We start from the raw sequence: 72089 nt of genomic DNA on the forward strand, positions 1-72089 counted from the left end.
CTACATATGACCAATTTGGTCATCAGTTTGTTGCCTTTAAGCGGTGGCTTTTTTGGGAGGTTTTAGGCTACTGTGGATATGTCCACAAAGACTGTTATGAGACATTGGTCCTTTCCCAATTGACATAAGGTCAGCAGTTTATTCCACCATGAGGTCACCACCATGAGAAGCCACTTTATGATAGGCCAATCTGTGACAGAGGACAGCAGGGACAATCAACTATGCACAGAGACTTCCAAAACTGAGGCAAAATATAGTTTTGTAACTAAGGCAATATCGAGTATTCTGAGGCAGAAAGCTGATTAACACGGCAGGGACTGATAAAGCAAATTGCAGATAGTATAGTGTATCACATGGATAAAGGACGGCACCTCCTTTGGGAAGCCTGCTTACCTACCAGTCAGTCTCTTATCTGAGTCAATATCTCCTTGTGGTGGTTTGAATATGATTGGCCCATGAGAAGTGGCATTATTAGAAGGTGTGGCCTTTTCAAAATAGGTGTGGCCTTGTTAGAGGAAGTCTCCTAATGCTGAAGCTCTGCCCAGTGTGGAAGAAAGCCTTCTTTTGGCTGTCTTTGGATCAAGGTATAGAACCCTCAACACCATGTCTCCCTAGACACCACCCTGCTTCCCACCATGATGATAATGGACTGAACCTCTGACACTGTAAGCTAGCTCCAATTAAATGTTTGCTTTTATAAGAGTTGCCTTGGTCATTCTCTTCATGCAATGAAACCCTAAGGCACTCTTGTATTATTCTGGTCATCAGTTTTGCTAATCCAAGGGAGATCATGAAATCATGAAAGCATACTACTACTTTGTGGGACTGTGTAAGGGTATCTTGGTTCAGGGCTGGGCATGGGCCTCGAAAGGAGACTCCAAAGGAGAAACGGCAGGTGTTCGGCCAAGTCCCCAGAACCCAGGGTCCTGACTCGCAGTCTAGTCTCCATAGACCTACATTGTTCAGTCACATAGGCCATTACAGTCTCTCCCAAAGTGCACAGGTAGAGGGCGTGACTACAGGCCTCAGGCCCTAGGGATTTACATACTAATGAAGGTCAGAGAGTGGAGCCAATTAAGCATTCTTCCCAGAACCTCTCCTTTCCTCCCTCCCTATTTAACTCAGGTCTGCACTGAGTTTTGGGGAGTACATCCAGATCCATCTACCATCCTCCATGAAAATAAACCCTTTTGGAACCAAGGATTTTCTCGTGTCTTTGGGGCCTGCAGTCACCAAAGCCTCCAGCCTCTGGAACTTTAGACTTTCTCGGGACCACCACTGCCGCGTATTTACCCAAGCTCCTCATTACATCAGGATGGCCCAGCAGTTTCCTAAACTCAACACATGACTGTCACAGTGAAAATATTGAAGAAAGTGGAACTAGAGAGATAGTTCTGTGGTTAAGAGCATTTCCTGGCATTCCTGAGGACATGAGATTGCTCCAAACACTCATATCCAGAGATTCATAACTGTCTGTAACTTCCACTCCAGGGTACCCAACATCCTTTTCTGCCTCTACAGGTATTCATATTCATGTGCACATACTCACACAAAGACACACAAACAAGTAAAAAAAAATGAAAGAAATTAAAGAAGAATTTCTTTGCTTTGTTTGAACCATTATGGCAAATACTTACAGTACATTTAAATTCTTCTTGCCAAAACTCTTCTTACCACATCCTAAAGTTGCATTTTATATTTGTTTATTTCTCACTTACAAAGCCTTTGTCTTCCTGAGATGATGGAACATCCCAGATGTTAATTTCTATGAAAATCACCTCATGCTCATTTTTAGCCTGTGATCTTCATACATTAAAAGAAAACAGTGTCATATACCAACCCTATATTGAATGAGAGGGTGTAAGCTCAGAAACCAGGTTACAATTTTGCTGCAGAAAGTAAAAATTTGGTTACAGCTAGCCATTTTTTTCTACAGGGTTATCAGAATTGCAATTTATCTCCTACTTTGCAGAACAAAAAAAAAAAATCCTGCCTCATTATGTGGATTGTTTCTTAAAGCATCAAAGTCATAAATTGTTACCATGGAGAAGGGGCCAATATATGTGTAATTTGTAACCCATTCATGTTCATGTAATTTATCCCATGATATACCAAAATTGATGACAAGAAAGGATAGAAAATTCTGTGATAGTTTTATAGCCAACAGTAAGAAAATCATTAACTATTCCTTCCTTTAATATCTGACTAAAACAACACTTTGAACAGTATTTATCCGCTTAGCTCTCATATTCTATGCTGTGAATCACAAGAAAAACTTGTGTTTGATTTCCTCGTCTTTGGAAAAATAGCATGTCCCTGGCACCTTCCTTTAAACTTACCACTCAGACCCAAATAAGTCTATTTGTTTTATTTTTCATAGTGTTTATTGAATCCTAGGGAAACTGAGGAACACAATAATTCAGAGACAAACAGAAAGCACAAGAAGATAGTCAAACCAGCAGCTTTTATGACTCTGGAATTCTGATATGTAAAAGATCCAAAATATGTGCTTACAATAATTGCTAAAGGATGAAAATTTAATTAATTTCCATAAAAAGATGGCAAGAATTCAATGTCCCTCATTTTAAAAGTATAGCATGTTCACATTAAGCTTTGGACAATTGAAGATTTCAGCATTAATACTATTCTACTAGATGGTGAATATATTCCAGTCAATCACATCCCATCAATTAAAAAATAACAAGATAGGAGTGCTGTTAAATAAGTAGAAAGAATACATCCAGCCTAGAGAGGGGTCTCCTCCTTTTACTTCTGCAATTGATCCTCCTCCCTCTTTTCCCTGTTCTTAGCTAAGTGACATGGGCATTCTGAAGAATTAGCACTTTGTAACTTCATGAGTCAGGTAAACACTTCATATCTGAGGGTTGCAATAGGAAATATTCTGTAGATAGGACAGAAGAGAAATGTGGCTGTATTAACGAAAATGATAAATGCAGTTTGAATCCTCAATGGGATTTTACAAGATTATCTTTAGGGTATATTAGATAAGCATCTCCACATATTTCTTTTGAAGTATCTTGCTAACAAGATTACACATAATTTTTAAATGTGTTTGAAGGAAACAGAATCTATATAGAGAAGGAAGGAAGTGTCGATACTCAAAGCTATTTCCATGAAAATAAAATCAAGCATGATATGATTGACCACTGTGTTTCAGTGTGAACATAGGGGTGATGGGCAGGTATTTGATTGGGCATATGAAGGGTTTCACTTATAAATCATTTTATAATGTTTCATCTTTATTTAGGCTCTTCCACGGCTGACACACCCCTTCTGATGTTTCAGTGATTTTTTTTCCCCAAGCTTCTCTCCTGACATCCCATCCATTCACTCATCAAAACATATCTAATTAATACGCTTGCTATGGTGATACCTTCTCTAATGGTGCTTATGGCAAGTAAGATTTGGTTACTGATAATTAACATGTATTTACAAATTATGGGAAGAACCTAAGAGAAAAAGAGAGAGCTACATGAAAATGAAGGCAAAAATGCAATCTCAGTGTGATAAAAAGGAGATTTCACTTTTTTAATGTGGGGAGAAGAAAACCTAGCTTTGTGCTATAATCTGTGGGAAACCATGGCCATGAGGCACTTGTGTCTTATAAGTTTCCTGATGTAGTGGGGGGTGAGTGAAAAGTTAGATTTAGCACTTCATTTAAACTTTTTTATTACAACCATATATGGAGATTGTTCTTTTAGATACTACAATAAACAACACCACAAGTTGTCATCTAACCATATATATTTGATGCCGCTCTGATACTCACACTTTCCAATGTTCCACCTACCATTCCCTGGTCTCTGTGGTTTACATTTTCCATATTAGAGGTTGTTAAGACACAGGATCTTCAGAAAAGGTCCTAAAGCTTAAGATGTAAAAATACATAGGTTTCCTGAAGTCCCTAAAGCTGATAATATTCACTAATTCTCTCTCTACCCCCCCCAAAAAAAAAATACATATATATATATATATATATATATATATATATATATATATATATGCTGCAAAGACTAACAAGAGACACTAGTCTTAGACCATCTGAGTTGCCCAGGGGAGATCAGCCAAGCCAGCTGGAAAAATGCAAAGATCAGCTAAAGTGTCTGCAAAGTCTCAGACCATTTGAGCAGCCTGAAGGAGATAGTCTCCAACTTGTTGATCTGCCTTAAAGTGGTGCAATGTGCCCTGGGGTTTTCCTATGTCATCATACTAGGGTGGGATTTTTATGATACAGATGTCTATGAATCATTTCTCTTCTCATAATTAACCTCATCCATATTCCTATAAGCTGATCCATATCTGAGTGAAGCTCATTGGATCATCAGGTTGAACTTTGGTTGTATCCTGTTCTGTCACTGGGTCCCTGTCTTCTCTATCTGGAGTGAGTTGATATTTGCTCATGTCTCTCCAAAAATAGAGTCACACAATAACTCATGATGTCTGTAGAAATAGGAATGTATGTTATAACACACATGTCCAGATCAGAAGACAGCTCTACAGAGTTGTTTCTCTCCTTCCATCTTTAATCAGTTCCTGAGAAAAACACAGATTGCCAGTTTATACAGCAAATGTCTTTACCCACTGAGTCTCCTGGCAAGTTGCCACTTCATTTCTTTAATTAAAACAAAGAGTAGCAAATCACAAAATTATTATTTCATTCCATTGAAGATATCCATTTTATTATTTTTAAAAGCAATATGTAAACTGGTGTAGGAAGGCAAAAGGAGAAAGAGACAGACAGACAGACAGACAGACAGACAGACAGACACAGAGTAAAAAGTAAAATGAAAAGAAAACATCAGATGTACCATTATTGGTCTCCTGCTATTGTTACAGAACTTTCACCTCTTCTTGGTAAAACTCAGGGACATACCCCACTCGTCCATTCCTCTTTTATCCTTATGCATAAAATTTGACTTAGTGAAGTCAGAGAGTCCAGACTTGGGGATTTCTGTTGAATTACAAACATCTGCACAGCAAACACTGTGAAGATTGATGTTGTTTTATAGTTCTAATGCCACTTGAACATAGGTCTACCTATTCATGTTCTGATTTATACTTACTCTTATCTATGCACAAACTAATTTTTTATTAATTTACAATCCAGCCACTTCCCCTCCTAGTTCCCCCTCCCACAGTTCTTCATCCTATTCCTCCTCCCCCTGTCTCCGAGAATGTTTCCTCCACCAGATGTGCCCCCTCCTTGAGGCCTCATATCTCTCAAAGATTAGGCACAACTTTTCCCACTAAGGCCAGACCAAGCAGTCCTCTGCTATATATGTGTTGGGAGTCTCTTATCAGTTTGTGTATGCTGCTTGGTTGGTGACTCAATATCTGGGAGCTTCCTGGGTTCCAGGAGTCCCAGGGGTGCTGGTCTTCCTAAAGGGTTGCCTTCCTTTTCTGCTTCTTCCAGCCTTTCCCTAATTCAACCACTTAGGGTCCATAATTTCAGTCCAATGGTTTGAGGTAAATATTTGGATCTGTCTCAGTCATCTGCTGGTTGGGTCCCTCAGAGGGCAGCCATGCCAGGCTCCTGTCTGTAAGCACACCATAGCATCAGTAACAGTGTCCGGCCTTGGAGTCTCCTTTAAGATGGATCCCAAGTTGTGTGCCAGTCACTGGAACCTTTTTCCCCCAGTCTCTTCTCCATTTTTCTTCCTGCAGTTCTTTTAGACAGGAACAGTTTACTAATAAATTAAATTTACCAATAAAATAAATTTATCAATAAATTAAAACATGAATAAACTTTATTTTCAAAACTGGCTACCATACATATATCTACAAATTATAATTTTCACTCAATAAAAATTGAGTAAAACAGTGATAATCCTTATTGGCAAAATATAATGAAGGACAAAAATTAGTTCTCAAGAATGCTCTAATGTACATTAAACTGTATTAACACAGGATCACTTTTGGTTATTCAGATCAGCAAATTTCATATGCTCTGAAGAGATGTGTGTGTGTGTGTGTGTGTGTGTGTGTGTGTGTGTGTGTGTGTTGTTTCATTTTATTTTAATTTGTCAACAAAATACCTTAGAATAAAATGAGCAACTTACATTTAAGTGTAGAAAGAAATGCAATGTTTAGGAAATCTAGTTCTGTTCTTCCTGAGGAACATACATGATTATTTAGCTTACATGTAAGCATATTCAGTTTCAATTTGTATTACTTTATCTCTAAGTTCAAGGTCACTCATAAAAGAGATAAAAGTTATTATGAAAAGGAACGTATACCTTCAGACAAGAAATCAGTTGAAAACATAAATACTGGATGTCTTGGTAGAACGAAAGGGAAGGAGGGCATTCACCATGGGTGATTTTAGGTAACTAAGTCAAAATTAAGCCACTAAAGAGAGGATGTTTCTAAGCACACTAAAGAAGTTATACTTGAAGAATGGAATAAAACATATGTTTAGATACTAGTAAGCAGCACTTCATGGTGGCAAGGTGACAGAATACAAATGTAGAGGGAAGAGGTGATGGTGGAGATGTGGGTTACTGTGAAAAATCAAAAATTCCCCAACATCTCACCTAAGGACTTCATACCTACACTGAAAAACAATATGCAGTGACTGCGTTTGTACTGGAAGCACAATCTGCCCCCATACCACTCTCTCTGTCTCTGTCTCTGTCTCTGTCTCTCTCTCTCTGTCTCTGTCTCTCTCTGTGTCTCTCTCTGTGTGTGTCTCTCTCTCTGTCTCTCTGTCTCTCTATCTCTGTCCCTCTCCCTCTCTCTCTCTCTCTCTCCCTCTCCCCCTCCCCCTCCCCCTCCATCTCCATCTCCCCCCTCCCCATTTCCCTCTCTCTTCTCCAACTCTCTCCTTGCTTTCTCTCTCTCTTCCAGGCTTTGTTGGACTCTAACTCAGAACTTCTTAGTTCTAGTCCTAGGGTAAATTTGTCTTAGGAGTCCATTCTATGGAATATTGATAACAAAATAGGTCATAAGCTGTGAGAATTTTGGACATATTTTATGATGTCAAGATATGACTGCATCTATTTTAATTGTAATGACCACTTTGACCGCCAAATTACCCTGGCACGTATCCCAAATTTATTAAACAAAGAGTTATTCAAGTAGGCATTATAGTTACTGTCTCAACTATTTCTCACGTAACGTTAGGAAAGTTTTAAGAGAAGCAAAACACTTTAATTGTCTATGCTTGCCATTCTTTAGCTTAGTATACAAATAACTCCTTCTGCTTTACAGTGTTCAAATCCATGTGTCTTCATGCCATTCAAGATCTGTGTCTCCTTTTTAGTTCATTAAATTGCCTTTTCTGCACTCTTAAATCCATCCCTTGACCTCTTTTGGTTTGGGTGTCTGTGCACAAAGACCCGGTTGTTTAACATAGTGATGTATCTGGAACTCACTAGAAATCTTCACTAACAATTTGATTTGTGAACTTAATTTCAAAAGTTGGGTTACAACTAAAATGTTTAGAAACTGAAAATTACCACCTCATGGTTTGTAAGTAGAGGGTACCCAAAGCAAAACAATGGGATGTAGCTTGTCAATACTAGAAGATATATATAAAAGCACTGGAAGTTGCTCAGAATTGAACTGAATCAAATTGCTTTGCCTGGGAGCAGCTCTCTGGTGAATGGCCATGTCACTGGATCTTGATGGAGGATTCCGTCTCTTCACAGATAGATTCATATATCACTTTTTACTTTTTTTTATTTTACCTGAGTATGTGAAGAGAGAGAGAGAGAGAGAGAGAGAGAGAGAGAGAGAGAGAGAGAAAGGGGAGAGGGAAGGAGGGAGGGAGGGAGGGAGGGAGGGGGAGAGGGTGAGAGAGAGAGACAGAGAGGGGGGAGGGAGGGAGAGGGAGGGAGGGAGAGAGAGAGAGAGAGAGAGAGAGAGAGAGAGAGAGAGAGAGAGGTAGGAGAGTATGGAGGCATGTTTGTACAAGTTTATATGCACATATACACATGTAGATATAGAGACTCTCAGTTCAGACTGAGTGTCCTCCTTATCCCTCTCCACCATTTATATTCAAACAGTTGTCTTGCTTTTTTCAGTTTGCCTAGCTAGTAAGCTTGTTGTGGGGAATTCCTAACTCTACAGAAGTGGACCCCTATGCTTACCCAAGTTATCATGGATTATGAGGAGTCTAACTGCTGTTCTTATGCCTGCACAGCAAACACTTAAACCTAGACCTATCTCTCCGGCCCTCATCTAGTTTTTAAAAATAGAAAAAAATTTAAATTGTAAAGTAAACTGGCTGGAGAGATAGCTCAGTCCTTTAGAGCACTTGTTGCTCTTAGATAGGACCTGGGTATGATACCCAGTGTGCAAATGGGAGGTTATAAATGTCTGTAGCTTCAGTTCCAGAAGTTCCAATGTTGTCTTCTAAACTATATAAGTACCAGGCATGAATATAGTATACAGACAACTATGTAAGCAAAACACTTGTACACATAAAATAAATTCTTAGAAACAAAAAGTAATAAAGGTAGAAATAGTAAATCATTCAACATAAGTGTCATGCAAAAATAAATCTGTTGATAGAGGAGATAAGCATTCTAAGATTAATATGAAATAGAAAACAAGGAGCCCAAAATTATATATATATATATATATATATATATGTGTGTGTGTGTGTGTGTGTGTGTGTGTGTGGTGTGTATGTGTGTGTATTTATAACAGAAATGATCTGTAAATATTTGTATTTTGCAAAGATAATATCCTATGAGAATGTAAGAATTTGTTGTATCCCATAATTCCCATTCTGAGAGTGAACTGGAGAGATAGTTTCTGGTTTCTTACACTCTCCTGTTGTTTTCTTTTGGTCTCTTCAAAAAAGTACATGATAGTATCCAATAATGGAGTGATATAGAACTCAGAGTGCTGCTATAATTTAGTATACATGTTAATTATCAGAAAATTAATTAGTGATAAATTTAGGGATGGAGAAACTCAAATTAACGACATTTCAAGCTATTTGAATGAAAGTGAATTCATGTTCTTCAATTTCTTAATCACTTGTTATGTACCAAGCATTTACCTAAATATTTTTCTTAATTGTTTGGTATACAAATTTATTGTGATACTTTCTTTGCCAGCAATTTTGGTGCACCTTCTCTTCCAATATATATATGGAGAGAGAGAGAGAGAGAGAGAGAGAGAGAGAGAGAGAGAGAGAGAGAGCTACAATACATATTATTAAATGGATCAGAGACTAAAGAAAAACCAGAGACTGTCTCACCTAGAGATCCATCCCATCTACAGACACCAGACACAGACACTGTTGCTGATGCCAAGAAGCACTTGCTGACAGGAGCCTGGTATGGCTATTCCCTGAGAGGTTCTACCAGCACCTTACTAATACAGATGTAGATACTCACATCCAACCATCAGACTGAGCCTGGGGACCCCAATGGAATAGCTAGGGGAAGGACTGAAGGAGTTAAAGGGGATTGCAACCTGGTAGGAAGAATAATATCAACTAACCAGACCATGCAGAGCTCCCAGAGACTAAATCACCAACCAAAAAGTATACATGGAGGAATCCATGGCTCCAGGTACATATGTAGTAAAGGATAGTCTTATCTGACATCAGTGGGAGGGAAGATCCTTGGCCCTGTGGAGGCTTGATGCCCCAGCATAGGGGGATGCTAGAGCAGTGAGGTGGAACTGGGTGAGTAAGTTGAGGAACACTCTCATAGAGCTAAATGGGAGAGGGCAGAGGGGGAATAGGATGAGGGGAGGTTGTGGAGGGATAACTGCGAAGGAGAATATCACTTGAAATGTAAATGAATAAAATGATCAATAAAATAATAAAATACTTAAATTCAATAAAAATAAAATGTAAATCTGATTCCTGACAGTAAAGGAAACTAATATGTAGGTAGATCTAATACATGGTGAGTTTGAGATGAACTGGTCTCCTGAGGAGGCAGATTGGAGACTGAGATTGTGATGTATAAATCTTCTTGCAAGCAGTGCTTAGAGAAATGGGTAGATAATGATTCTATCACTTAAAATGAAGATTGTAAGAGACAAACTTAACATTGAAGGGGGAGAAAATATTCTCAAGTGTTCTCAAGAAGATGTCAGGTGGTTCTTTGAAACTGATCTCAGTCTTTCAGATTAGACTATGGGTTTGAAAGTCAGTAGCATAGAGGTTATCACTGGACCATGATGGTTAATGATGGTTCAGGAAGAATTCATGGTTTTTTGTGTGTTTGCTTGCTTGTTTCATTTTTTAGGAATTAAAAGAGGAGAACAGTAGATATCTCAATAGGTAAAGGCACTAGCCACTAAGCCAGACAATCTAAATTGAAATCCTGGAACTCAGATTGTAAAAGACTCAACCTCTCACAATCATACATGTATTGTCACTGATAAATGCCCGCATGCACACACATGCACACACACACACACAAATTTAAGGGTTATTTTTAAATCTTTAAAGGAAGTGAATAAAAGAATAAGCTTATACTATAAAGAAAGCACAAAGATTATAAATTAATCAGAAGTAACGGAAGCTAATAAATCAGTTTCTGATTGCATATCATAATATTTAAGAGTTCATAAATCCTCAGCCTTGATCAGAGGATGAACCTCTGAGAAAGCCTCCAGGGTAGAGGCATATTCTCTATATTATTTATAAATAATATACATATATTATTTATGTATTTATAATGTAAAATATTATGTATAATAAGCAATACATAATGTCATATATTACATATATACTTATAAATGACATACATTTATTGTATATATAAATGTCAGCTCGCTAGACACTAATGTCATTCCCACGGTGCTTTATCTGAGGAAACTAACTTTCTCATCTTTTAGAAAACCAGGGTATCACTTTCTGTCTTGCTCTCCCTCTCCCTCTTTCAGTCCCTATTATGTTTCAAAGATCAGTGGTTTAGCAATATAATTTTCTCCTTATTTCACTGCCCAGGCAAGTCATGAATCCTGACTAGGGTTCCTGAGCTCATTTAAGACCTCTATTTTGATGTCATTATAATGTATACACACATCTGACTGTGAGATGCATTAAATATAAGTTCTCATTTCCATAATCATTCAGCGTTTTACATTGTGCTAAATAAGACCCGGTGAGATTTTTTTAAGTACCTTCCATGCTTTGTCCACGGAAGAATGGTGTTTAAAGGGCAGCCTTAGATAATTCACAGAGCTGAAGGTCATGAAGCTGGGGAGGAAGAATGACAGGACTGCTCATAAAAGAATCCAGTGATATTAAGTTGAGACCATTTATGTTTAAAGAAATTAAACCATGAAGATGGAGAGAAAGCTTGATTGAGAAATATAAATATATGCATTAAATATTGATAGTTTATAGTCATTGAAATGTAAAGAACATTATAAAGAAAAGTAGTTATTAATATTTGTGGAGAATTATTGGGTAGTCGTGTACTAAAACTGTAATAAAATTATATGGCACATGTATTTTATTCATTGCATTTTACTTTCCAGACTTCTAGGCTAAGTGTTTATTACCTCAAGATTGGATGAGGAGATGATAAATAGCTACTTTATGTTTTCGTTCTTCCCCAAACCTGTCGCCAAAAGTTTAACTTTTATTGATGCACAATAAAAATTTAAATTTTCTTATAACAAAATACATAATATCTTGAAGCTGTATCGCTTCGCATAATTTTTACACACATAAAATTCTTTTGTTTGACAATAATACTATGCAAAAACATCGACAAAAATGGGTTAAGTTACCATATAAAACATAAGGAAATATTCTTTGTGGTCCTAGCACATAGTACCATCTGTAAGTATGTTACTGGCCTTGGAAACTATCCAGAGTATGGGAAGAAAAGTATTGAGAGAGGGCAGTTAATTTAAAAGTCTCTTTTATTCACCTGATGTAATTGTCATCTCCAAAGGCTTCCTTGCCTCTATCTGCTAACCTAGGCTTAGCCCTGAAAGCTTCTAGCCTCCATACAATCTAATCTGGGTGTAGAATGTTTTCATCCTTTGAGACTTACTGTATAAGCTCACTCTCTAGCTCTTTCTGAACTCTGGCAGGCTGGTTCAACTCAGCTGCTGTGGCTCAAATTCCTCTTCAAGATGATTGATTCAATCTTTCTTCTCTCAAATTCTCCACCATTGCTCTGCTTGACCTCAAACTACCTTTAGAATTCTGTTTTAATCTTCTGGCTCCTTCTCATCCTCTGTCTTGTTCTGCCTTTACCTGTTTCTAGCTTGTTCTCTCTTCATTCTGTCTCTGTAAAAATCTCTGAAATGGTGTCTCTCTGGATGCATAGATAGATAGATAGATAGATAGATAGATAGATAGATAGATATCTGCACTCATCTCTTAAATAGCTTCCCTTTCCTCTCTCTTCTCAAGATTTGGGCATATCCTATTCTGTCAATTTTTTTTCTGATTTGTCACTTTCAGACATGGTACTTCCTTCTACAAGATAATGTTACCTTCATTATTTGGGATTAAAGATGATTACTAAGATTGTGCCTGTTTTCCAGCTAGAGGGATTAAAAATGTATGCTAAGGGATGAGCCACACATATCACAACAATAAATATGTTTTTTCCAGTAAATAACACAGTCTCACAGTTCACAGTGTTATCAAACATCCTACAAAAATGTAACAAGTTAAGAGAAATAAATGTAATGCTCTGTGGCATAGCTGGTCAACCGTAGTTGGCAACAATTAATTATATGCTTCAAAACAGGTAAGAAATATCTTTTATCTTCCCAATATCTCAATAAAAATCTATGAAAGTTTCCATGATCTCCCCATCAAAATTCTAACACAATCTTTCACAGATGTTGAAAGGATGATTCCCAGCTGCATATGGAAACACAAAAAAACCTCAGGATAACAGCAATAATCCTGAACAATAGAAGATCTGTTGGAGGTATCAGTAGTATCAATTTCAAGTTGTACTACAAAGGCATTGTAATAAAAACAGCATGATATTGGCATAAAAAACAGACACATTGATGATTGGAATCAAATTGAAGATCCATACATAAATCCAAACACCTGCAAATACCTGGTTGGTTGGTTGGTTGGTTGGTTGGTTGGTTGGTTGGATGTCTGATGGATGGATGATGGATGGATGGATGTGGTTGTTGTTGAGTTTTTTGTTTGGTCGTTTTTGTTTTTTATATAGCAGGCAGAAAGACATATTGGAAAGAAAGAAAGCACCTTCAATAAATGGTTCTGGTCTAACTGGATGTTGGCATGTCAAAGAATGAAAATTGACCTATATTTATCACACTCCAATAAAATTCAACTGAAAGTGGCTAAAAGACCTCAATATAAAGCCAGATTATATTGAACTCAATTGCAGAGAAAGGGAGATAGTCTTGAACTCGTTGGTACAGGAGACAACTTTCTGAACAAAACAGATAGCACAGGCACTATCAGAAATTCATGAGATCTTATGAAACTGAAAAGCTTTCCTAAGGCAAAAGACACTGTCATTTGGACAAAGCAATAGCCTATAGAATGGGAGAAGAATTTTACCAACTCTATATCTGATAGAGGACTAATATCCAAAATACATAAAGAATTTTTAAAAACTAGATATTAAGAAACCAGATAATCCAATTTAAATATAAGGTCCAAATCTAAACAGAGAATTCTCAATAGAGAAAACTCAAGTGCTTAAGAAACATTTAAATGTCTAACATCCTTAACCACTAGGGAAATACAAATCAAAATTATTTTGAGATTTTTTTTCTTATATCCTTCAGAATGACAAAGATCAGTAACACAAGTGACAGCTCATGCTAGAGAGGATGTGGAATAATAGGAACCTCTCATCCATTGCTGGTAGGAGTCCAAACTTGCACAGCCACTATGTAAATAAGTGTAATCATTTCTCAGACAGATGGGAATCGATCTACCTCAACATCCAACAGTATCACTCTTGAGCATATATCAAAGAATGCTTCATGCTGCCACAGAGTTACTTACTCGGCCATGTTCACTGCTGCTCTATGCACTATAGCCAGAAAATAGAAACAACCTAGATGTCCCTGGTCAGAAAAATGGATAAATTCAATGCATTTGCACAATGGAATATCACTCAGCTTTTTTTTAGTGGTATTGTGAAATTTGCAAGCAAGTAGATGGAATTTAAAAATAATCATGGTGAGTGATGTAACTCAGTCCTAGAAAGATAAATATGGTATGCATTTGCTTATATGTGGATATTAGCCATTAAGTAAATGATATAAGGCCTATAATCCAAGACCAGAGTGGCTAGGTATAGGAATGGACTAAGGGAACACATGGAGTTGCCTGGTGGGGAAAAGAAAAGGTTTTAAGACAGAGGGAGGAGGCTGAAAGAATTGGAAAAAGAGGTTCATATTCACATGGAAAGGGGAAGAGAATCCAGGGAGAGGCAGAATTTAGAGGCATTTGAGGGGTGGTATGCAAACCAAGTATAATGGAAACTTCCTAAATTATATGAAGGCTATCCTAATGAAGTCACCAACTAGCATGGGAGATACAGTCCCAACTGGCCATCTCTTGTTACCAAACAACGTTTTCAGTACTAGACATGGGTACTTCACCCTTATAGTCTTTGGTAAGGGATGATGTTGGGCTGTATGTCTGCCTGAACACTGGGGTGCCCGGAGCACTGCCTGCTAACTGCTCAGGGGATCTAGGTCCCTGCCTTTTGTGTACCCAGACACCGCTGAGGATGGTGGGAAGTTGTGAACTAGGGCCTGCAGGTCAGAAGAGCCCTGTATGGGGACCAAGTGAGTGCCCAGGGTACAGAGGGGCTAGAAATTTTAAAAAGGCCTTCTCCTGGATATTTAAGTGCAGTTCCTTACAGTGAATGCTGCCCTCCTCCAGGTGTTCCAAGATGATCCTCGCTTGTCCAAACTGCTTTATTTAATGGCGGATATGAATGCAAATATCTTACTCAGGGTGAACCAGGGATTAAGTATCTTTTGCAGGTAGGAATGCCTGGGAAAGGAATCTCATGGGCTAAACACTCAGGCCTATCTAGATACCTTGTCAGCATTGGGAACTCTAGGTTTTTATGCTACATGTCTGACCAATTGTCGTGGTTCTCCCAGTGGGGTGTCATGGTTATGTGTTCCAGATCAGAAAGTTTGACAGGGAGCTGGTTTCACACTCAGTATTCTCAATTCTGATATTTTCCAGGATTTAGGAAGGCTCAACTTGACTAGGCACAAACCTCAAAGGAGTAACCATTCGAAGACTGAGCAAAGTTCACTCCACTATTTGAAACTTTGTACCCGACATTGCTTGTATAATCAAGAACCACAGTCTAGACAGCTCAGAGACCTAGGTTAAAACTAAATGCTACTCTTTGTTTTTTTTTTTTTAAAAAAAAATACTCCTAAAGATATTCCCCTGTTCCTACATCACTGTCTAATTCAGTCATCATGAAAGAAGCTTCTGTCTGCAGCAGAAGGGAATCAATACAGAGACCCACAGTCAGACATTATGCAGTTGTGGGGGTGGGATGTTGGAACACTCAGCTCTAAATGGGATTATCACCATCAAATCTCTCTGCTCAGAGCCTAGTAACCCTGTGGAAGAGGGAAGAGAAGGTAGAAACAATGTAAGAGCCAAAGAGGATTGAAGACACCAGGAGAACAAGGTCCTCTAGATCAACTAAGCAAAGTTCATAAGAATTCACAGAGATTGAGGCAGCAAGCCAACAATGATCTGCCCCTAGGTGTAGCTGATAGGAGTAAGTTTACATCAGATTATTCATGACAACTGGCTATTGTTTTTTTATATGCCTCTATGGACAAATATGTTTTTGTTACCATGTGCAGCTTACCAGCCACATGAGGCTTGCCATAGTGATTGTACCCTTTATTCATGTGACTCCTCTTAACCCCCAGAGTATATGTTTTCTGAAGCTCTAACAAAAGTTGCCTATTGCAGAAGACATTAGTCCACATCATCCATTAGCTACATACTCCCAGGTTCCACCACCTCTAGATCAGTAAACAACAGTTATTATTAATTCAAAATGTCATACTATATAATGGTATGTACCATCTATTATACAATAAATTCATGTGTTTTATAATATGTTTATTATAACATGTATGATTATAATATTAACATGTAACATGGGCCAGATCAAAGTTGAGAATGTATATTCTTTTAGTCAATAGACTGTTTTTTCTCTTCAAATTCTGGTGTGCTCCGTAAGCATGACATTACATTCACTGGGAAATTTGAGAATCCCTCAAAAAAAATATTTCTAATAGTCTATCACATTTAGGATGAAATGAGAATAAATTAAAAATGGAGAGACTATTGCTGAAATTTCTATACATTCTAGGATCTGGTAAGAGTTCGTCAACTTAATTAAGCATCAGATTATTTACAGGTAAAAGTGAATTATTCTTTTTGCCCATGAGTTTTTGAATATAAGAGATTCAAAAACTTCTGCAAAGACACCATATTAGTTGTTAAATTCTCATTACTATAAAGAAATTAATGAGGAGATTAAATACACAGACAAGTGTATTCTGTCCCATGGTTATAGAGGTTTCAGTCCACAGTTAAGCAGTCCAATGCTTTTGGGTCCCACGTGAGCATAACACATTATAAAATGAGTGTATGATGAAGCCACCACTTACCTCATGAGCCAAGAAAAAGCAGGAAGTAAGGAAAGGGTACGATAAATTACCTTTGTTGTTATGTCCTCAATGACATAGTCGTCTCTAACAAATCACTACCTCCTAAAGATTTCACCGGCTCTCTTTTAAGACATGAACTTTGGAGGAACATTACTTATTCAAAACATAAGAGACACACAATTTGGGGCTGAAGAGATGGCTCAGTGGTTAAGAGAACTCACTGGTCTTTCAAAAATCTTGAGTTCAATTTCCAGCACCCACATGGTACTTCACAACTATCTAATGACATTTTCTGGTATACAGATGTGTAGGCAGATAAAGTACCCATTTATATAAAATACATAAATAAATAAATCTGACAGAGAGGGAGAGGTAGAGGGAGTGGGAGAAGGAAGGAGGGAGAGAGAGAGAGAGAGAGAGAGAGAGAGAGAGAGAGAGAGAGAGAGAAACAAGTTAAAGAGAAACTCCCATCCGTAAGCCTTGGAAATATTTTTATTTCCTTTCTAGTACCCCTGCCTTCTTAACTCACAAAAGACACAATTTTGATCTATTATTCAGAATTATTGAGTCATGTAGGTGGTAAGTATTTAAACCTTTATAGCAAAGTTCACTTGATGCATCATAATTAGAAACATAGATTAGCTAATCAAAGCACTAATGATAGCCTAATTGGTGCTGTGTTTTATTGCTTACAAAGCACTTTAGCTAATTATATGATTTGATTCTTAAAATGATGATGGGTGACAGGGATTTCCAACCTACCCCTCAGATGAAAAAGCTGAGGCTCCAAGAGATTGAGTAATTTGTTCTGAAGTCAGTAAGCCTCTAATGAAGCAAAGATGGGAAAGGAGTGGACTTTATCTTGGTATCTCATGCCCTCCATCCACACTATCGGCTAAATTCTATCCAGAAAAAAGATGCGGAGCAGAGTGTTCAAGACCCCTTGCCCTTCTGATATGTGCTGAATTCCTTAGAGGGTAATTACCCTTTCATCTGTAATTCTTAATCTTAGTTATCATTATGGTCTCTTCTCTATGGAAAATATTTCTGAAGGCCATTCAATGCCCTGGGAATATAGATTTAAATCTCACTTCTTTCATGGCACATACAATCATGGAACTTTTCTGGTCTTAAATAAAATACTCAGAGTGCTCTGCATCAACCCCTATCTGTAGTTTAGTTTACATGGTGTCTGGAAGGAAACCTCAGAGAACTGCAAAAAGCATTACACATTCTAGCTTATCAAAATTGTGTACTGCTTAACATTCTCCATATTTTCTTAAACTATCTCCATTTTTTCTTAATCTATTAATTAATATATCTACATATATGTATTAGTAAGATATACATGTATAATAGAGTAGAAGACACAGAAATTAAACCCACACACCTATGGATACTTGTTCTTTGATGAAGAAGATAAAACCATACAGTGGAAAAAAGAAAGCATCTTCAACAAATGGTGCTGGTCTAACTGGCAGTCTGCATCTAGAAGAATGCAAATTGATCATTCTTTTAATCTCCTTGTACAAAGCTCCAATCCAAGTGGATCCAGGACCTCCATATAAAACCAGATACACTGAATCTAAGAAAGAGTTGGAAATAGCCTCAAACACAGTGGCACAGGGGAAATTTCCTGAAACAGAACACCATGGGTCAGGCTATAAGACAATTTGTCAAATGGGACCTCATGACACTAAAAAAGCTTCTGTAAGGCAAAGGACACTGTCAATAGGGCAAAACAGCAACCTGCAGATTGGGAAACATTTTTGCTAACCCTAATATCCAAAACATATAACGAACTCAAGAGAATGACTCCAGAAATCCAAAGAACCCAATTAAAAAATGGGCTACAGAGCTAAACAGAATTCTGAACTGAAAAATTTCAAATGGCCAAGAAGCACCTAAAGAAATGTTCAACATCCTTATTCATCAGGGAAATGGAAATCAAAACAACCCTAGATTCCACCTTACACCAATCAGAATGGCTAAGATCAAAAACTTAAGTAACAACAGATGTTGGTGAGGATGTGGAGAAAGACTCCTCCATTGCTGGTGAAATTGCAAGCTGGTACAACCACTTTGGAAATCAATCTGGAGGTTTTTCAGAAAATTAGAAATATTTCTATCTGAAGACTCATCTATGTCATTTCTGAGCATCTATCCAAAAACTGTTCCAACATATCACAAGGAAATGTGATTCACTATGTTCTTATTTATAATAGCTAGAAGCTGGAAACAATCCAAATGTCCCTCAACCAAACAATGGATACAGAAAATGTGATACATTTGCACAATGAAATACTACTCAGCTATTAAAAATGAAGACATCACAAATTTTACAGGCAAATGGATGGAACTAGAAAATCACTCTGAGTAAGGTAATCCAGACCCAAAAGGACACGCATAGTATGTACTCACTGATTAGTTGATATTAGCCCAAAAGCTCACAATACCCATGATACAAATCTCAGACCATATGAAGCTTAAGAAGGAAGGCCCAAGTGTCGATGTTTCAGTCTCACTTAGAAGGAGGACTTAATACTCACTGGAAACAGATGGAGAGTAAAGGTGGAGAAAAAAAAAAAGGAGGACAATAGCACATACTCTAAGACACAGGAGAGAGATTCAGAAGGCCAAGAGAATGGATAGAAACATGTAGCAGTGTGGGTGTGGAACAGGGGAACCAATGGAAAGTCCCAGATGCTAGGTATGTGGAAGACTCCTAGGAGTCAATGGGAATGACATTATCCAAAATGCCCAACAGCAGGGAGGTAAAACCTGAAGAGACCACCTATAGTAGATAAGCTTGACCCTCAGATGAGGGATGGGGTCACCTGGCCATCTAAAAATTTTTAACCCAGAAATGTTTTTGCCTAAATAAAATGGAGGGACAAAAAATGGAGCAGAGACTAAAGGAAAGGTCACCCAAAGACCACCCTACCTTGGGATCAATCCCATACATAGACACCAAATTCCAGTACTACCGCTGATGCCAAGATGTGCTTGCACACAGGAGCCTGGCATAGCTGTCCTCTAAGAGGCTCTGCTAGCACCTGACTAAGACAGATGAAGATATTTATATCTAACCATTGGACTGAGCCTGCAGACCCCAATGCAAGAGTTAGGGGAAGGACTGAAGGAGCTGAAGGGGATCACAACCCCATAGGAAGAACAACAATATCAATTAACTTGACACCTCAGAGCTCCCAAGACTAAGCCACCAACCAAAGAGCATACATGAGACTGTTCATGGCCTCTGATACATATGAAGCCGAGACTGTCTTATCTGGCATCAGTGGGAAGGGAGGCACTTGGTCCTGTGGAGCTTTGATACTCCAGAGAAGAGGGATGCTAGAAGGATGGGGTGAGAGTTGGTGCGTGGGTCAGGGAGCCACCTCTTAGAGACAAAGGCGAGGAGAAATAGGGTAGTGGGTTGGAGGAGAGGGGACCAGGAATGGGGACATTTGAAATGTAAATAAATGGAATAATTAATTTCAAAGATATACATGTATAAGATATGTAGAAAATATGTTACATACAAAGAAATAAGCATTAAAATAAACACATATATATTTGTACATATCTTTGTGTATATATATATATATATACATACTCATATAGATATTTCTATCACTTGATAAATAGATAGGTTGATCTGCCTAGACACCCTACCTTATTATGTGCTTCTGTTAATCCTTGCAATCTGTGGACAGATGTAGATAGATCTCTGGATAGCTATGAATTCAAGACCATCCTGGAGTTATATAATGAGATCTAGGTAATCCAAAGATATAGGGAGAGTCTCTGAAAAAATAAAAAATAAAAAAAACACTCTGATCAAAGGCAATTTGGGAGGAAGGGGTTTATTTGGCTCACACTTTCCTATCACAATCTATCATTGAGGTAGGATTAAGATAGGTAAGTAACCATGGAAAAATCCTGCCAGGTGGGTGTCTCACTTATTGTGCTAAGCTAGCTCTCTAAAACATCCTGAACAGAGGGATAGTGCCACAAACAAGGAGCTGCATCCATCCTCCTGCCTCAGTTAGTAACCAAGACAAACCCTCGCAGTTATGCTCAGAGACAAATCTGATAAACACAATTACTTAATTAAAATTACCTGTTCATATAATTCTACTCTGTGACAATTTGACAGCTAATCCTGACTTGGTCATTGTGGAAGTCAAGTTTAGTTTCCCCGGGAAGTCAAGCAACCAACAGAATATCTTCTTTATGAAATGTGATAATAAAAAATGAACCTTCATTCTAACTTTTAATGTAAGTTTAAAGTTATTTCTTACCTGTTTTCCTAGTAGTTTCGAAGTGGCCTTTAATGCTGGTGGCTACTTACATGACGTATCAAATATCCTAGCTATGGAATGAAGTGCTTGTACTCGATTGTCTGGGAACTCAGTATGTCAAAGGAAAGAGGAAAACGGAGGAAAGTATTCAAACAACAAACTACCAAGTACATGAATACATCTGCTGTGCCAAAGAGTTTCACACAAGCATTAGCTTCTACTGGAAATTGCTGAGGATGAAGGCCTTCCAATTTACCAGACCACATTTTGAGGAGTCTGAATGACTCATGATCACAAAGTTTTGGCTACACATAGGAGAGATTTCACAAACCATGAATCAGATTGAAAAGGTAGCCTTCAATTCAACTCAGTTAGTGTGGCCTGAAGCAATTCAGTCTATTGACAATTTCAATCCATTTTTTTCTCAACCTAGGAACTATAAAAATGCTCATATTTAAGTATAGGGGGAACAGTCAACATTGTATCAATTTAAGAATGAGGGGTCAAGTGGGTTTTGTTCATTATGTATTCTTTTCTCTGGTTTATTTAGTGAAAGCTTTGTCAGACACTGGGTTCCTATGAGAAATGAGATTTTCACCAGCTTCTCCAATAAATATGATCTGACTTCTATCAAAAGCATAATATTTTAAAAAGCAAAAGCAAACCTCTATTAAACACTGACAGTATCCAAGCAGTGTGGCCCACCTAGTGCTCATATTACTTAGAAGAAAAAAGGATTACACTCTTTAGTATACAGATAATAAAAGTGAGTAGGAAAGCAAAATAATGCCTTACTCAGTTCCACAAACGCAGGGTGATAGAGTGCAGGATAGAATGTTCATCAAAATCCATGTCCTTCCTTCACTCGGTGCTAAACTACATTTCCCATTCTCTCTGCTGTTAGGATGACAGGGTAATTACCAGTTAGCCAAGAGACTGTGAGCAGTAATGGTGTGCATCCTGCCATGTGAGTATGTTTAAGAAGTAATGTGATCTTCTGCATGAGTCCTTACCTAATCATTGGCTAAATGAAAAGGACTTCAAAGCTATAGTCGAATGGTGGAGCCATTTGCAGTATAGAATAGAATGGCCATGAACAACCAATCCTTTTGCCTTCCCTTCCCAAGTGCTGATATTATAAGTGCCTATGCTATCAATCCTGGCTCCTGTGTTTAGTGCTTGATTTCTTTAACTATATTTTATGTGTATAGTTGTTTTGCTTGAATGTATGTCCATGCATAATATGTGTTCTAGGTGTTTACATAGGTCAGAAGAGAGTGTCAGATCTCTTGGAACTGAAGTTACACATAGTCATAAGCTACCATGTGGGCACTGGGAATAGAACCTGGGTCCTTCAATAGAGCAGCCAGTATACTGAACCATTAAGCCATTTCTCCAGCCAGCTTGTTTTCCTTTAAAAGATCAAAATAGACTTTTGAAAAATTGGTGGCTTAACACCACAAGATAGATTAGTCAATTATTGTATCAATCAGGAATAATGAATGCAGTTTAAGATATTCCAAAGACCAAGATACTCACAACTGCTATAGCATAGTTGACTGTACCTAGCTAGTGTTCTGAATGCATAATTTCCTTTTTGGCTGGGCAGTGGTGGCACATGCCTTTAACTCCAGCACTTGGGAGGCAGAGGCAGGTGGATTTCTGAGTTTGAGGCCAGCCTGGTCTACAGAGTGAGTTGCAGGACAGCCAGGCTTACACAGATAGACCCTGTCTTGAAAAACCAAAAAAAAAAAAAAAAAAAAATCCTTGTTATTGTGTTGATTGGGGAAGCCAAATATTTGACTATATTTCTAGTAAAAATAAAAGATATATTTGCTATAAAGATATATTTGATCGATCTCAAGAGTAAAGTAGAGAAGTCATCTTTTGAGGGAATCACACAACATTTAGCCATAAGTTTTTTTTTTTCTCAAACACATACAGAGATAATTTTTTGTGCACCTTCCTTAGGTTCCTAGAAATAAGCTTGGGGTCCCTGACATATGAAATTTTACATAATTTGCAAAAATAATTACTTATAGGCTACAGCATACTTACACCATCACTTTACAAATGGAAAAATATACCCAAAAATGGGATAATTTAGCTACTCTGAAGAATGTGGTGATGTATAAGTGAACTCAAGGATCAACGCAAGACAATATTAAACCATTGCCCATGAATTGGGTTTTACCCCAGCTACTTTTTGCTCAGACACTATTATACCTAAACATTAGTTTTTTACAACAAACAAAAAACTTCTGTGGTTTAAACATAAATTTTTATAAATATGCTAGCTCCATTATTCAAAATCTATTTATGCAAAATCAAGGTGTGCAAGGGTATATGTGAGAGAATAGTGGAAAACAGGAGAAAAGCAACTGTGTCAGTTGCAGAACAAACACTGGCTCAAATGAGACCTGAAGAAGCAATTTATTAAATTTGTAAACCTCAATCATAGAGGCAAGAAAATGGAGATAGTTGTACTTGTTTATAATTTGTTTAAAGATTAAACTAGATTTCATAATAAAGTACTAAAAGACTGTACCCATAATGAGAACTAAACAAAAGATCATCAAAAATAAAATGTTAGAGTATTTGCTGATTCATGTGAATTCAAGGTCAGATATATATATATATATAGATAGATATAGATAGATAGATAGATAGATAGATAGATAGATAGATAGATAGATATAAATGTGCATACATATATATATATAGAGAGAGACTATCTTTTCTCCTTGGTGGACCCACAAAAACCATTTGATTCAAAATAGTGGATGTATTTCTGTGTTTTCCTTTCTGTTCCATTTGGCCAAGTGTCTGACTTTAAAATGGTACCATGACGTTTTGTTTCTACGGCATTGTAGCATGTTTGGAAGTTAGTACTAGCTTTGTTCTTTTTGGCTGTTCATGGTCTCTTATGGTTCCATCAGAATTTTATAAGAGTTTTTATGAGAGCTGTCTCCATTTGATGGACAATTATCACTTGTATTTCAGATTAGTCTCAAAATTTAAAACCAATTTCAAAATAATGAGCACAGAATACTGAAGGTTTTGATCGCAAAGAAACAATATTATTCAAAGTCAGAGATACACTAAACACACTACAAAATCATCACAAATTGCATGTGTGTCCTAAGCTGTCATGTTGTGTCCCACATATGCCCAGTGTCTTATGTCAACTAATAAGTAATTCAATGATTTTATATATTAAAATTATACACACATGCTAAAAGTTGAATTCTTAACTATCAATATTTCTTTATGGTTATATCTTTAAATTACTTTTCTTTCTCTGACAAAAGTAACATTTTGAATTTCTTTGTGATATCCAATGTATATCAGGCACTCTTTCTTAATGTATATTTATCATAGTTATGCTTAATGCTATTCCTCCTGTCAAAAAATTGACTTGGCTCATCTATTAAATGTGTCAAATGCACAGTTTAATTTATGCATTTGAATTCCAAAAGAGTTAGAGAATACGTTTTGGAAATGAATCTACTCACAAAATTTGTGTGTGTGTGTGTGTGTGTGTTTCCTTTTTATTATTGGATATTTTATTTATTTACATTTCAGATGTCATCCCCTTTTCCCATTTCTCCTACCTAGAAACCCACTATCCTATCTCCCCTCCTCCTTTTTGCTTTTATACCATTTTAGTTACATGCAAGTATTAAGGTCTAGGTTGAGGGTCTAGCAATACAATAGATGTAAATAGTCAAGGAACAAGCAAGACAATAAATACAAATAGTCAAAGAACAAGCAAGACAATAAAAAAAATTCTGTGAACACTCCCGTGATCACTGTTTCTAAGGGCTTATCATGATGACCAAAATATCTGAGCCATCTTTCCTGTCCTAGCCCAAAGTCATTTTCATGTCTGAAGCGTACTTCCTTGTTCTAGCCTAAAATTTAGATTCCTACCTGAAATTACTTCTTTGTTCTAGCCTAACATTTAGATTCCTGCCTGAAATTACTTCTTTGTTCTAGCCTAATGTCAGATTCCTACCTAAAGTCTACTTCCTTGTCCCTGGCCAATGTCAGATTCTTACCAAGTAGCCCCATGAGCCCTCTACCTCTCCCCCTTTTTCACTTCATAAACAAGACTGAGCTTTGAGCTTGTCTTAGGTCGTTCTGCCAAGAATGCCTTCCTTATCTATCATGGAATATGCATTATCAAATGCACATTTGGTCTTAGGTTGGTAAGGTTCTGTACATAATCTTACCCACCAATGGCTTATGCTTTAAGATCAAGAATTGACAGATATAACCTCATAAATTTGCAAAGCTTCTATAAGGCAAAGGACACTGTCAATAGGACAAAATGGAAACCAACAGACTAGGAAAAGATCTTTGTCAATCCTACATCCAATAGAGGGCTAATATCCAATGTATACAGAAAACTCAAGAAATTAGACTCCATCCAGACAATCAAATAACCCTATTTTAAAATGGGGTACAGAGCTCAACAAAGAATTTTCATCTGAGGAATAGCAAATGCCCAAGAAGCACCTAAAGAAATATTCAACATCTTTAGTCATCAGGGAAAAGCAAATCAAAACAACCCTGGTATTCCACCTCACACCAGTCAGAATGGCTAAGACTAAAATCTTGGATGACAGCAGATACTGGTGAGGATGTGGAAAAAGAGGAACACTCCTCCATTGTTGGTGAGATTGTAAACAGGTACAACAATTCTGGAAATTAGTCTGGCAGTTCCTCAGAAAATTAGACATAGTATTACCTGAGGATCCAGTGATACCACTCCTGAGTATATACCCAAAAGATGCTCCAACATATAACAAGGACACATGCTCCACTATGTTCATAGCAGCCAGAAGCTGGAAAGAACCCAGATGTCCTTCAACAGGACATGGATACAGAAAATGTGGTACATTTAGACAATGGAGTACTACTCAGCTATTAAAAACAATGAATTCATAAAATTCTTAGACAAGTGGATGGAACTAGAAAATATCATCCTGAGTGAGGTAACCCAATCACAAAAGAACACACATGGTAGACTCACAAAATTTGTAAGCCTTCAAAATCTGTGATAGAATCTTCAATGTGGAATCTGAGTGTTCAATCATTCTCATTCCTTCTTTGCACCTTTTTAATAATTATCAAATGTAATATGAAATAAAAATGATCTTCCCACAGCATCAATGTGAAGAAAGAACTCAGAGTTCATATTCTTACCATGGCCCACATGTCAACAGACTTGAAAGACCCCAGTCTGACCTCAGGCCTCTCATTGGGCACCACTGTGACATCCTCCCAATCCTTCCAGCTCTAGGCTTCTCTTTCTTGTCACTTTTCCTAAGCTTGCTTAGCATTCATGGGGACACTGTTCTCTCGTCTCAGTACATTAAGGCCTCAATAAAATTCCTCATTTTTCATCATAGCTTTTCCTATAGTCTCTATAAACTCCTTTGCCTATTCTACCATCTTATTATTCCCATTCGCAGTATGCAGATGGTAAAAGGTAATTTAACATCCCTTCCTAACAATCATTTACACTAGAACTATTTGATTTACATTTCTTTCCTTCTTACACAATACTTTCCACATAAGGTGGCACCAACTCCCTTTTTTTTTTTCCTGCTGCCTTCTCCCACCTGCACAGCAGGATAGATGCATAATATTTGTGTAATGACTGGAAAGTTGTCCCTTTCACCCAATTCAGTGATTTAGGGAAATCTCTAATGATGACAGACAGATCAAGTTCTCTTGTTCCTAAATAGTTCCACTACATCTCACACAGTTGTGTTTTGAAAGAACCAACTAATGAAATGAGCCTAGAGGATTTCAGACTAATGAGAACTGGTACATGGGCCTAGAAGGAATAGACCACACAAACACTTTAAATTACTTTTCCTCCCTCCACAGGAGCAGCCAAACCAGAGACTTGCAAAAGGGCAGATGGCACTGAGCTGCCACACTCTGAAGTGCCCACCTCAGCTCCACACTGAGAACATCTGCTTCCTCCTACTTTGACACAGTGAACCTTCCCATCAGGATACAGGAACCAAGGGCTTTGGCCACCACTAGAGCAGAGAGTCACTTTCTGCTAATTCACAGAGATGTCACCAGGTTCTGGAAGGCCATCGATTAGTCAGGATTAGGTAGCACAGAGAACTTGAGGCAATGTACCAATGGCACACTGTTGCTGGAGCAGAAGTATGCCTTCATTTCCACATCTGATATTTTAAAAATAAAGTGAGACCAGCCAATGTGTCCAAATTAAATTCCATATCAGTTCCACCTGTAGAGAGAAATGCATTATGACTGGGGAGGGCCTAGCTTTGAATTTTCATTCTTGTGTGTGGACACTCTTCCCTGAGATTCTGATATTGCAAGTGTCAGAGAATTTTTCTTGCATACAAAATTGAAATAAATGGTCTGTTTCTTAGGAAGCTCTGAAAATACAGCTTTCTTTAGAGACATGTTTATTCCTTTGTTATACCTCTTCCTTCAAAATGTCCTTAGATAAATGGCACCAGAATCCTCACTGCCTTGGCAATTCAAATGCATCGCAGAGATTTTTCTAAGCTATTTTATTACGTGAAAGCCTTCATTGTGGGGGTGTGTTCATGGGCAAAAAAATGGATCTTTTCTCTAACATGATAATTATATTGCTTAAATCTTACATAGAGAAAATGAAACCCATAAGTAAAGTATTCAGATATATGATGGATAAACAGGTAGAGAGAAGAGAGAGAGAGAGAGAGAGAGAGAGAGAGAGATGATAGATAGGTAGATGAGTCATATAGGCTCAAAGCAAAGTTCTCCATGCTAATGAGGTACCTAGAGGTCTGAAGGGATTAGCCAATAAGCTTTCCTTCCCAGACATTCCTCCCTGCAAATGGTATTTAATCTCAGGTCCTCCCTGAGAAGTGGAGTATGCGGTTGGTACGAATCCATTTTCTGCCATAACACTAAACTGTTTAGAACCATGGACCGTCTCTTTTCATTGAGATCTGCTGTGGGGAGCCATGGAAAAGACATTTGCCTACAGATCTGCAGCCTGGTCTCCCACTGAAGGCCTCTCTGCACTCCCAGTCACAACCACCACCAAGCCAACTGCAACCAAGCCAAGGTCTATCCCTGCTGAAACTAGCCAGAGCTACTGTTTTCCCACCCACCAGGTGTGGCTAGACACTGTCTGCAGCCATTCGGTCCCCACCTCCTCTGACTCCCAACTGCACCTGGATGTCCAAGAGCTTGAGAACCCTGTGGGGTCCTGGGCTGGGAGAAGCAGCTGGGTACATGGTTGAGCAAGTCTTGAACCCCAGACCATTATCTGGACCGCAGGTGTTCAGCTTTTGTCCCCAGGCCCTGGTTCTTTTCATTCAGCTTCGGCTCTCCACAGCCCCTCCCAAAGAGAGGTCTATGACCATCAGTCACATGGAACATTGCCTCAGGCTCTCCCACATGTAGATGAGGTATCTCCAAGCTCTCAGACCAAGCCAATAGGCTTTATCTGCTGCCAGGTCCTAACCTACGCTGAAACTGTATATAAGGGCTCTATTCTGGAGAAGTAAATGTGTGTTCAAGAATCATCCTGGTGTCTAAGAGTTTCTGTCACAAGAGCTGTAACACTAGAGCTGTAACACTTGGGGAGAGATTTGCTCTCCCAGAACCTTCCTGGGGCACCAAGCTGCTTCCTTGTCAGCTAGCCAGCTTCCTATCGGCCCAGCCCGGGTTGGCTCAGCGCTGAGAGACAGGTGCAGTACCTGGGAGTGACCGAGAGGCAACAGCGGAGACTCGGGCAGAGGCAGCAGTGGGAGCAGGCATTACCTCCTCCCTGCTCGCACTCTGTACCCTTTGTCCCAGACCTCTCCCACCAGGCCTTGCCAGAGACCAATGGACAGTGGAGACTTAGGCAGAGGCAGTGGCAGAGACGGTAGCAGACCCTCCCTGCTCTCACTCTGTCCTCAGCCTGGAGATCATCGTGGGATACCCTCCGGAACTGGGGACCCACAGCTGGTGCCTAATATTGAGCGCCAGATGTGGGAAAAATATAGGCTGCAGCAGAGGTGGAGGAGTCCCGGAGGCTTTCCACACGGCTGATCCCACATACAGGAGGAAGTCTAAGGTTCCAGAGGCTGGAGGCTTTGGCGCTGCAGGCCCCAATGACACAAGGAAGTCTTTGGTTCCAAAAGGGTTTATTGTCATGGCAGATGGTAGATGAATCTGGAAGTACACCCGGTAAAACTCAGGGCAGTCCTGAGTTAAATAGGAAGGGAGGAAGGGGCAGGTTCTGGGGAAGCATGCTTAATTTGCTCCACCCTCTGGTCTTCATTAGTATGTAAATCCTTAGGGCCTGAAGCCTGTGGTCATGCCCTCTATGTGTGCACTTTGAGAGGGGCTGTAATGGTCTACGTGACTGAACAATGTAGGTCTATGGAGACGAGACTGCATGTCAGGACTCTGGGTTCTGTGGGCGCAGCCAAACTCCTGTCGTTTCTCACTTAGAGTCTCAGGGTTCTAGGCCCATGCCCAGCCATGAACCAGAATACCCTTACGCAGTCCCACAGAGCCCTATGACCCTCGCTTCATCACAGGCCCAGGGACCCCCAAACCAGCTTCAGTTTTCCCACCTCTCCCCCTGAGTAGCATCTTCCCTCCAGCCTGGCACCAGAGTAGGCGAGGGCCAAGCATCTTATATTAGAGATTGGAAATTGAGTCAATGTCTACCAACAATTACACAGACTAATGTGATACTTATAGGCTTAGCTTAGTTTTCCTATCTAGAAGATAGCAAAAACTAGGTTCACTTTCATGAACATCCAGGGAATTTACAGGTGAGATAAACAGTCAATCCAGAATCAACTTAAATTCAGAATCTATAAATATAAAACTAGTTGGCAATTAGTATGTCTGTAACAAACAGATTTGCATCAAGTCAGCAAGACTGAAAACTGCAGTCTAAGGAATGTAGGTAAGTCTAGAACAGAAAAAGAGGAAAGAGGCAAGAAACAATAACAAAATCATTTCCTGATTTATGTTTGCATGCTTGTATGCTTTGAGTTTTGTTTGTTTGTTTGGTTGGTTGGTTGGTTTATTGGTTGGTTGGTTTTCAAGACATATTTGCTCTGTGTACCTGGGTTGTCCTGGGACAAGCTCTGTAGACCAGGCTGAAGCTCAACTTAGAGATCTGTTTGCCTTTGCCTCCCCAGTGCTAGGATTTAAGCAGGTGTCACCATAGTCCAGACATTTACTGACTTCTTACCACTTGATACATTGTCTCAAGCTTGCAGGACAGTTTTTATGACAGTTTTGGTTGGGGTGGGGGACAGGGTATGGATGACCATATGGTTTTGTGAACATGAATTTGTAAAAGATTATAAGAAAAAAATTCTTAACTTGTCTGCTTTAGTTTGATAATATTCTCTAGGTTTTTTGGTTGGTTGGTTGGTTGGTTGGTTGGTTGGTTGGTTGGTTGGTTGGTTGACTGGTTGGTTGGTTGGTTTGAGGGGCTGTTTTCATTGTTGTGTTTTTAATTTTGAGACTGGGTTTCTCTTTCTATCCCTGGCTGCTCTGAAACTCATGCTGTACACCAAGCTGGCCTTGAATTCACAGAGATTCACCTGCCTTTGCCTCAGGAGAGCTGGAATTAAAAGCTGTGCTACCACCACTAGAGCAGATACACTCTGTTTATAATACCAGAGTACTAGACTGCCAAGTCCCCACTAGGTAAGTATTGTTCTGCCTTTCTTTTCACGAAGCCTAATGAAGACTTGGGTAATGAGGCACAGAGTAGTCTGAGGCTTGCAAAGCATTTATCACTACATAAACTCACAGATTATATTTATACTCTGAACTCCAGGCTCCAAGGAATATAAATGTAGTATTTATCCATTATTCACAAATCCTTATTTAGTAAATGTCCATTACTGGTGATACACTCATTATCTTGTATTGCACAGACATGGGTATTTTCTTCATGAAGCCCACAAATTTAGACAAAACTCACAATAACCTTGAAGAATGCTATGTATGCAGAACCCAATATACTACAGGGTTGAAAAATACAGACCCTATGGTGTTTAATTATTTTTTAGAGAAGAGAAATCTTGGTTTTGAGTCATTTCATATATCAGCCAGAATTGGCCATATTATAAAGAACTCATTGATTAAAGTCAGATGACCTCTGTTGTTGGCAATTCTGGGTGCAAGCATCACATCATAATGAACCCAACACAATCTCAGATGTAACAGTGGTGGAGAGTATGAAGCATCTCTTCAAAGACTAAGTTCAATACACTTATAAAACCTAATAAAATACTTATACAAAGTGTAAATGTTTCAGACCTAGCAGCTCAGTGTGATTGTTTAGATTTCCAACACAAAATGCTTGGTTACATATAAAACTTGAAGAATCCACTAAATTCCTGTATAATAACAAAATGGGAGAAGCCAGAATTTCTTAGGGAGTGCTGATTCTTCAAGAAAAAAGCAAGCAAATAAACCTTCCTTGGAGTTTTAAAATAATGACTCTTAGATGCTGAAAACCATGAGAGTATGTATAAACAATCTAGATTGACAGACACGCATCTACTGTATTATCAATTTAAAATGCACATTTATTTTGTATTCAGTATCACTCAAATCAGGGTAAGTTATGTGGCATCCACATTCATGACATCATATAATCACTATTAACAAGGCAAAAATGGTCTGATACTATTCTAAGGATGTTTGATTCCTTCTACTAAATTGTAATCATAACTTACACTGAATCTTTTTAGAGTATTGCTCTGGATCTCATAGATGGATAATGGCAATATTTTTATTCTTTAGCCAACAAATCCAAAATAACAAATTATTTAAGAAACAGAGGAAGAACCCAACACATCTAATAACATTTTACTACTGACTTCCTCAAGTACTATTACAAAAGTAGCAAGTGAAGGTAGAAGCAAGGAGAACACAGTCATAGAAAAAGAGTAGGAAGATGCCTCAGGGAACAGCTATTTCTTTGAGCAACAACTGAACTAGGTAACACCAGTAAAATCAAATTCTGCGGAATTCTGGAATCTGTGTGCAAATTAATAAGTGAGGTGTCAAAGAAGACAGAAGCTGCTAAGTCGTAGAAAGTGGTTTAATTATCTGGAAAGTTTGTGATGCAGTTTGCTGGTACCAGAGGGGCACTATAGACTTTATTATCAAACTAACATTTTTGATGTATCTAAAGACTACTTGAAGACATAAAAGCTTGACCATACCTTCGCCTCTTTGTCTAAGGCATTTTCTTAGGCTATTGTATACTGAGACATTTGCAGATACAATACTAATATTTGTATGAAGTAAGGAGAGAAAATAAGAGTGGAGCATGAGCAAGGAGATACACTGGAAAGCCTGGTAGGAAGGACTTTGGGAGGAAGTCACCTGAGAAAGATAAGCTTTGCAGGCTTTATGCTACTAAAACTATCAGTGTGTCTTAGGTGACTATGACCAAAATACATTTATAAGTGTATGAGTCTTTTAGTAAACAAAACATTTTATTATACAAAGTTCAAAGAAATAACTGATTACATGGGAAAATAGAAAAAAACCACTATTTTAGCTTGTAACACTTCATTTTCCAGTCTAATTAAAAATTCATAACATCATAATTATAAGTATATAAATAAGTATACCATACATAGAAATGTATTCTGAAACAATGATGTTATTAAAAGAGAATTCAGCCACACAGGAGCAGAGATTTACAGCTACAGAAGCTAAGTTGCTTAATTCAAAATAGATAATTTTAAAATTAGGACAATTATAATCCCCATAATAGTAATATAAAATCCTAACTAGAAAACATATAGGAAGTACCATAAGCACGAGAGGCTGGGATATGGATATGGCTCACTAGTTAGCTACTTGCTATGCTAGTATGAGAACCTCATTCAGATCCTCAGCAACACTCACATAAAAAAAAAAAAAAAAAAAAAAAAAAAGAGCCTACTGACCTGAAGCTATCACTCCAGAGCTGGAGCTGGAGATGCTGTCCCAAAACATGGATCTCAGGGCCTCACTGGCCAGCCTAGCTGACTGGTGAGCACGAGGTTCAGAGAGAGAAGTGTCTAAAACACTATGGTGATAGAGAATGACACCAAACGTCAATCTCTTCCCTCTATACACACATGCACAAATCACACACACACAAGATAAGGAATGCCAGGAGAGTTTGAAAATCGTACACTGTAAGAAAAATTGAAACAAAGAACAAAGGGGGTTATACTAGGTGAACTGAAAAATGCATATCAGGTACTGGGGAGGTAGCTTAGCAGGTAAAGCTACTTGTTCCTGGACCTGAGTTCCATTCCTGGAAACCTCATGTTGAGACAAGAGAACTGACTGCTGCAAGTTGTGCTCTGACCTACACACACACACACACACACACACACACATACACACACATACACAAACAAACACACAAACACACACAAAATACAAATGAATAAAAACACATTTGTAAAATATTATCTAGTTGAATTAAATTAGGAAAATATTACATACTGAATGGAATATAACTAAGCACTGTTCAGTAACTGCAAGAAAGTCACCACAGTACATGCCTGTAATGGCTATTCCTGGTTGTCAACTTGACCTACAATCCAGAATTAGAGGGCTCATCAGTGATCGAGATCTTGAGCCTGGAAGACACAAGTTTCTGATCTAGATCTTGGCATGGAGATCTTGAGGCATAGTGGCCATGAAAAGTTTAGGCTTAGGAAATGTAGTACAGAAATTTATTCCCAGGAGACTGAGGCAAGGAGATCTCTGAGTTCAAGGTCATCCTGGGACCAGCAAATCCCACATCCAGGTGTGGTGGTCCACACCTTTAATCTGGGACACACTTTTCTCTGAAGGTCTACATAAAGACACTGGAAGAAGAAACGTTCACTCTTCTTTGCCTGCTTGCACTTACTTGCCAGCACATCTGTTGGAACCTACTTCTACAAAAGACCAGCTAAAACAACTATCCTCATGGGACTGAGTAACTACTAGATTCTTGGACTTCCCATTCACAGCTAGCTGGCCATTGGTGGGTTAATTGGACTACAGTCATCACAATAAATTGCCTCAATATAGAGAGACATTCTATAAGTTCTGTGACTCTAGAGAACCCTGACTAATAAAATGCCCTATGAAGAGATAAAAAACAATGATTCTATTCAGCACAGAAAGTGCTCATCATAGAGGCCACTCTGTCTTTTCATGATTTAATTTTTTTTTAATGAAGGTAAAGAAAATATAGAAAAAGAAATAGAGCTCCTCATCCTGGCACAAGATAATTTTGTGGGAAAAAAAATCCACAGTTATGTTATCCACAGATACTGGGGATGCAACATACAGACACAGCACTTTCCTGGCCTTCACAAAATCCTGATTTCAAACCCCAGCACTGCATAAACTAGGAGTGGATGAATATGCTTATAATCCCAGCATTCAGGAGGAGAGACACAGAAGATCATCCTCAGCTACATACTGAGTTCCAGATCAGTTTACGATAAATGAGAACCTGTCTCAAAATCAAACAAACAAAAATGCAATATACGTGATGGTGAAGTGTGAAAGTTTCCCTCCAACAATGAGAGAACAACAGAATGTTCTCTTTCATTAGCTGTATTCAATATTAAACTAGGAATTAAAACAACGTTAAGAAGTCATTAAAGGCATGCAAATGAGAAAGGAAATGACAAAACTATATTTGCAGATAGCATGAGTAGAAATTTCTCGAAAAAATAAATCCATAAAACATGTGTATATGTCACATAGATAAACACACTCACACATACAAAAGGAAAAATGTTCAAATATTTACAAAGGTATATTTATAGCAATATTCACAGTAGTCAAACAATTAAGACAAACCCAAAAGTTTGCATAGAGATAGAGATAGAAATAGAGATAGAGATAGAGGTGATAGAGATAGATATATGTGTGTGTGTGTGTGTGTGTGTGTGTGTGTACATATATATGAATTACTATTCAATCACAAAAGTCCTTAAGTATACGTACTCAGTGTAATTGAACCCTAAGAACATTTTATAAGTATAAGAAGACTTACACAAAATGTCAAGTTTTATAATTTCTTTTGTGAGAAATTTCCAAAATAGAGAAGTTAAAGAGAAAGAAAACAGATGAGTGTTTACCAGAGGCAAGAGGGAGGAATCTGAGTGGAGGGGTTGCTTAATGAGTATGAAATTTTCTTGGAACAACAAAACATACATTACCTTTCATAAATTCATAACTGAAGTGGAGACATTGGAACGTAGAGAAACACAGTCAACTGAGGGCTGTTCAGCAAGACTTCTATTTATACATCAGGTACAAAGGAGATTTATAAGCTTCTTCATAGAAGCAACGTGTTTGAACAGGTCTTAAAGATGGAGAGAGGAGCTTGGGGTGTGGTTCAGTAGCATACATCCCAGGGCATAAGCAGAAGTATAAAGCAGCAGGAGCAGGAGCGAGTCAGTTTGAGATGAACATGCAGAGGCCAGGTAATACGTTGGTGGGGTGAGTGGACTGAAATGGACCAAACTGTAAAGCCAGAAACCAAGTCAGGAATCTTTTCAAACACGGAGTATCTAGACATCACATTATTAATCATTTCCTTACCTTGCTTTCTTAACAGAAAGCTTAGAAGCATTAGCTCATGCAGTCAGTCATTAGTAATCCCCGCAATAAACCACAACTGATATACCACCGGGGCCAAATGAAAGTTCAGACTTTGGCCTTTTTATCTATGACACACTGTCTTGTGATTTCTAATATCTCTATTTAGGAAAGTAGTCAACATGTTAACCCCACGCAATAGTTCCCTATTGTAGAAAATTTTTAGCCTCAGGAATCACACTCAGAACAGGATTAAGCACACAAAACACATGTGCACAATATTCTCACATGCACACACATGGCTATTTTAAACAATCTAGTCACATGCTCGGCTAAATTAAAATGTGATCCTTCACAAAGTTTGATACAATCTGGATTTAATCTAAGCAGTGTTAACGTTTTAGCCGACCTGTGCAGATCTTGTCTGCTGGACCTGGGATCTGAGGACCTGAAAGAATGGGGCAGACTACAGTTCAATGCTGTTGACTATCTGACTTCAGTTCACTGTACTTTTATATCCAAATATAACAAAGAAAGCAATGGTCTAAGGTAGATAGTTTGAGCTCAGAAAAACATGATCAACAAACCATGTATACAAATACCAGTTAGCACATACTAATATTAAGAGAGTAGTGCTTTCCTAGAACATTCTCAGGACAGACCAATCTAAATGTAATCATGTGCGCGGTATGTACTAGAGATTATATCTGGGAAAGCACAAATCAAAGGCAGGAGGCCATATCCAGATTCAGAGTAGATCAGATTCGATTCTACAATTATGATCTGACATCCAAAAAGAATGAGCATGTCTTGTAAATTGAATGTTAATGTTTGTCACAGGAGGCATGAAATCATGTCTAAGAACAATCCAGGGGACAAAATGCACCTCAGGTAAAAGGTGCTCTGCCTTTTTTTTCCTGGACACTTTCTCACAGTTCCCCAAGGCACTGTTCACCACGGGTCACTCTTTTGACAATATTCCAACCTGCCCCCCTTTTATTTACTTTTTAAAGCAAAAACAACCAGCATAATAGATAAAGCTGAGTGTTTACCAGCAGAAATCCACCAGTGTCAAATGGTAAGATTTTCACATTTCATTCATTAAATGTGGATCAAGTAATTGTGTTCACAGCCTTCACTGTGCCGCCGCCACTCTCTAACGTCAGTCAGTGCCGCCTTCTTGCTTGCCAAGCTCCAAAAGGCAGGTAAATAAGGAGGTGCCCATATCACGGCTCGTACAAAGCAGACTGCCCACAAATCCAACAGTGGTAAAGCACCCAGGAAACAACTGGCTACAAAAGCCGCTCGCAAGAGTGTGCCCTCTACGGGAGGGGTGAAGAAACCTCATTCTTACAGGCCTGGTACTGTGACACTCTGTGAAATCAGGCACTATCAGAAGTCCACAGAACTCCCCTTTCAGTGTCTGGTGGCAGGAAATTGCTCAGGACGTCAAAACAGATCTGTGCTGCCAGAACGCAGCTATTGGTGCTTTGCAGTAGGGAAGTGAGGCCTATGTGGTTGGCCTTTTTGAAGATACTAACCTGTGTGCTATCCATGCCAAACCTGTAACAATTACGCCAAAAGATATCCAGCTAACTTGCCACATACGCGGAGAGCAAGCTTAAGAGTCCATTATGAGCGGAAACATTTCATTCTCAAACAAACAAACAAAAAAAAAAGAGTTTTGGGTTTTTCCCCCCTCTTCTTCCTATTATCAGTAGTGCTGAATGTTACATAGTTTTTCCATGGAGTCAAAGGTACCTAAGTATATGATTTCGAGTAGAAACGGGATAGAATCAGGTATTGGCAGTTTCTCCACGTTCATTTGTGTGTGAATTTTTAATATAAATGCAAGATGTAAAGCATTAATGCAAGCAAAATGTTTCAGTGAACACATTTCAACAGTTCAACTTTATAACAATTATAAATAAACCTGTCAAAATTTTCTGGACAATGCCAGCATTTGGATTTTTTTTCAAATAAGTAAATTTCTTATTGACGGCAACTAACTGGTGTTTGTAGCATTTTTATCATACAGTAGGTTCCATCCGTCACTATACTTTTCTAAATGAGTTGTCCTACATGCAAGTACATGTTTTTAATGTTGCCTGTCTTCTGTGTTGTTCCTGTACGTTTGCTATTAAAATACACTAAACTAAAAAAAAAAAAAGTGTACCAAGTAAATTCTCAGAAAATCTAATTTTGTAAATAATTCAAGCCTCTTTATTGTATCAAGACTAATAAAAAATAGGTTTTTCTAATTCTTGTGGACCAAGGAATGAAATGTCTTGAGTGCCAGGACCACTATTTCTATAAGTCTGAGGTCTCTGGGTTAATTTGCAATTATACTTTGGCATACACATGCATGTGCATTTATACATAAGTATTTAATCTAGATAAGTGAAGATTTGGAACATCTGCTATTTTCATTTGACTATCTTCAGAAGTGACATAACACCTACTTCAGGGAATGTCAGGTTGGAAAAGAAACATGAACAATGCCATTTTTACATAACCATGTGTTACTCTGATTGGAAATTAAGAAGAGAATAGAAAATTGCTTGTATAACTTTTTGGTGAAGAAGGTTATTGAGCCATGAATGTTTGTCCCTGTACTGAAAAACAGAGACTCAATGAAATCTGCTGATAATTTATACAAGAAGAAATTACCCATAACATATATGTCTTCGCTTTTGATATTGACTTTTGTCCAGGCTTATTGAGTTTATCTTAGAATGAAGAATATTATTTCTCTTTATCGTCTGTTCTACACATTTGATATACTGTTCCTTCAGTTTGCTTTTCTACTTATCTCTTCTCCTTATGCGTTATAACCTACTAAAAAGCAAGAATCCTTTCTGATTAACTGTTTTAGTACCAGATCTTGGACTGCTTCCAATTATATGCTAATACCTTGGAAACTGTTTACATTGATGGAGAATAAAATGCAGAGAAGGTGTACTCCAGAGGATATGAATAAAGAATAAAGAGATATATGGTAAGCATTTATCTTTAGAGGTCTTATATACCTCTAAAATGCCAAAATTATAATCATCTCTTATCTTTTTTTTTTTAAGATTTAGTTATTTTATGTCTGTGAGTACACTGTCACTCTCTTCAGACACCAGAAGAGGTCATCAGATCCCATGACAGACGGTTGGGAGCCACCATGTGGTTGCTGGGAATTGAACTCAGGACCTCTGGAAGAGCAGACAGTGCTCTTAACAGTCTCACCATCCCAATCTCTTATCTTATGAGTCGTATCAACATCACAGAATTTGAGTGCTAAAATACTGCATGTCACTGTTACCATAATGAAATCATTATTATAAACCAAACATTCTGCCAAATTAATTGTAGAATTTCTTTGATATCTCATAATATTGGACTTAATTTAGAGATCCAAACACTTTACATTACAAAATAAGCCAAATGTGGAAGTAAATAATATTCATAGGAAAACTTCATGATCACACAAACTAAATTTAACAGCATTTATTTGAGGAAGAACAGCTCATGAACCAGACATCAGTCAGAGTAGAACTCAGAGTTGGGAAATTGTGGGACTGTGTAAGGGTATTATGGTTCATGGTTGGACATGTGCCTAGAACCCTGAGACTCTGCATGAGAACTGGAAGGAGTTCAGTGTGCTCCCAGAACCCAGGGTCCTGAAAAGCAGTCTAGTCTCCATAGAATTACATTGTTCAGTCACGTAGGCCAGCCATTACAGCCCCTCCCAAAGTATACAGGTAGAGGGCGTGACTAGAGGCCTCAGGCCCTAGGGATTTACATACTAATGAAGGCCAGAGGGTGGAGCAAATTAAGCATGCCTCCCCAGATCCTCCCCCCCATCCTCCCCAGATCCTCCCCCTTTCTCCCGCCCTATTTAACTCGGGACTGGCCTGAGTTTTATGGGGGTACTTCCAGATTCATCCACCATCTGACATGACAATAAACCCTTTTGGAACCAAGGACTTCCTCATGTTATTGGGGCCTGCCGCTGCAAAAGCCCCAGTCCACAGAAACCATAGACCTCCTCATGCATGTGGGATCAGCCGTGTGAAACGCTTCTGGGACTCCATCACTGCTGCTGCCTATATTTCCCACAGGAAATGTCATGTTCAGAAAACATTACTTATATTTTGATGTTTAGGCCATTTTTTATAATATTGTAATATAATTAGTGTACTATATAACTATTTTTATAGGCTGTGGAGTGGAAGTATAGATGTTGTATCATCTTGATGGTCAGGATGAGCTGGTGTGGTCATTAGCCTGGCTTGAAAATGATGCTTGCTAAATATTCTTAAATTCCATTCTGTTTTTGTTTTGTTTTTGTATGTTTGTTTTGATTTTAACCCCAGTCACATTGGGGGTTTTCAGAAACCCTGTAAGTGGAGGAAGTCTCAGTCTAACTTACTCCTGTGTGCACATAATTTAACAAAAGGGATACTGTTAATCATTTTCTAGGCTGACAGAGGCAAAGACATTATTACAAGAAAAGTCAAATGGAATTATTATTCTGCTTCATTTCTCTTTTGTGGATAGAAATCTCCAAAATGTCTTAACATGTTTGGGACCTTGTTCTGGATTCACTTCACTGTGTGGAAGGAGCCAAGCCAAAGTTTTGAGCAGTAATCATAAGAAGTAATATGCATATTTACCAGAGATCAAACTGACACGTGACTTGGAAGATTGTAGAAAGAGAAATTTTACAGAGCACAACCAGGAAGCATGCACTGAACAATGAACACCAAGAACTTATGTAACTACACAAGCAAATCATGTCTGTCCATATCCCCTGTAGATTCAGCCTCAAAGGATCTTACTTACTCACGATTCTCACATCTACTTCCTCCATTTTTAGCACAAAGGGAGTTAAATCTTCATGTTCTTTTTTATTTCCTTAGACATCAATTTTAATCATCCCATGGTTACCTGAACTTGTGATTTTCTTCATGATTTTACATTCCATTCCAAATGATGTTCTGTCTATAAAAACTTGGAGATATAATTTAGAGATGATATTATATTGCATTTCGGTATCATCAGGATTGAAATTATTTGGAATATAAACTTGTAACTCTGCCATTGCTAATTGAGTGCAGAAGAATCGTGTTCATTGTGAATCCCATATCCTTGCTTACCTAAAACTCACATAGAGCCCTTGGGCTGATTTCCGGTTCTCCCTTACAGCCTCACATCTTGTACACTGACCTTTTACCCACAGAACGTTCTGTGGAGGAACATCCTATCCCTAGTCTCCACCTTCACTCTGAATTCATATTGTATTATATTGCAGAACAGCCTTTAGAATTTGCCAGAATCTACTGTGAGCCTATTACATTCTAACTGGGTGTGTATTGTCATCATTGTTTGCCTACTATAAATTATCTCTCTATAGGTTGGAAGTGATTTAAATATAATTTAAATTAGATTAAACAAATAAACAGAAGTACATGCTCTTTAATAACCAGGATACATCAAAATTTAAAAGGGCTGAATTCCGTGTCTTAGAAACATCATTAAAAACTGATCTGTGTCCATATTTGGTTCACTTTCATTTTTTCTTTGATAACTTTAATGTCATTCAGACAATGACTATCTTTCTAGTATGACACCAAATTTATTATCTTAGACTATGTCTACTTCTTTTTTATATGTAAGAAATACTTTTCAAGTTTCCAGCTTATTCTTAAAGCCAATGGTAATACTAAATAATGTACACATTGTGTTTTCTCTAATGGACATACATGCCTATGAAAAAGCTTAAAAGTTTAATTTATGAGTTAAACACAATGAAACACTAGTACCAATAACTTAATAAAACAAAATACTTTAAATAAAATACTCTTATAAAAATTTATAGTAATGTGATCTCTCTCCTCTTTCGGCATGTGTTAATATTTTATTACAATATGCTGAATGTATTCATTAAATTAAGCACTTAAAATTTCTCTTTGGTATATTTAAATGCCAGTATCTCTATTGTTTCATTCTGTGTCCAATATTAAGTAAATAAAGTCTCCTTAAACACAAGCATCATGCTACTAGAACAGGGGATTTATATAACTACCAAGTAGCTAATGAGCAGGTTGTATGTATACAGGCTGTAGAAACTTGGAACAAAGAAATAATCCATAGTCTGGTTAAGACAGAGGAAGATAGTGTTAGATTTCACCACAATCTCAAATCAGCAAGAAGATTTAAACTTAAGAATTATCCATTAAAATTTACATTTAATATTTTCATGTGCTTCTTGACCGAATGAAACCATAAAGAGAAGGCATCTTAAGTACTGAGTATTCAGCCAACGTCTATTTCCAGCAGCATATAAGTTTCTAGAATACCTGCTCTGGGTCTTATGCTCTAGGCATGAATCTTTACCCAACTAGCAGGAGATTGCAGTAAAATGTGGGCTCCTGCATAAAGGAAAATGATGGTCGAGGGTACCCAGAGAAGTGCCTTCTGTGTACTCATCTGAGAAGGTTGCTTTACTCTCCGTTATCTACACCCCTGTTAATGTGACCTATGAATCTCTAACTTCTTCCTTAATCTCTACCAAATAAGACCTGAGGTCTAAAGTTCTGAAGGCTGTAGATGGGACAGTCTAAATAAAGCATTACTAATCTCTTCCCAGGATATCTTTTTGTAACACATGCAAACAGTGCATCAGTATAAGAAGAATTTTTCAAGATTTTCACAAGGTATTATGTTACTAAGAGGCACATAGTAAATATTCTTTGAAAGATTTTAAGCCCCACTAAACAACTACCTCACAGCCTCTTTGGACCATTTTAATATCTTTGTGAGAAAAAAATCTGCAGAGCCATGCTGTAAAAAGTTAAATAAATAAGGATTTATTGTGTATAAGCTTAGTCTATGATTGTCAACACTGAGATATATATATATATATATATATATATATATATATGCATATATATAAATGTCCCCTTAGATTGGAGCATGATCAAGGTGATTTTTTTTATTCCTAATTTTTTTCTTACACAATTAAAGTATATGATGGGGTCAAGAACAGAATTTGATGCTAAATATTATAGCAACAAATGCTGTGATAAACAGAAAAAAACTAAAGATATTAAGTTGTTTTCTGCCTGTAAGTCCTTTAGTTAAACAAATTGGCTTCATAAATAGCTGGGTACATTTATTCTATTTTTTTTATTTTACAGGAAGAACCAAACATAAACAAAATACATTTCTGCCATCGGAAATGGGATGTCTCACAGTGCTGTATCATTTGAATTGACATGGCTGTGTTTGTATTTCAAGTTCCCTATTCATTACCAATGTAACAGGAACTGGGTTCCCCCTGGGAGCTCATCTAAAAAATGGCAGCATGCAGCAATAGGTGTTTTATCAAGAGATGGAGATCCCAGGCAAAATATTGCTCCTCCCCATATTTTTTAAATTTACAACAGGTTAGTAGTGTTTAAAATCAGACTGAGAGGTTGATATTTCCTGGTTCCAGGTCTGACTTGTACCTCCTCTTAGCTATGTGACTTTTGTGAACTCACTTCAGGAATCTGGACAGTGAGTGACGATTTCTTAGTTGAGTCTGCTGGTATGCATGGAATTGTGTAGGAGTGTTCACTGTGGGTTGACACGTTGGGAAATGTTGTAGCTTTTACGGAAGGAGATTGGACAGAGAACGGGAGTAATGCACAGAAAGCAGCATGAAACTGTTTATGAATAAAACAGGTGACAAGAAGGAGGCTTGAAGTTATGAAGCTTGATCGGGATAGCATAAGCAAAAGTGGAAAACTACTTTCTGATACCTTTTGACTTATTCATTGGAATAAAATAGAATTGGGATTAGTCCCTGCCCCTATACATGGCTTGCTATAAAGGTGACTAAAATGTGTATCCTCTCTATGTTCCCCATACAAAAGATAAATGTGAAACTAGGTTGTAACTCAGAAATGTTATGCCACCCTAATATGAGGAGGTCTCTGAGTTTAATCCAGAAAGAGAGGAAAGAGGAGAGAGGAGTGAATATATCTTAATTTAATTTATATTATTTGATCTTTGCTTTCCTGTAGGAAGGGAATGGCATAGAAGTATATGTTGGGCCATCTTTAATGACCCTTTGCCACCAACCCTTTCCATGAGGACATGCTTCTGTCTAAGCTAGAATTATCTACTCTGTTCACATTTAGAGTGATCTAGTGCTCTGATTGGTCAGTCGACAAGTAATGAACAGGTTCATCTTGGAGAGATTTTTTAGAAGGGTGCCTACAAAAAAAAATATGCAATTTTTCTTTGATAGTCCAGCACTATGAAAACCTTGTTGAAGGCACACATGTGCAGAAGCTTTACAAAGCACTTGTGTCAGGTGAGTGAATGTTATTTGGAAACACAGGACAGGAGCCCTGTCTCTCCAGAATGCTATTTCCTGCCTTTTATCATTGTTCCTCTTTTCCTTTCATTTTCTTTCCTAAAGTAGGAGAAGGGTGAAGAATATCATTTGGACAGGACAGCATACCTCCACATGTCATTGTGGAGTAGCAAGCATGGTCATCAAAATAACAAATGATAAAGCAAATGTTCCTTTACTATAAAGACATTGTGGACACAAAAGCAAATACTTCCAAAAAGACTCAGACAATAAACATAAGTGTACTGGCTGGTTTTGGGTGTCAACTTGACACAAGCTAGAGTTATCAGAGAGAACGGAGCCTCCCTTGAGGAAATGCCTCCATGAGATCCAGCTGCAAGGCATTTTCTCAATCAAGAGAGGATGGCTCAGTCCATTGTGGGTGGTGCCATCCCTGGGCTGGTAATCCTGGGTTCAATAAGAAAACAAGCTGAGCAAGCCAGGGGAAGCAATCCAGTAAGAAACACCTCTCCATGACCTTTACATCAGCACCTTCCTCTAAGCTCCTGCCCTGTGTGAGTTCCTGTCCTGACTTCCTTTGATGATGAATAGCAATGTGGACGTGTAAGCTGAATAAACCCTTCCTTCTCCAACAAGCTTCTTGGTCATGATGTTTTGTGCAGGAATACAAATCCTGACTAAGACAATAAGCAATTCTACTTTGAGTTGAAAGCAGTGGCAAGGTACAAAACTTCCTACTCATAAAAGACTGCTTTGTTCAGAGTCAACTTTACAATATGAAATCTGAATTTTTCCTTGAGTTAATTTTTAATTTTTTTATATAATTAGCAACTATGCTGGATATCTGTTTTGAAATGTGCTTTGAAATCTTTCCACAGAGAAAGATTTGATACTCCATTACAAGTGTGTGTTGCATGCTGGGCAGTTGTTACCTGTCTCGAATCCCAGCAGTGAAAAGACTATGACTGGAGGATGATGCATTTTGAAATTAGCTTAGGATGCTCAGTGAAAGAGACAGCATTGGGATGGAGAGCATGTGCAAGAGAATGTACCTCAGACTACTTGAGTTAAAATATTTTAGGTGGGCTGTTTAACAGTACAGTATCGTTCCATAAAAATAGTCTCAGGTTTAGGAATCAGAGAACTGTGTTTCAGTCTTTGCTGATGATCAGAAGTTAAAGCAATCTGGATAAATTCTGTTCCAAGAGGTCTTTATATTTTGTATAAACAAGTTATTAAGAGGAAAGTGGAAAGGGCTGTAAAGGGTTTTCAAAACCTTGGGTGCTTAAGTCAGATTCATACTTTTTTCTAGAATTTTCCAAAGGAATTCTTAGGCAGGCTCTGAAGAAGTTTCTACAAAATAGTGAATTGAAATTTTATTTCCTACTCAGAAATGGAAAAATCACTCCTTTCCAAAGATTCTACTTCCTAGAATTTGTAAATGTCCTTGGAAAAGATGGCCCTTACACATGGGATTAAACTGAGTCCTCTGAGATTAAAACAAACAAACAAACAAAAACAAACAAACAAAAACCAAACATGCACATAACAAAATCATCTTCACAATCTATTCAAGACTTTTATGTCAGAATTGTGCATGGCTCTTTTCAGAAGTGTTTCCACATTGTACCTTCACTGAGTATTTGAATAACCACCACCATGTGATTTATGGTATTCTTATTACTTCCTGTGTCATTCAAAGAACAGTGGCGAGAATACACTCTATTAAAGAGATTTATCACATCAGGGACGGAAAAGTGGCTTGGAAATTGCTTAGCAGTGTGAAGACAAGAATTCCTAGATGAGTTTCCAGTAATGGCTCCCAAAGCAACAATGAGAACTATTCTGCAAAAGGAGTTGTTGCCCCTGAAAAGCTGGGCAGCTGCAGACTCAGGAAGTTGTTTGCTGAATTGCTGATGTGATTACTGCCTTCCCAAACACACCATTCCCTGGATCATAATATGTAAAGGAAGCGAATGGATACTTCATATCCTACTTTGCAGCTCCACGTGTCCCAAACTCAAATTTAATTTGGGAATTGTGGATTATCAGAACTTATGTCAACAAATAGTTAACCCCCATCTGGTAGTATGACTTTTCTATCTCTACGAGACAAAAGACAAACTGTTCTTTAAGTGAGTTTTTTTTTTTTTCCTCTGTGGCTACCTCACTCTGATCAAAGATATACAAAATATGTTTGGATTGCAAGCTTTCTTTCTAATCTCAACCAGGAGGGCGATGTACAAATAGTAAGTACATTAGAGGTTAAATTCTCATCATAGACATCATTTAGTATCAAGGACAATGAGCTTTAATCTAGACTGGAAAGTAAAATAGGATAAAAGAGGAAGAGTGAGTACTGAAACCCTGAGAAGAGATGCTGGGAGCTAGTTAAGGAGACAGGTACAGGGACCTCAAAAAGAAGGAGTACTGACTCTGGACATGAATGCCAGTAGTGTTCCAGACACAGATAATCATTCCCTGTCTGGTTTCACTTTTGCCCTGGATAGAAGCCATAAAGATATGACATATATGTTCTTGCCAGAGGCAATGGTAGATGTCAGAGCCCCAGTGCAACCACCAGGATAGAAAGGCTCATGGACAACTCATAGGTGGGCAAATTAGACAGAAAAATCTCAATCTTGAACCTCAATCTATATTCAGCCACAAGTTCTAGAAAAAAAAAAGCCTTAGACTATCCAGTCGTTCAGGACCATATGAAAGTTGAGGTGCACACCTGCTACATATGAGCATGGGGGCCTAGGTTCAACCTGTGTATGTTCTTTGATTGATAGTTCAGACTCAGAGATCCCTAAGGGTGCAAGGTTAGTTGACTCTGTTGGTCTTCCTGTGGAGTTCCTATCCCCTTCAGGGTTTGCAATTGTTCCTCCTATTCTTCCGTGAGTCCCTAAGCTCCATCTACCATTTGTGGGTGTCTGCATCTGTCTGAGTCAGCTACTGGGTAGAGCCTCTCAGAGGACAGTCATGCTAGCTAGGCTCCTGCCTACAAGCATAATAGAATATCATTAAATGTGTCAGAGATTGGTGTTTGCCAATGTGATGTATCTCAGGTTGAGCAGATTAATGTTTGGCCATTCCCTTAGTCTCTACCACACTCACACCCTTCATCCCTGCATTTCTTGTAAACAGAATATATTTTGGGTCAAAAGTGTTGTGGGTTGATTTGTGTCCCTAGTATTCCACTGGGGTTTCTGTGAGTCACAGCTAAGGTCTCTCCCTTTGATTCTTGGACATCTCTTTTATTCCAGGTCTCTGTCTTGTCCTGGAGATGCCTTTCACTCATTACTCATTGGTTTCAGATTTCCATTCATTCACATGACCATCTGGCCATCTCTCCTGTCCCTCTCCACTCCTGATCCTGAATGTCTCCCGATCCCCTCACCCACCAAGTTCCTGCCCTCCATCTGCCTCTTGCGATTTTTGTTCCCTATTCTAAGTGAAATCCAAGCATCTTCCCTTGGGCCTTCCTTTTTGTTTAGCTTCTTTGGATCTGTGGAGTATCCTGTACTTTATGGCTAATATCCACTTATAACTATATACCATGCATGTCCTTTTGGGACTGGGTTACCTCACTCAGAATAATATTCTCAAGTTCCATCTATTTGCTTGCAAAATTCATGATACCTTTATTTTTAATAGCTGAATAGTATTCCACTGTGTAGATGTACACATTTTCTTTATCCATTCTTCAACTTGGAGACATGTAGGATGTTTCTAGGTTCTGGCTATGAAGAATAATGTTTCTATGAACATAATTGAACAAGTGTCTTTGTGGGATGGTAGAGCATGTTTGGGTACAAGCTCAGGAGTAGTATAGCTGTATTTTCAGGTAGAACTATTCCAAGTTTTCTGAGAAACCACTAAATTGATTTCCTAAGTTGTTGTATAAGTTTATTTTCCTACCTGCAATAGAGGAGTGTTCCCCCTCCTGTTGGGGATTGGTTCTAGTGCTTTTATTTAATTGGGAATCTGTATCTTCAAACACTAAAGGTCCTTGTCCCAATTGGCTGTTAGTCAACCAATAAAGAGCCAAAGGCCAGTGACTGGGCAAAGGGAGATGGAGCAGGACATTTAGATTTGCTCCAGCTAGGACAGAGTGGTGGAGGAGAAGGAGGATCTCCATGATGCTAAAGGAGAGAGAGAGCCGACGAGCCATGTAAGAATTCAGGTAAGTGGCCACTGGAAACTTCCCTGATTGGGCCTGGGGTAGCAGGCAGGGTACTAGAAATGCCTAGCCTTTTTGCTAATCACAGCATTTCAAAAATAGGTTAATGTCTGTGTGTCTTTCATTCGTGGATCCAAAGAGCAGCTGGGCTGGAGGCTGGAAGTGTGTAACCCACTGGAAGCACAAAGCTAAACTAACTGATATACCTTCCTCCACATCCTTGCCAGGATGCACTATCTCTTGAATTTTTGATCTTAGTCATTCTAACTGGCGTAAGATGAAACTTCAGAGTTGTTTTGATTTGCATTTCCTTGAGTAAGGACTTTGAATATTTAAGTACTTCTTGGCAATTTTTCTGTTGAGAATTCTCTGTTTAGCTCTGCACCCCATTTTTAATTGGGATATTTGGGTTGTTGGTATCTAATTTCTTGAGTTCTTTATAAATTTTGGATATTAGACATCTGTCAGATGTAGGGTTGGTGAAGATCCTTTTCTAATCTGTAGGTTGCTGTTTTGTCTTATTGACAGTGTCCTTTGTCTTATAGAAGCTTTTCAGTTTGATGAGGTCCCATTTGTCAATTGTTGATCTTAGAAACTGAGCCATTGGTATTTGGTTCAGGAAATTGTTTCCTGTCCAATGTGCTTAAGGCTACCTCCCACTTTCTCTTCTATGACATTTAGTGAAACTGGAAACCCTGTCCTTGACTGTATGATTTATTTTACTAGGCTCCATAGTTCTACAGCATGTGGTATAGATGTCGGAAATATTGTGCACTTTTGAAAAAAAAATCACTAAACAAAATAAAGGAATATAGAAATGTACACGCAAGTTCCCATAAGAATATCCCATAAGAATATAAGAAAGGTAAATTTCCCGTGAAATCATTTTGCTTATTCCAGAAATATTAACAGTTTAAAAGCAAAGCTGGAAACGAGAGAAGCTGAAGTGCAGTAACTTGAAAGCTCCTGTGAGAAAAGGAGATTTGCCCAAGGGACTTGGGAAGTAGACAAAATATCAAAGCCTAACATGTAAAATGTGTCAAGAAATACCTATTACTCAAACAACAGTCACTTGCATGTAGTTGATTTACAAGGGTGGTTAGACTATCCTAAAGTCTGCTCAGACAAGGTGACGTTAGGACCATCGTCAAGATTAAAAGGATGTTGCATATGATGAAGAATGTTAATGTGCTACTATAACTCATTTCAATGACTATTGAAAGAAGACTCCATTGTAAAATTAACTGACAAAATACAACTCAAATCCACTTTGTTTCTTAGAGACCTCCCCATTGTTTCCCAGTGGGACTTCACAAGCTCTTGGAAATGAAAATGTATAATGCAGGTCTGGGGAGTGGCTCAGTGGGAGAGAACTTGCCCAGTGTGTTCCAGGTGCTTGATTCTATCCCAGTACTAAACTGAGTAACATACTAACTAACTAACTCACTTTGTAAATAAATAAATAGGAAAGATAATAAAATGGAAATGCACACATATAGTTAACAAATTTTATAGACATACATAGATGTATATTTCATTTATCTGAATCTATTCTTTAACTACATTATATTTTCTCACACTCTACATGTATTTGGAAGACCTTTTGTATAAAAAGGTCAATTTTTACTTCCAAATTCCACAATTGAATTAATAAAAGACTGCATGGTAGGTAGAAGTGTCTCACAGGGAAAATACCATAGGGTACCTTTGGAAGGATACATCTCAATGTCAGAAAAAAAGCCAGAAATAAATGACTGGAATATCTGACTGAAAAATATAATGTTCTGTGTTTTGTGAAAGAACAACAATATTTAGGTTATCTGCTTTATATTCAAGAACTTACTGTACAAACCAGTGACATTATTAAATGCATGCTATTGGTAGATCAAATTTTTAGCTTCTTCATTCTTTCTGTGATTGAAGAATAAAGAGATGAAAATTTAATTTCAATACTGAAAAATTAATCTTTGGTAGTCTCTAAGACTTAGTGAATATACAAGATAGTATTTTTTGAGTTTGTAACGCAGGCATGCTTTGGCTAGCTTTCATTAATTGTATTATATGTGGGAAGAAATAACTTCCCTTTATATATGCAATCATAAAATTATAACAAATCAATTTTAAATATCCTCACTTCATCTCAAATTCACTGTTTTCATATAACAAAATATTCAACCTTTAAAAACCATTTTCACTGGAAGAATTTTCCCTAAGTTCATTCTTTTATTTAGTTTAGAGAATTTTTTTTGCCTTCTCTATTTTAGCACACAATGCCAGCTTTCCTATTTCCACAAGTTTCATTTGTATCTTTCTGTAATGATTCTGAGTTGTGCGTACTTTGTGTGTTCTCAGCCTTTCTTTTTCTGTCTTGCTGCACAAAGCAGCCAGACTAATCTCTCCAGCCTCAGTCCTCAGTTCAGCTGAGTGTGTGAGAGATAAGATTAGAGGCCTTGATCCCACTGCTGTTAGAACAAGACCTCAATCTCTCAGTGTCTCTGTTTAATCAGGTCCCTATTTTAGCTGCCACAAAGCTGTCAGCCAAAGAAAATACGCTATCCCCCCATCAAGGGGTTAAATTGGATTTCACAGTGTGCAAACTCTCTTCTGAGCAAAATTCCACCTGCACCCTCCGTCAGGCAAATTACTTCTGACTTTTAATTTATTTCTCCGGGAAATGGAAAGGTGTGGCATAACCAAAGTCAACAGGGAATAAAGTACACGGTGCAATCAGGGACTCTCCAACCACGGCCTCCCTTCTCTGTCAGCTTTAATAGGTTCTCAGAACACACAATTTATAGAATGCATGACATGTCCTCTCTGTTTGGAGTTTTATTTTGGACCTGTCTAGTTAATGGCCCCAAACAAGTGACAACTGACGTTTGCTTGATGTGATGGCACCTCAAGATGTGTTCTTTGTACCCTGAAGTTCAGGATGAGAGTTTGCAAAACAAGAATAGTAATTGAACTGGACTCTTCATTTCCTAATGTAAAATAGCTAAACTAGAACACAGGGGTAGGGAGTGACTCAAGCAATGGCAATATTCATTTGTCACTGTGGGTGTCAAATAGAGGGGTGCAGGTTGAAAACCAGGAAATATATTTTTAGATGAGGTTACTATTTTGTGACTAAATCCATTTGGCAGAGTGTTATTAAATAATTCAAGTAATTCCATTTAATACACTCCCTCTTCTAAATTCAACTGAATATGAAGGTATTTCTGTGCTTTAATTTCACAAACCAATTTCAAGAGAGGGGAATTTATGTGAATTAATAAAATACACATTGCTTTAGGGAAAATGGCAAGCATTTTTGTCTAAGAGACTAAAAGTCAAAAATTGTTTTTTTAAGGTACAAATGTAATAAGTGTTTAGGGAATACATCTTCAATTAAGGAAATGTAGGATAATGATGGAAATTTACATCTGCTCTATAAATTGAGTCAGCAATTTGCTGACAGCTTCTCTTCTTTTCTATTATCCTTTAATATTGAATTCAAACTAACTTTGAAACCAATTTTATATGCTTGTAAAGAGTTTGAGCCTTCTCCCACGGAAGAAGATTGTAGATAAAAATCCATGTATCTTGACTGTCAAGCAGGATGATGTTCACTGGGTGGATAATTCTAAGAAGGCTATTTGGTAATAATACATCTTCCAGCTTTACATAAATAAAATATGTTGGGTTAACTTAGTATTGACTTGGAAGCCATTGGTTAGGAATGACAGTGTAAAGTAGAGCTAGAGAAACAATACTGGTTTTTATAGACTAGCATCATTACAATTTCAATCTCCAGAGCAAGCCATTACTTTGAATGCACATACTGAATGTACTGGGGCTCCTTAACAATAGAAGTCTGTGCTCTTCATGACATGCAATTCCAGTGTGGGTCCAGGAATAACTTTAAAAGGAAGTGACTATACAGGTCCCCTTAACACATTAGTTCCACTGGAACCAAAGGAATAAGATCAAGGTACATCATACAAAATAACAGTCAATATAGAACTGCATACATGTTAGCAGGAAACTTGTAAACTCTGAGGTCTCCTAATCAAATTTAAGTCTATTAATGTATTGACAAAATCATCCTCAATTACAATTACAGATCTGTCTAGAAAAGTTAACAAGGTCAAGAATGGAGCTATTTGGGTTTTATGGTATAGAAATTAGCCAATAGAATGGGTTGCAACCACATAAATCCAGTACAAGACATAGCACATAGAAAGAAACCAATTTATAACAAGTTGTAACTATTACATCCACAAACATGCATAATACCAAATCAAACAAGAATTATCACTCACAAATTAAATGCTGAAATTGAGCAAATGAATGTTAGTAAAGGTACCGTGAGAGAACATGGATATCTTGGAAGTAACCACACCTGAGTGAATACTAGGTGATACTTCAATTGAGCAGTTCTGTAAAAGCCACTTTTAGAATATATTCCTGCTTACCAAAAGTTTATGACCTCTTAAATTTTCCAATGTAATTGCATTGGCAATGAAACTTTTAGGAAGCCATTAGGAGATAATGGTTAACTGTTCATGGTAAACTAGTGTGACTATAAGAATATTATAAAGCTTGTTTCCTCTGTCTCTCTGGTTACTAATGTGTAATATGTATATATTTGAGAGAGAGAGACAGAGAGAGACAGAGGGACACAGTCTGAGAGACAGAGACTGAAACAGAGAGACAAATTAAAAAGCCAATTCAGAAATAAGAGCTTCTTCAGACTCTCCAAGACTATGAGAAATAGAGATTTTCTGCATTAACCACTCTAGCTTTTGTTACAGTATCATGTATAGAGAGAGGCACAAACAAAACAGGATTATAGATATCATAAATTAATTTATAATGTGAAAATGAACCTCACTGTTAAACATAGACAAAACACTCACATGTCCCTTACATTTTTTATTTACTTATAAATGCTTTCTATCTAAGTATGTAGAGCTAAACCTACACTTACACAGAACTAGCTCTGTATAAATGTATTTACAAAATTCACTAAGATTTTATTTTGTTTTGCTTTGATTTGTTTTGTTTTTAAGAGAGTCTACCTATGTAGGCCAGGCTATTACTGAAGATGCTATGTGGTATAAGTCGTCCTTGGATTCTACATCTTCATCCTATAACTTCCATAGTTGATTGATGAAGTACCACCCACATTCCAGAACCAGGTGCTCCCCTGTTGAAATACGGATATTTAAAAACAGCCTCAGGTCAAGCCGACTATCCAAGCTACAGTGGCTCTGCCTACCTCAGCTGCCATGTTCTGTGGCCAGAGGCCACATGTGCACAGCAGCTAGAAATGGCCCCACCAGAAACACCAGCCCTGCCACCCACGAGATGGCAGCATGGGAGATGGCTCTGCCAATCTTCCACACTGTCTCCACAAGGCAGGGCATTGCCCAGACCATCTTGCCATCCACTAGGGCACAGCAGAAAAAAATGAGACTCTAATGCTTAAAGATTAATCAAAGGCTTTATATGTTTGGTAATGATTAATAACAAGATGCCCATACAAAAAGAGTTGTATCCCAATTAGCTAACCTAAGTTGTTCCCTACGACTGCTCTCCATACTTGTGTGGTTCTCCATTCTCCTACATCTCTGCTCTTTCTAGTTCCTCCTCTTCCTTTTTCTCTTCCTCTCCTAACTCCTCCCACCTTACCTCCTCCTACACTCCATTCCATTCCATACCCCATTCCAGCTTCAATGACTCATCATTAGAAGCCAATTCCACACATTTGCATTCTTGCCGTGATTACATTGTTCCCCTATGTTCATAAAGTTCAAGTCATAGAGACCTAGTTTCTCTCTTTTACTTTTTTTCTATAGCCTTTTGAGCTCCCCTCCTCTCCAATAAGTCTCTTACATGACGGCAGTTGTGTGCTGTGATTTTAGTGGCATTCCTTGGGCCTCTCAAATCCAGGATCCCCTTTAGCTGCAAAACACAAATAGGATTATAGATATATGCCACCAGGAATTGATAAGAAATTTTTAAAAGAGTTGAAGAGGGAAACTACTGATTGAATAACAACTCAGAATTATATGTATAGAGGAAATAATAACCTTAAAAGAAATCATTTATAGGGATGGGGAAGTGGCTCAGCAGGTAAACTGTTCAGGGGTTAGACAGGTAAACTGTCTGGCACAAGTGGTAAGTTCTAGGTTTTTGTAGAGATTGTGTCTCAAAAGTAAAGTGAAGAGTTGTAATGAACACTTGACATTAAACTCTGGCTTCCACACATGTATGATGGCATGCCCGCACACATATGCACATATGTGCATATAACACAAATATACACATATACTAATTCTAAAATGCAAGCTATAGCATCCGTCACTGCACTGTGCTATTGATAGACACCACACCATGGGAGTGATTTGTTCGTCCCTGCTTTAATGCACAAATCACATTTTTGAAATAAATATTATCAGGAAATACAATGTTACCTTGTGGATAAAAGCTATAAAATTCCAGCATGAATCCCCAACACGGTTCATTAGGCACACCAATAACTGCCATGAGATGAGTTACTTTTTGTAGGTTCCAACTACTTCAGAGGAGAGTCTTGATATGTGAAAATCTTTTTATCTTATACTGTAGTGTATTGTGAGTAGTAAAACCAAATTAATTTTCATATTATAGAAACCTAGAATATAAGTTTCTAATAGCATCCATTCAATACACTGGGGTGTACACAAGTCAGAATTCCAAGAACAAAGGATGAACCAACTCCCTCCTCCCAACCTTGGGATGAAGTCTTCTCTTCTTAATGCAAAGTGATGGGTTTTATTGGTCTGCAAAAGATGATAGAATGTGATGTTTTAGGACAAAGTACCTGGACCACAACTGTTTGCCTTTAATATTTGAGGTAATAGGAACTTGGTAAGCTGCTCATCCTCTGTTTATTCCAATTTCCAGATCTGTAGAAAACAAGAAGAGAAATTATTTTAATGACACAGGAAAAAACTGGGGCTAAAAGAGATGAAACTCATTTGATTGCAAGAGAGGCTCAGTTTAGATGAGCAATAACTAAGGCTCTGGTCCAGGACAACCAAATCAACAGTCACAAAAGTTATCCTTGGCCATTGGTGTCAGATCTTTGGCTTCTGCTCAGAAGATGACTTTCATGAACAGTGGGTTGGTGAGTTTTAGAAAGGTGTTACTGTGAGATACACATGACAGATTACGATAGATATCTATGCTCTGCAAGCAAGCAGAGATCAAGTGTGGCAAGAGCAGTTTCCATCGACACTTTGCCACAAGGGCCTCCGTCTAGGAGTTAATCATGTTTCACTGGGTTAAGGCATGAGGGTGAACTGATGAATCAATCCACACATCCTGACTAGCGTTTAATACAGACCCTCAATCATAGCATCCAGGCAGTTGTGTCCATGTAAGCTGCCGTGCAGAGGAGACAGAATGAAAGGGAAAATCAGAAAACCCAGTAGGCAGTTTTAGAAGAGAGTCCTCAAAAGTAAAGAATGCTATCTCTCTCTCTCTCTTGTCTGTCTGTCTGTCTATAGCTCTCTTTCATGTCTCCACTTTGAGATGGCCTTTTGCTTCCTTTTCTATTTACCATTGGCTTACCCTGTTTTGTGAACTCCATGTAAGCACTGTCAAGCACCAGCCTGTTTCCCCACCTGAATATTCTGCTTGTTCTTAAGGGTGGGATCTCTCCTCATTGCCCTGATTTGAGGACTCCCCTCTCCCAACTATCAGGACCATGAAACTAAATGTTTCAAATGTATATCTCAGAAAGTATTTTCCCCTCAACTCCTTGATTTTATCTTCTGTCTTTATCTCTTCCTGACAGGATTAGGTGTTCCCCTCAAATCTACATTGCAGACAACTTCAAAACAGATAGCCTCAGGAGGCCTGTACTTTTCCTAGTCCCTAAGGTCCTACAAAGTCTGGACATCGAGTGGATCAGCATGCTCTTCCAGGACTTGACCAACTTTCCAGCTTTCTTGGGTTTCCAAAGATCTCAATGAACCTGTATCATCTGTCTGTCTGTCTCTAGCTCTCTTTCATGTCTCTACTCTGATGTGGTCTTTTGCTCCCTCCCCCCACCCACCTCCAATAAACCTCTTGTGTAAGATCTGTTGTGTTGTGTAATGTGATCTCTTTGTGGCTCTGACTCACCAAGGAACTTCTGCTACTACATCCTAACAAATCTAAGTGGGTTTATACATGTTGCCTTAGTTAGGGTTTTACTGTTGTGTACAGACACCATGACCAATATGTCTTGGTCTCTTTTAAAGAGAACATTTAATTGAGGCTGGCTTACAGGTTCAGAGATTCAATCCATTATCAAGGCAGGAACATGGCAGCATCCAGGCTAGTATGGTACAAGAGGAGCAGAAAATACTACATTTTCTTCTGAAGGTCACTCAAGAAGACTTGCTTCCAGGCAGTTAGGTTGAGGCTCTTAAAGCCCACACCCACAGTGACACACCTACTCCAACAAGGCCAAACCTTCTAATAGTGCCACTTCCTGGGCATATGCAAACCATCACACATGTAAAGCACTGATTATAATCATACTGTGTGGTACATTTTCAGTCAATCCTAGTTGTTATCCTAGCTCACTGGAAATTCCATCTTGGATGCATTCCAAGTCTTTGGTTTACATTTCTACCATTCTCAGTTCACGGTGTTCCCCTTACACACTACCCTGACAGTTCAGAATGTTTTTTTGTTTTGTTTTGTTTTGTTTTGGGGTTTTGGTTTGTTGTTGTTGTTTTGTTTGTCATCTAAAAAGACATTTTATGACTGAAGCAGCCCCATCAACTTCATTAAGTACTTTTGCTCTAATTGTTGATTTAGACATGAACACAGGTCATAAAACAGAAAAGTCCAAGATAAACTTGGGTTCTTGTCTTTCCCTCTGGGCACAAAACTCAGAAAGTGGAAGGGCTGTAGGTGGATTTACCATGTTTGCCTACTGTGATAGTTAGGTTTTAAATGAGCAAAGGCAACATTTTATTTAAAAAATAGGCGGGGAGGAAACATATTAACAGTGTTTGTTGTCCATTACCTTTCCAGTCCAGTCATGCTGGAATCTCCTGATCTTCCCAGTTACTAGAGCCATCAGATCTCTGTGTAGTTTAATCCATGTTGGACCGAATTTTATCTCACTTGCCACCAACCAAACAGACAGATAGAGAAGCAAAATCCCCTCATTTACATATGAGGAAAAGGATACATTTTCTTATTGGTCCTTTTCTTGGTTGTCTTTTTCTTGAGCACAGAAACTGCCAGGTTTTTGTTTGTTTTTAGAATTTTCATCAAAATGCTCCAGCTCAATAAACAAATTTCTGTTATAGTAAAGTGTAGAACCTCCCCCTCCCTCTCCCTCTCGGTGGGGACATGTAATTGTTTCTTCCTGTAAGAGTTAATCTGTAGAACAGGTCAACCCCCTTGCTCATAGATAGGAAGACTAATCATCCCTTCAATGAGATAACAACCCTGTCCTTTCTAGAATCTCCACTCCCAGAATAGTCCCTAGGAATTGCCATGAGGATCAACTAGGTAGGCACATTTCCATGAGTTCTGACTCAGAAAGTCATAATTTATCTTTTTTTTTTCTCTTCTGTCTCCATCTTCTAGGACCTAGACTATAGGTGCTATCCAGAGCATTAAGTATGTTTTGTGTGGGACATTAGGCTTTTTTATTCTTTTCTGAAATTTCATATCCATATTTCATGTGGCTACTTGTCCACCATGTGGCTGACTTCTGTGGGAATAAACTAACTTAAAGGGCATGGTTTTCTCTTTGACTTTCTTCTCTAGGGAGGTGCAGAGATTTGCCTACCTTGAATTTTTCTTTTAGATGCTAACATAGCTTTCTTTTGAATCAGTTCTTAATTTTTTTTTATTGATGAGACTAACATTCCCAAGAAAGGATGTGTGTTGCCCCTGTAACTTATAGTGATTCCAACAGAATATTCCAGAATTCCTATGAACATTTCCAATGTGCCCTGACTCAACAGCATGGACTTCAACTGGAGGCTAATGTTGCATTAAAAAGTGGTAGGATATCTTCACTCTCTCTGTTCTGGATATGGAAATATATGTTAGGGAATCTTATGAGTAAAATGTACTAGAGAAGAAAACCATTTATCCATTAAATGTATTAAATGTGCCATTGTGCAGTTTTGAAATATACGTTAACAAATCTCTAAGCCCCCCCACAAACCCCACTATGTTCCAAGCAAATGAGAAAACAATTGTGAATATATATATATATATATATATATATATATATATGTATATATATATATATAACTTGTTTATAGATATGAGAGTATAATCAGATGGTTATACACTCAACATGATAGGAAGTAGGTAAGCAAACCCACTGAGAAACCAGAGACTGCTTCTTCCAGAGCTGTGCTATGGAATGGGGGTGCTGGTGTCACCCCTTTAAGTCCTTCTCTTCTTTCTGTGCTGGTATCTGGGTCTATTTTCTACCAGGTTTATAGACAAGCCTTTTCCACTTTAAATCTGTTCATCTTGTTTGTGATCCAGATGACAGAAAGCAATCACACTAAGTCCTTAAGTCTGTTTGCATACAAATGGCGCCTTCTAGGCCTGATTTACATTACCCAAGCAGGTTTTGTCTGGGAAATTCACTTCCAGACTTGCATGTGGGTGTCAATTTTCATCAAGGGTGAATCTATTAGTCTCTTTCATTTCCTGATTACTCAAGGCTTTATCAACTAGAAGGGATTTAACTTGCCTGAAGGATAAGCAATCCATCCATTTCTCCAGATATGGTAAAATTTCTCTTTCAATCTGGGTAGACAATCACAAAACCCTCTGATAGAATCGCCTTGACTGTATGGGGCTTTGCTAATTCCTAGGCTTTCGTTAAATGTCAGAAAAAGTCTATCTAGTAAAAGTTAGTCCTTTCTGTAATGAGCTTAAGGAAATATGTCCAAATGTTCTCTCGGTAAATTAACTTTAACTATTGGTAAGGCATAATCTGTGATAGGCCTGAGAGACTAAGCATTAGACACATTCCTTGTGTAGAGTGAAAAATTATAGATACTGGGTATATAGAATCCTTTTTAGACATATAAAATATTCTTTAGGCTTTCTTTATAAGGACATGGAAATTTTTCTGAGAAACCGAGCCATGAAGCAAGTTAAGAATATAAAAAGACCAGACACCATTACTGGGACTGGCCGACAGCAAAGAGAAAGGAAAGAATGCAGGTGAGCTAGGTAGAACCAAGCTGAGAACCAAGCTGGTAACTGCAGTGACAGGGCAAGGCCGAAGTAACAGGGCAGGACCACATTCTTGAGAAAGATAAGCGTACAGAAAGTTTTCACATGACCCTGACTCACATAGGTTGGGTTCCTTTGGAATGTTCTGCTATTTTTATGTTATGCCACCTTAACAACCCCCTCACCCCCTCACCATTCCTTGGTTTGTGGTTTTTCCCTTTAAAAACCCCTCTCGAACTGACTGTCCGGGTCAATTCAGCTCCTGCGTGGGCATACGAATTGACTGGCAGCTAGCTGTCAAGCCCTAATAAATCTCACTATTGCTCCAGTACATGGTGTCTCGGGCAGATTACTGGGTGGTTGCGACTTTCTGAGACTTGAGTGAGGGTCTCTCCTCTGCGGAGGGCTTCACTTGGTAAGCAGACGCGTAAGAAGAGGGGCCAGGACTAGGTAATAAAAGTGGTGAACTTGAAGATAGAGGCTTCCTCACCTTCCTGACGTGACACAAGGCCTGGTAGCTTTATTTTAAAAATAGTTTTTTTTAATAAAAATTAAATCTATTTTAAAAGTTAACTCTATTTTCATAAACAAACTTTGTTTTAGAACTAGCTCATGTTTTATCAATGAGTTATTTATTTTTATTTATGTACGTAGATGTTTTGCTTGCATATATGCATATATAGCTATGTGAGGGTGTTGAATCCCTTGAAAGTTCTCAGCTATCATTGAGAAGCCATGGACCCTGGTTCTCTGTGAAAGGATTTTCACGCCCGCAGCTTGGGACAGATCACAGCAGACCAGACGGTTCCACTAGGGAGAGTTTATTAAGAGAGTGGGAGAGCGGGAGGAGAGCGAGAGGAGAAGAGGAGAGGCCAGCCATGACCACGTGGAGAGAGGGGGAAGGAAAGGGGGTAGGGGAGACCTGCAGGTGCTGGGTGGAGGGGCAAGAGAGAGAGGAGGGGGCAAGCAGCCCTTTTATAGTGGGCAGGGCTACCTGCCTGTTGCCAGGTAACTGTGGGGGGGAGCATACCTGGCCACTGCCAGGTTACTGTGGAGGTGGAGTTTAACAGATTACTAACACTCTGTATCAGCCACCATTGCCCCCAGCTGCTGATCCATCTCATCGGCTCCAAAATTTAAACGTATTTTTACAGGTTTTCCCTGAAAGTGTGTCTTTTGAGGCTATTGGGTCACCTAGAACTGGAGTTACAGACAGTTGTGAGCCGGTACGTGAATATTGGAAAATATACCCTGGTCTTTTGCTCTTAACCACTGAGCCACGTCTTGAGCTCTAAGTTTGGCCGTTTAAAACAAAGACTTTGTACTCTTTCTCCTAACAGCAGGGCTCCTGATGATGGACAGGCTCACCAAATACAAGCCTTGATTAGGAGTAAGTTATATAACAATTCTTGGACATAAATTACAGAAGGGAAACTTCAGACTTGACAAAAACACAGGCCTTGAAGAGAGCCAGGAATTTTCGGTGTTTGCAGAATTTCTCTTATTCTTTAGGTGTCTGCTGCCTGTGTGTGCTTTCTCACCTCCAATAAATGTCTTTCTTCAACTGCTGATTATCTGCTGTGGTCTTCGATGTTGGAGATTTCTCTGCTGCTACTTGTTTTCGCTCGAGGTTTTGCCTTTTAATTCTTTAACTTACAGTGAAAACAGACACAATCAGAATTCCCAGACTGCATCACTCTGATAAACTTAAAAGGTGTGGAAAACTCTGGTTTAACATTCAGTCTTATGACAAAAAAAAAATCTCTTCTGTTCGAGATGTACTCTATCTGTTTATCAGTGTGAAGCTGAAAAACATAAAGCTTTCCCTTTTCTTTCCTGGAAGAGGCAGGATGTACTGGAATTAGATCCCCCTAATGACTCCATTGGTAGATTTGCTCAGTGACTTGTTTATCTTTTGTACAGTGAGGGATTTAAATTTTTTAACTGGCCTTGTTCCTTTTCATTGGTTCTTGGGAATTACGGGGCCAAGTCAAATATTGGCAACCTGGCTTTGGCTTCTATAAAGGGCTTTAATGCATGATTTCAGGTTTGAAATGAAACCTATCTTTGTTTTATGATATCTGATTTAATTTACCTTCTTGACAGTTTGGTCAGGGTGGGCACTTTGTAGGGACCCTGTCTCTTCCTTTGTTTGTTTTTCTTCCATATACAGTGATTTTGATACTCTCCGTGCATTTGGAAAGAAACATGGGTAATGGAATCTAAGGAGATAATAGTATATATAAAAAACAATAGTGAATTACTTGTGAAATAAAACAATCTCTGTCTCATCACAGATCAACTTAATATAGTATAATCTAAATTTCTTTGGTGCTAATTTGACAGGAGGAGGATTCCTAATAAAAACACACATGAAAACCATTCTCTCTCTCTCCCTCCCTCCCACCCTCCCTCCCTCCTTCCCTCTCTCTTTCTTTCTCTCTCTCTCTCTCTCTCTTTCTATCTCTCTCTCTAAGAAAGAACAAGGGATATGTTACTTGTTAATTCCAGTTAATCTCAATAAATCAAACAAATAAGCAAACCATCACTGCTGAGAATGGATCCTATTTCTGAGCCAAACTTCCGATTTTCTCATTGGGAATGCAATTATTGATTTTTGTAATTGACTAAAGCATGAATGTATCCAGACAGAAATTTCTTATCTAAAGTGGTCCTGTTATGATTTTCAAACAGTTTTCCAGGAACAGACTCAGCATGTTGCATTCATATATATGTGCACATCATATGAAAGAGGCAATCAAGTTGAAAAAGAGTAAAAGGGAGGGTTCAAAGGATTGGTTAGAGGGAGAAGTCATGGAAGAGATCAGAAGAAGACTAGGGAAGAGGAAGTTACATGATTAGTTTTCAATTTAAAAATATATTTAAAAAACAAAAGATTGTGTGTCTAAAAAATGAGGAGAATAGATGTGAGAAGAAAAAGCTAGCATTTCCAATCAATCATCTTCTGATCACAATATACTTTGTCTTTCCTCCCCAGTGGCTTTTCCTGTTATCCATACAATTTTCCCCAACTGGGTGGTAGATGAGGGCTTCCTCCTCTAGTCTCACATGCCATCTTGTGTCTGTAAAAGCCAAGAGTCACAGCCTTTGCTTCTATGTGAACTTAGCTGCAAGTCTTTACTCAATAACCATTATGCAACATAAAAGCACAATAAATATTCTATAATACTTTTATCTATTCTTGAAGAATTTTATATAGGCATATAATGCATGCCTATTATATTTGATTTCCCAATACCACCACCACCAATTCCTCAGACTTCTATAATGTCATTTAGAATTCATAAAAATTATAGACTAGCATGCAATTTGCCAGCCCTTAGCTGTTAAAATCGAAATTTAGGACAGACTGGGAATGGAATTGAGATTAGAGCCCATACTTATTGTTAGAGGCTCTGGGTTCATTCTGGTCCCAGAAACCAATAGTAAAGTAAAGAGATTGGAGTGAGGGTGGAGGAGTTTACAGAAAGGAGAACGTGAAGCATTTGAGGTCAATGTGATTAGTGGCATCCAGTGACCAAGAGAGTAAAATTCTGACAGAATATTAAAAGGGACTGAAGATGACATATCAGTTTAAGCCAACCATCAAAACTGATAAGAGAAGTATTGGGAAACAATCTGAATGCAATCTCTTTATCGATAATCATCTTTTTTTTTTCTTTTACAAATGAAGCAGTTGGGCCTAATAATGTTTTAGTATCTTCTTCAAGACTACACAGCATGGAAACTGCACATGCAGACCCAAACCAGAGACAGTGCAATTTACACTTGTCAGATCTGTCTCAAATCCATGGATGTGCAAACTTAAACCACTTGATGTGTCTTGGTGGGTGCCAATTATAAATGCAACTGGCTTCTATCTGAGAAAGATGGTTCAATTGTCCAGCATGGAGCAGGATCTTAGTATGGAACAGGATCTTATTCATAGATGAAGTTTTAGAACATTGATGCCATAGTAGCATTAGAGCTGTAAGAATGATTGGACAAGAAAAACATGTATGTCTAAAGAACCATGCACTCTGCCTTACAACCATAAGACACCAGTCAGAATCCTGCATAGGAAGCATCTGGAAATCTTGGTATATCCTCTGTGGTTTGCTTTTTACTTTAACTCCAGTCCACTGACTGAAATACTACTTCATTATCACTCATGTTTTTCTCCACTTATTCATTCATTCCTCTGTCCAGTTCAGCTGGACAATCAAGTGGGACCCTTAGACCCTGTGGAGAGGACTGAGATGTGCGAGAAAATAAAAAGGCACAGCAAGTCAAGAAGTCTAATCAAGCTGGCAAACTTTTTCTTGTTCACACAGGTTATATACTCTGAAAACAAGATATGGGGAGGGGTAGGAAAGGAAAGAGGGCTTTGCAGGTGGAGGAAGCTAGCTGCAGCTGTGGGGTCTAACTAAGTTATATCTGTTGTTCGCACAAAGCCTTGCCATTACCAGGGGTTCTAAAAACATCTATCTAGCAGGATGTTGGCTAGATCTAAAGATCCAGAGGAAGGGTTACTAAGGTGGGTTGCTATAAGGCCTTGTTTGAAGTTCTGAGAACTGACAAGTGAATCATGAAAGGTAATCAGAAAGAAGAACAGTAGATAGGAGAGCCAAGGATGAGTGTTTGCCAAGAGTAAGGCCTTGCCATGGCTTCCCACATTCTTCTACTGATTTTTGTTTTCTTTTCTTTCTTTTTCTTTTTTTTAAAAGAATCTCCTGTTCACTGAGAATTCACAAGTAGGCAAGATGATGGGTTTCATTGTCATGGGCAGCAGAGCAGGAACCAGACTCAGCACACTGGAGTTTCAGAGACCTCCACTCAAGTGAGACCAGGTTCTTCACAGTATAAACAAATTTCAGCATGAACCAGTATAAAGAAGAGCTCACTAAAAAGTGATTTAAACAGATTTAATCATGGGAATTAATAGAAAAGTTTTAATGTTTTCATGGAAGGAATGAGACATATTTGTGTAAGTATAAGCTTCTCAATGGAGTCATTCTTAAATATATATATATTCTTAAATACATATATATATATATATATATATGTGTGTGTGTGTGTGTGTGTGTGTGTGTGTGTGTGTTGTGTGTGATTTTGTTGGCCCTAAGTTACATCTAAAAGGATAGCTAAGAAACTATTTCCCTCTTTTCTGATAACATAACAGGAGGACTCCGGATGTACCCTGGGCAGGATTGTAATCTGATCAGAAAAAAAAAAAATCAGAGGTTACAAGGCCTGAACAAAGTAATAAAAACTTACTGTTTAAAAAATATATGTTTTTCGCGAGATTCTTAAAAACCTGAAGTCTTCCAGCAAGTAGAGGAAAGATACTATATATGTTTAGATCTTAAATATGATTCACTGCTGTTCTGATTGTCTTATTTGAAATCTCTCTGTTAAAATTTTGGCTTTATGCAGTGAACTTGCACAACAAATGCTTGTTCTGGGATTTTTGACACTAAGCAAACAAGAGACTTTAACTAGACTCTGAGGCAAGGCTTATCTTTCCCTGTGCTCCTTAAGTTTCCCCATCATTTTATCAGGCTCATTGTGATGGAAAAAATTTACAGCTTTGTGGAAAAGTAAATTTATGTGGATTGGCTTTTGTTTTTGTCTATCACCACTCTTTTACATATTTCTTTTGTTATAACTCCAAACTAAGTTTTATAATTTCTTATTATTTCTTCTCCATGAATATTCTTCAATTATACAATGTTAATTCCAGAGGATTTGGCAGCATGAAAGAAATGCACTCAGGTCTGATGTGTTCAGAGAGCTTGAATACATGTTGATTATACCATTTGGCTATTCACTGGCCATTCACATTGGCCAACATATTTCTGGAAGGTTAAAGAAGAAAAAGATCCCACTTAGTCATCTATGGCACTAGTTCTCTGATCACTGTTATGGTTAGTGTTGGAATTGTCGAACAGTTACCTAGCAACAGCCAGGTAGGCCTGGGTTGCTATAAAAGGGACTGTTTGCTCTCTACCTTTCTTTCTTTGCCACCTCTTCTCTCTCTCTCTGTCTCTCTCTGTCTCTCTCTGTCTCTCTCTGTCTCTCACTGTCTCTCTCTGTCTCTCTCTCTCTCTCTCTCTCTCTCTCTCTCTCTCTCTCTCCCTCCCTCCTTCCCTCCCTCCCGCCCTCCCTTGCTCCTTTTTCTCTACCTCTACTCCATTCTCAACCCTCCTTCCCTTGTCCCCAAATAAACTCTATTCTGCACTAGACCCATTGTATGGCTGGTACCTGGTGGAGAGTCGAGGTTGAGGGATGCCTCAGCACACCATACTGAGCTCTACAAAACATATCCTTGGCTTTGTAAGACACATCAGTTAGGATCTGAGATACTCTCGAAAGTCCAAGCCCAAGGCTTGGCTGCCAGCTGATGGTGTTATTAAGAATGGCAGGACCTTTAGGAGGGGAGGTTCAGTTGGAAGAAGGAGGTGATTAGAGTTGGTGACCTTAAAAGGCATATTGGAATGGCTGTCCCTTCCTGTTTCATTCTCTTTATCTCCCTGTCGCTGTGATGTAGTCAGCGCTGCCATGCCTTCCTTTTCAGATCATTCTGCCCTTTGCCACAGGCCCACCTCAAAGGAATCAAAATGAACAGGTCTGAAATCAAAAGTCAGAGTAAATCTTTCCTCTTATAAGTTGGCTTCCTCGGGTAGTTTGTCAGGGTGACATGAAGTCGACTACCACAATAGGGTGGGAGATTGGGTATGGGGGCTTCAAATTATGCACATGAATTTTTGCCTGATTGACACTTGCTAAAACTAACTTAGGTGCTGGGGAAAGCATTAAAAGTCTGAAACAGAACCTTTCATGGGAAGAGAGCCAGACAGAGGGGATTGTTTCTCTACCTTGTACTGAGTGTGGTGATTCAGACTCATTTTAGTTATCTGAGAAACAAATAGGTCGGTAGGCATTATGTGTTGATGTAGAAACTGGATCCTGAATGCACTCTACCTATACAATGGATCATGGTTATGGCTTAAGAAACTAATAAGTGATTCTATGTATTGAAATGCAGACTGTCAGGCCTATCTCAGTAAGTCATCTTTACTAGATCTGCCGTGTAAACTGGGAATCTATGCTTTTTTTTTTTTAAATGAAGATCTTTTTATAATCGAATTCTTTCTGTATGCAGGCCAGGTTTATGGCATGCGATTAAACTGACAGATGTCCAGGGAATTCTTTCTCCCTGTCACTAAGAAAAAGGTAGATTTCCAAAGCATATTTTCCCTTTTCAATCTTGAGAAAGATCAGCGAAGCTTATTCTCTGAATCGCTAATGAAGGCAGCACTTTATATTAAAGGCTCCCTGCTGCGGAGCTATCAACTTTAGCACCAACCTCAGCTTTCAAGTGCTAATTACCATCCTCCCCAGTCTCCAGAGGGGTGAGGCAGAATAGTCCATCCTATTTAGGGACTCCTGCCTCCAGGCTGACTTTCTGAGAACTAGTGGGCCAGAAGGTTTTCCACCAAGTAGGAAACTTTTCCTTTTCAAACTCATCCTCTCCCCTCTACTTCATGCCTTATACAGTTCAGAATTCAGGGTTTCAATTATTATATGTTTCTTTATGTTACATGCGTTTGTTTATTTTATTCTTGTGCTGCATGTTGCCCCTAAGGCTTAGTTAATGTTAGGTTAGCACTCTACCACTAGACACTCTGGCCCCAACTTTTGTAGTAGTTGTCATTTACTTTAAAAAAAAAAAATGGTGAGACAGTGTGTGATGGTTCATATATGCTCAGCCCAGGGAGTGGCACTATTAGAAGGTGTGGCCCTGTGGGAGTAGGTATGATCTTGTTGGAGTAGGTGTGTTACTGTGTGTGTGTGGGCTTTAAGACCCTCCTCCTAGCTGCCTGGAAGCCAGTATTCTGCTAGCAGCCTTCAGATAAAGATATAGAATTCTCAGCTCCTCCTGCACCATGACTGCCTAGACTCTGGCTCTCACCTTGATGATAATGAACTGAACCTCTGAACCTGTAAGCCAGCCCCAATTAGATGTTTTCCTTTATAAGACTTGCATTGGTTATAGATAGTGTCTGCTCACAGCATTAAAATCCTAAGACACAGAGATTCCTTATGTTGGTTGACTGAGCCAACCTTCAACTCACTCTGTAGTCCATTCTAGCCTTGAGTTTCCAATTTTTCTTGTTTGATCTTTGTGTGTTCCTGAGATTATGGGCTTGTACCACTGCATACTGCTCTGTTTTAGCCTTTCTCCATGAGAGTGTCTTCATAAGAATCTGTAGGTATATATGAAAGCTCATATGTGAAAGAACAAAAGAAGGACTTGGCTTGATGTAGTGTTAGGCTAGTGTCTAGGACTTTAATATGTGCTACTTAATTTGTACCAGTCCTTTTTCTGTAAAATGAAGAAATATGTTTCATGACAAAGCTAATTCATATGTATAACTATCTACTGAGTACCAAAAAGGGTCTAGGTGATAATAGGTTGATATATAAATACATGTGTACACACACACACACACACACACACACACACACACACACCAGGGATGAGAGGAAGGAGGGACGGAGAGAGTGGGTAGGAAGGGAGGGAGAGAAAGAGGGAGGGAGGAAGAGAGAGAAAGAGGGATGAAAGGAGAGGAGACAGACATGCACACAAAGAGAGAGAGAGAAAGAGAGAGAGAGAGAGAGAGAGAGAGAGAGAGAGAGAGAGAGAGCGCTTGGAGGAAGATAAGCATTGCAGATATAGGCTTTCAAATCAGCATAGCTCTACAAAGCAAATGAAGAGGCTTAAATGAAATATAACAACTAGTAAAAAGGTGAATGGGGGTACTCATTTAGAATGGTAGAATTTCTCTGGGAAGGAGCTTCAAGGAGTCCATTCAGAGAAAGAAAGATCCTAAAGAACATATGAGACAGAAAATCATGAGAGAACCAAGGCACATCATTAAGGACCTAAGATACCAAAGGCAGAACTTGGTTTTATTCTAAATATAATGATAAACTGTCATCAAGGAAAAGTTTGTACTAATGATGAGACTATACAGCAGATTTATATTGGCTATATAGATCATCAATTATGGCAGTTCATTGTTAACTGTCATATTACCTGAAATGACCCAATTTGTATAGAACCCAGATATTGTAGGTCTATGAATTAGTGATATCTACTGCAAATGCTGAAGAAAAAAAAGATTAAATGGCATAATTCCCTAGAGAACATGCTTAATAGAGAGTTGTGGAAATTAAATATTTTTAAAAGACAAATGTTTTTATTTGTGCACTCATTTTAGAAACCATGTAAGATAGAATGTTCCTAAACTTGCATTGTCTTAGTTAGATTTCCTCTGCTGAGACGAGACATAAAGACTATGGCAACTCTTACAAAGGACTTGTAATTGGGGCTGAATTACAGTTTCAGAGATGTGGTCCTTTATCATCATGGTGGAAAGCATGGCAGCATGAACGGAGACATGGTGCTGGAGAAGGAGCTGAGAGTTCTACATTTTGATCTGCAGGCAGCAGGAAATGAACTGGCTTGAGCATATGAGAGCTCACAGTCTGCCCTGACAGTAACACACTTCCTTCAACAAGGCCATACCTAAAGCAACAAGGCCACACCTTCTACTAGTGCCACTTCCTATGGGTCAAGCATTCAAATGAGTCTATGGGAACCATACCTATTCAAACCACCACACACAGTCTGTAAATGTGTTAATAATTATCCCTAACCTGATGCTTGCTGAGGAAGAAGATATGGCTGAGTAGTACACAGAAGTCTTCTACTGACTTCAGGCTCGTCAATAAGAGTCAGATTGCTGCTTCTCAAATCTCAGACCAGACTACACATATCTTTTGTTTGTTATTGTAAGTAGAAAACAATGTAAGTAGTAGAAAGAACATACTTAATTACCTAATTAAGCATAAAGTTACTGGTTATTTAAGGAAGGTAAAAAAAAAACACAAAAGTGAAATATTTAATATTTTGAGGGGCCTAAAATTAACAGAAGACAAAACTTCTATGGGACCAAGGTGAGTTAAGCCCAGGCACATGGCCACCAATCAAAAGAAAAACTAAGCATGTTCTAAAACTAATAAGGCAATCACAACTGGAAATTCAATGTTCTTCAATAGGCTAGGCAGACATGGGGGAGGGGGCACTATGGAGACACTTGAGATAACACTGAAATGAATACCAGAAGCTTTACTTCATGTCTCTGGACTCAGCAAGTCAACCTTAAGTGAGCATCAGAATAAATCACAAACATTGAAAGTAAGTGTATTCTGCAAATGCATGGTGTAATGCAATTTAGAAGCATTAGTTAAAGAAAAACCAAGCACACAACAGCCAAGTGAGATTAGAAGTGCAGCTTTTCTTTTGTTCATCTCTATAGGTTTGTTGTATGTGTGGCTTTGATTCCTGTTCACCTGAAATTTAGCCAGCCTATTTTCATCTAGTTCTCCAACTACAAAATAGGGATAATAATTTTAATGTATAGAGAATATAAAATGACTTTGCAATACTGTGCTAATGCCTTTTCTTTTTAATACAACCCAATTTAAATGTCAGCAGTGAACTGAGAAGAATAAGTTATTACAGCAAACAATCACTTTTAATCAAGAGTATGAGTATGAGTGTGTGTGTGTGTGTGTGTGTGTGTGTGTGTGTAAGAGAGAGAGAGAGAGAGAGAGAGAGAGAGAGAGAGAGAGAGAGAGAATGCGTGCGCTAGCTCACCATGCCATCTTTGTGGTTAGAAGATAACTTGGTAAGAGTTGGTTCTCTCATCTTTATGTGGCTTCTGGGAATTGAACTCAAGTTTCAACATTTATCAGCTGAGCCATCTTATCTGTCTCAAACAACAAATTTATTTTTCAAATGGTTCATTTTAATCATGTTATTGTTTCCTTTGATTTTCTTTTTCCTCATAATCTCCAATGTTGGAGATGTGTTTTTCTGTAGAAGCCAGCAGGTGGCTCCCTGGCGTACAGTTGCCAAAACAAACAAAACAAAACAAACCCAAGTTTCTAATACCACAGCGACAAGTTATAATAACCTCTAAAGAAGAACACCTTCAAAGTTGGTATAAAGCCATTACTGGCTGCAGATTACTGCCCTCATCCTTACCACACAGATTTTGATGGTGAAAACTAATTTATTTTTGCTCAAAATATAAGTCAGCAAACCAGAATAGATTTCTCTCTACCCTGACAGCTGTACAGAGAGAAGGAATTTGAGTTTTCTCCCTCACCAGTAGAGATTATCCATTAGAACAAGAAAACAACAACAAAGGAATCTGACAAAGAAAATGACAGACTTTCATTATTACTGCGTGAAATAGAATCCTTCTATCTAGTATAGACTGACTTCAAACTTATAATTCTCTTGCCTCAGTTTCCAGATCTCTAAATCCCAGAGTATGCCTGAGATTTTAGGCATGCCCACTATCTTAGTTTCTTTTCTATCAAAGTGATAAGATACCGTGATCAAGACATCAAGTAAGTGCTTAATTTGGGGCTCAATCTTCAGAGGGTTAGAGTCCATCCATGATGATTGGAACGCGTGGCAACAGGCTGGTAGGCATGGTGCTGAGGCAGTAACAGAGAGCTTTCAAGCACAAGGCAGGGAGATCTGACTAAGAGTCCCATGAACTTTTGAAGCCTCTAATCGTACTCCCAGTGACGTACCTCCTCCAAGACCTCCTTGTCTTTTCCCAACAGTTCTGCCAGCGGTGGTGTTAGAGGGTGGGTATGGAAGGGGCATATGATAGCCACTTTCATTTAAACCATCATATCCACCATATTCAGCCGCATACCCACTTCTAATGTGGTTGAAGATGCTATAGTTCACCTTTCTAAAGGAAGAACATGAGTGAAAGAAACCCATAAGTCTTGATTGATTTTTAACACATTCCTTTTAAAAGTCCCCATACAACAAGGAGCCAAACTCTATTAAAGTCATTCTAACATGCATGAAGCCAAACTTCTGTTCTGATACCGTGGATTAGGCTGTCACTTCTGATGATTAATCATCACCCTCAGGTTTTACAGATATTTTATGCTATGCCATGTTTACTATGCAGATGAATACATGGAACACTGAACTGGGGTTGTTTTACAAATTTATTCTAGGGCAGTAGATTATGATATTGTTCTATAGACCTCAGAATTAAAACCACAAAGTGCTGCATGAGTAAAATTGGTAAAGGAGACCTTAATGTGCTTAGCTTTTTAAATGTAACTAGATAAAACAAGTTATCTCCAGCCTCACATTTGTTTTTGCCAAAGGAAGTAGCGTTTACTGTAAATGTGCCCTTTTTAGGAATGAAATCTTACAGTTAGAAGTGTTACTGAAGGCTGGTAACTCAAATGAATTAATTGCTTATCATGGCTTTAAAGTTAATTCTTACTCGAGGCTCCATAAGCATACATATTTTAACATCAAAAGCTAGATGGTAGAAAATAATTTTATATTAAAAAAAAAAAAAACCAGAGTAACCCAGATTTGAAATGGAGCAGGTTGCTCGAATTATTCTGTAAGGGATAAAAATGAATGGTTCTGGATACTAAGATAGAATCTGTTTAAGACCAGACTTTACAAACATGAAGACAAGGAAAAGAATTACCCATCGTTCACTCAAACAAACAAACAAACAAACAAACAAACCCTTACTGGTCAGTGGATTAACGCCTCATGTTTGGAAAGAACTGGAATGTCACAAGTTCAGGCTCACATCTTTGGGTCTCT

Source organism: Grammomys surdaster, unplaced genomic scaffold (assembly GCF_004785775.1).
Source record: "Grammomys surdaster isolate TR1022 unplaced genomic scaffold, NIH_TR_1.0 201, whole genome shotgun sequence".
NCBI lineage: Eukaryota > Metazoa > Chordata > Mammalia > Rodentia > Muridae > Grammomys > Grammomys surdaster.